The 55,489-nt window shown below is 38.0% G+C and overlaps 3 protein-coding genes across 3 annotated transcripts; 1 reads left to right on the top strand and 2 right to left on the bottom strand.

Moving 5' to 3' along the window:
* Positions 1–237: 237 nt before the first annotated feature.
* IQUB (IQ motif and ubiquitin domain containing) lies at positions 238–29,255 on the bottom strand (the record flags this gene model as incomplete). Its single annotated transcript, XM_082311187.1, has 13 exons — positions 28,856–29,255; positions 25,768–26,032; positions 24,033–24,526; positions 22,686–22,847; positions 22,405–22,580; positions 22,005–22,160; positions 19,613–19,823; positions 15,112–15,287; positions 9,955–10,125; positions 8,306–8,482; positions 6,439–6,687; positions 2,632–2,817; positions 238–405 (listed from the first exon to the last, which is right to left on the bottom strand). The coding sequence occupies exons 3-13, from the start codon at positions 24,451–24,453 to the stop codon at positions 238–240; spliced, it is 2,253 nt and encodes a 750-aa protein (XP_082167313.1). The 5' UTR covers positions 24,454–24,526; positions 25,768–26,032; positions 28,856–29,255.
* Positions 29,256–29,374: 119 nt separating this feature from the next.
* NDUFA5 (NADH:ubiquinone oxidoreductase subunit A5) lies at positions 29,375–33,698 on the bottom strand. The gene is made up of 5 exons (XM_082308079.1): positions 33,625–33,698; positions 33,048–33,092; positions 30,969–31,085; positions 30,180–30,245; positions 29,375–29,590 (listed from the first exon to the last, which is right to left on the bottom strand). The coding sequence occupies exons 1-5, from the start codon at positions 33,643–33,645 to the stop codon at positions 29,489–29,491; spliced, it is 351 nt and encodes a 116-aa protein (XP_082164205.1). The 5' UTR covers positions 33,646–33,698; the 3' UTR covers positions 29,375–29,488.
* A 9,316-nt stretch (positions 33,699–43,014) lies between these two features.
* Positions 43,015–52,669, top strand: ASB15 (ankyrin repeat and SOCS box containing 15; the record flags this gene model as incomplete). The annotated part of the gene is made up of 9 exons (XM_082309150.1): positions 43,015–43,130; positions 44,466–44,518; positions 44,616–44,747; positions 45,170–45,328; positions 47,383–47,628; positions 48,343–48,514; positions 48,897–49,467; positions 50,050–50,203; positions 51,692–52,669. 9 exons carry the CDS (start codon positions 43,015–43,017, stop codon positions 51,862–51,864), a joined length of 1,776 nt encoding a protein of 591 aa, XP_082165276.1. The 3' UTR covers positions 51,865–52,669.
* Positions 52,670–55,489: the final 2,820 nt, after the last annotated feature.

The raw sequence follows: 55,489 nt of genomic DNA on the forward strand, positions 1-55,489 counted from the left end.
TTAGAATTTACAAAGCTCATCAACAACATTTTTCTGTTTAAATAATGAGGTTACAAAACATGAAATGCAGTTATATTGACTGGTCAAGATCAAATTATTTTATCCTCAGAAGTTTATTTTGATATGTGTAATACAATTAAGGTATTGATGAAAAAGTACATTTCTTTAAAACCAAGGAAATTGTATTAATCAATAATTCAGTTAACTTCTTTCACTTCAGTTAACTTCACCTAAGACTTATGGGTTTGTACCAGTAGCAATAGGGGTAGCTATTAAGAATTCATTCGCATTAGCCTGATTGTCACTCCTATGCAAATATGATGCCATTGTTGGAATCTGAGCGAAGTAGCTTTTTGCCCGGATATGCTTATGTTTCATTCTGTGAATAAATGCCGCTTCATAAGCCTGAAAAGAAAAAAAAAAAAATCCAAATCCCATTAAATACAATTATAGTATCTAGCAATCTACATGATGCTTCATATTTTAGACAGTATAAATAGTGACCCTTTAATAAACTAAGCCAGATAATTTATTCATATATGATACATAATGAAATATTTTGTAGTTCTATACTGCTACCTTATGGCCCAATAGTGAAAATTACCAACCACTCCTTGTGGAATATTAGTCACCTTTTAAAAACAGAAAAACTTCTGGCACTTTTTTTATCTGTTGAAGATAAAACTTATTCATTTCTTTTCAGATAAGAACATTTGTACTTTACCTTTGAAAATTAAAAAAGGCAATGCTTAAATATCAACATTTGCAAGGTGACGACTATGGGAAATTTCCTTGATAAGAATCAGAGTGATTACTTACAAATAATCATGGCAGCAAGCATTTTGCAGCACTTCAGTCAGCCTTTGCGTTCAGTGGTGACATTTTCCTAAATTTCTAGTGATTAGTAGTAGCTCTGATGATGTAATAAATAACCAGAATATTTAGTTGAAAAAACCTTTTGCTATTGCTACAGTCATCGTTATGAATAATTGCTATTAAAGAAAGTGCTTGAGAGGCCTTTTTTGTTTCAGTCAATGAGAAACAATGATTGAACTTATGACATTCTAACATTGCCTCACTTTCCTTATTTCACACTCCTTGTTTTTGAAGTAAAGCTTTGGCGATGACCAGTGAAGAAAGGTGACTCCTCACTATAGCTGGCCCACTTCTATTTTTGTAGCAAGAGCTAAGTGAAAATACCTTACGATTTTTACATAGGCCTGCATACCTTACCTGTTGCTCTTCTGGCCTAATTCCCACCTCCACTGAAGCTCTGGACCTAATCAAGTCAATTGGCATCTCTTTGGCTATGACATCCAGACTTACGAAGTTAAACCAGATAAGTGCATAATCAGAATCTTTGCCTTCCTTAATGCTAGTAACAAAAATTTAATGGATGCAGAGAAGCATCACTAGATTCAGACTGCCTGAATGGCCTTGTTGACTGAAAGTGAGACAGGAGTCAATAAAGGCATTTCCAGCGTGAAATTGATTTTACCTTCTAAAGATAACACACATAAACATGTGTCTGCTTGAAGACACAAGCTGGGCACACACACACAAAATATCATGGATGGCAGAATTCCTTTTACCTTCAGAATTCCCTAATATATTTCATCCCCCAAAGCAAACCTTTAATTAAGAGAGCAATTCATTTGCTCTGTCAGTTTAGTTATCACATACTCTCAAGACTTCCAACAAGAAGGGCAATGAGTAACAGCTGAAGTTGCATTTGTGATGCACACATATTGTGTTAGAAATTGAATTAAGAACACCCTGAACAAAAGGACACTATACAACAATGACCTCAGATCACTACTTACATAAATCAATAACCTAGAGGTGAAAGGCTTAATAATCCATGACTAATTGCAGGACAAACACAACTCACAGGATTTTCTCGTGCCTTAGAAAACTAAATACCATATAATGTCCAGTGAAGTGAGATATTTCCCAGACTACCATGTTTAGATATGGAATTTGGCGGGAGTGGGGTAAAAATACACAGTTTCAACGACTTCTTTAACAAATTCTTAAGTTTTTTCAACTCAGAACAGCAATTATGTTTTTATTGCTTAATTACAAACTATAAGATTACATTGTCAAGGGTACTTAAAAGATGTCTATGTAAGAAAGTAAATTGAGACAAATTTTATCATGACAAATGGTTAAGTTCTAGACAAAGAGCCATTCTGTTATTTAGTGAGAAATTTATAAGGCCAGAAACTAACGAGGCCAGAGCATGTGCAAGAGCACAGGCACACATTGGTCCTTAGTATGTTTTTCATCCAGGCCAGCTCTTGTCTGATCTCAGCTGAGCGAAGAGCACAGGCATGATACTGTTCTCAGTAAGCAGCACGGATGAGGCCACTTAGCTTCTTGCATTTTGGGAGGAAGAATCTGGGCAAGACAGAGTTCAGGTACATGGATGTGAGCTGTACTATGTCAGCTGCCCTCTGTACTAGTGCCTGTTTTATTTAATAGTACAGACGCAATCATTTAAATAGTCACAATGGGCCAACCTAAACATGGACGAGTGTAAGGACTAAATTTGGCCAAATACCATTAGTCACAGGATTCTATTAAAACATAATCTAAATAACGTAAAAAATTAAGCCCATCAAATTTTACCTCCTGAAGGTTACAGAGCCTAAGATGTGCATCTGCCTCATCTTTAGTGAGGAGAATAGTGTTCCATGGAGACCACTCATGTTGCTTATCCCATCTGACCATAACCAAATCATAGAGGTCACTGCAGGCACTGAGAGCTGACTGACAGCCCCATATATTCTCAATCATGTACTGCAGATCTTGATGCTGAAATGGAAAACAGGGTTAAGAAGGAAGAAGCATGTTCCATTCTACAGAAAAAGCATTGTAACCATATAAGAATCCAAATAAAGCTTTGAGTAAAAAATCTTTTCTATGTATATGTCATATAATCACTTGGTTAAAGAACGTCTAGACATACACATCTTCCTTTAGCATGGTGTGGCAATTATTAACTGCATTTTTCTTGTATCATCACTAAAATATTACATTCTTACTTCGATTGTCTCTGCCAATGGCAATTCATATCTTCCACTGACATCCTGATTGCTTAACTGCTCTTGTAAAGCTTCTTAAATCTCATGGTTTTTCTCATGCAGCATGCTTAAGCCTGTTCAGATCTTTCTGGTTAATAACAATAATCCATCTCTGCCATTACTGAGATGACTTCACCATTTCATTCTTTGGTTCAGAAATAATGTTATTCAATAAGTGAGTTATTACACTACTAAATTACTTAAAGTTTACATATAATCAGAATAATCTGGCCTGGAAAATGTGGGAAATTAGGACAAGAAAAACTCCCACCTGTGACAGACCCCAAATCACTGCCTGCTTTGCTTTCTTCCCCTCACTCTGCTGTTGACATATGAAGAGTTTATTGTGCTCATGACACTCTTGTTCATTTTACCAAATGAGATTATAAAATCAGGTAGCTATGCTACAATATTAACAAACATTAATAGAAAGTCTGTTTGTAAAGGTTCTCTAGTACAGAAAGGTTTTTAATTGTACTTTTAACCTATGTTTATGGGTAGTTCACATCAATCTTAATTTGTTTAACTTATTGCTAGCCATCTGAAATCACTACTAAATCTTGATAAATTAAATTCCTGAAAAGAATGAATGAAACTGTACCAACACAGTGCTTTAGTGAAATGTAGCCTCATGTATTCTCATCCATCCTGCTTCCAAAATCCAGGAGCCCATGTAAATTCATGCCAGGGAAAATGTAAGATAAATGCTGGGCTTAGAAACTCCACCGGTAATAAATCTGTGCCTACAGATTCCAGGAACATAGAACTGTTCCTACATCTGGTCTTAAATCTGGTCCTACAGGGCCTCCTTTATTAGGTTTCACTAATTGGCTTCTGTTTTCCGTTTTTCCTCCTTTTCACAAAATTTCAAATAACTTCTGTATCTTCTTCTTAGAAGCCAGAAATTTGCAAGCAGACATATTAGCAACTACTACTATTTGCGTGCTAAGCTACACATCTCAAAAGCTAACAGATCTCGCAAAAATCTATACTGAGGCATATAAGGGTCTATGTAAAACAGATCCATAATTTGACTCTTCCTTTTTCCTGGATTACAATTTTTTTTCTGCCTGAAAAATAGGCAAAAGCTTGTTCTTTGTTAAAATTTCTCAGGTTATGGGGAAGAGTTTGATTTAAGAGACTTCTGTACTTTCTAAAGGTAGGCATGCATTTTGCTGTAAAGTTTTGCAGTTAATTCATTTCAAATGATGCTTCCCTCTCACCTCCTTAATAATTTGTTCTGTGCTCAAAAGAAACAAAAATGGCCTTCAGCACTGTCACCTGACAGGTTGGGAGCAAGTATCATTGAAGGCTCAGCAGCTGAGATTGGGAAAAGAGTTTAGGCAGCAAACTGGTAAAGGAGTTTAGCGTATTTTTAACTTCAAATGAATATGACATTCCCATTAGGACGTTGCTCATCAAGAAAAATCAAAGCCATAGTATGTACTATTGATTCTAAGGAGCATGGCATAGTTAAACCCTCTGCAAGAATAAAGGGCAGCTACAGGACTTGACACATTTGCTGAACTAGTTCATTTTGATACCAAAAAGATCTTTAGCTGCAGTAAGCAGAATTTAGTGAAGCTACCGTAACTCTCACCAACTGCTTTTTGCCTTTTAAACCTTAGCAGCACTCATAGAGGTGGTCAACCCAAACACAATTAAAATCAGTATGCAAGAGATCTGAAGAAAAATCTTTTATCTTCTCACAAAAGTCTTGCATCTATCCACAGACAATACAATCTGAGCCAGTAATGGTGCTGCACTGGGCAATGAATGAAGCTGTCATAGCTACTGCAAAAGATTTCTAGTTGTGCCCAAGTCATTTCTAGATGCCTTAGAGCTGTTTTCTGGACATAAGTGGAGTAAGGGAGAGATGGTTGTTGGGAAGGGAAGGAAAAAAAGCAAGTAGCACAGAAAAAAAAATAAATAATTCAAGGAAATGTTAGGAAAAAACCAAGGAAATTAGTGATTTAAGATACAAACCTGTTGTTTAGATAATTACAACTCTAAAGAGAAGAACTTGAAATTAATTTGGATGAAAATGACACAGTATCTAGAGATGTTGCAGTGGTACAACCACAAACAGAACTGTAAGTGAGGGCTTTCAATGGCAGCAGTTAAGAAGCAGTCATGTTTCAGTGCATCAATGGCCACCAGTCATCACAAGCAATGTGACATGATGTGAGAGAGGTCCAAAAGATTTTGGAGGATGTTTACAGATTAAGATAAACTAAGTTAGACACAGACAAAAAAACTTTTCAGCTTAAGTGAAAACCAATATGGACGAACAACATCTACAAAATCTAGGTTCTTTGATAATATTTCTTAACACAGGCCTGATAATTCAATAATCCCAATCTTCCTTTTGGCAGCTGCCATTGGCAAAGTGCTAAACCACAGCATGGCTTGTTTTGGTAGCAGTGGGATATTGATGACTGGCTTCTGTTTGCTTGGTTGTTGTTTCAGACATACTGAAAATACAGTTCAAAACCTGTTCTATGAATGTTGATGCTGTAGAGATTTTTATTACTAAATCTCAGAAAGTTCAAATAAATCTTGGCTCAATATTTTCAATAAATAACACTTTGTAATTACCTCAGATTTAAAACTTTCTCAGTGGATACTGGATGTCAAATTCTTTTGTTGACAAAATAAGTAATAATAACTAAAACAGAGAATTTGCTGAAGACAGAGACAAGAAGTTCTTTGAATTGAGTTGTTCCAGTAATGATTATTAAGAAACACTAGCTACTCAGTAATATTGCAAAAGATTACAGATGATGGTAAAAAATTCAAAAATGAAAATATTTAGTGAATCCCTCTCCTAATAAATGCAAAACAACTATACAGATATTCTACTGACATAGAACAGGAATGTCAAAACCTCAGCTTCTTTATTTTTTTCCTTCTGAGAACATGAAACAATTTAGTTGTATTACTAAAACAGTCCAAATAATGGGGCTTAAACTGTTTTACTAGCATTATGTCTTGAACAATATTATAGTCACAAAAACATTATTGTTGCTTTACAGATGGTGCCAGTATCTTTAAGCAACAGGATGGCCGTAGCAGAACCAGAAAAAGAATTTGGATCATCTGATTCTTTGACCTGTCAGCTATACTTCTACCTTCTTTTAATGTATAGCTTGTAACTACTTCTGAAAGTGCAGCTATAATTCAAGGGCTTAAGTGCTTCTTCTTTATGGTATGGAACATCCCATATCACAGGAAGAAGTTTTTGTAGCTTTTAGACTATTTCTCCACCTGTCAACAACATACACAAAATAAAAGAAAAATTATAGTCAAAGACACGGGTTTCCATTATTAGCAATGTTCTTTTAGGCAGTACCTGAACTAAGAAAACAATTTTAGCACCATCCTGATAATCAGCTTCAGACTTTCTGAGATTTTCTAGTATAAGTTTGTACTTCAAAAATACTTCTCGTCGCCGAGCCTCATTATCAAGCTTGCAACACAAGCGACATCTGCCAACGGTGTGGGAATTAGCAGGAACAGGAAACTCAGTGCATGGCAAGTAATTTTCGCAACTATGACAGAAGTTAACATTTTTATAAAGCTTTAAGGGATCTGGTGGAACCTAAAAGATTAAAAAAAAAAAAAGTTAATTTACCACAAAGTATCTTTGTATTACTTGTGTGTCACCCTAACTCTATCGGAATACATTTTACATATATTCATGCAAGTATTCTAATATATAAAAGCCAGTAATATTTATTTTAAAATACCCAATAGGGTTTATTTTTTTAAAAAATGGAAGACTAAAAGCCATTCTATTTTCTTACTGTACTTGTTAAAATCAGTTATACAAATCAGTCAATTAATTTTTAAGCTATACAAAGATCCTAGACATTATGCTCCAGTGGTCTTGCTGGTGCTTTTATATATGCAGATTGTGAGCCACTCTGGAAAGATGACAATACAGAGAAAAGAGAAACTAATTCTCCTGCATTTAATTTTTCATATTGAATCTGCTCTTTATGTCAAAGATAAAACCCTGAGACTATGGGCATATTAATATTTTGGCGTAGGAATATAAAATCATCATAGCCACATGTCCAAAAACAATATAGGGGAAGATAATAAACTAAACTTGCTAATGACCTTCCCACCCTCATATTGCTTCATGGGTTCTGGAAAGAATTTAATGTAGTCTGTGCAGAGGGCCCAAGTCTGTAATTGGATAGTTTGAATAGTCTGATAGTCCAGCTACCTATTGTGGTCATCTGCCTTTTTTTAAAGTACCCTGAGGATTCGGTTGCCTTGACTGTCTGTTGATGAACTGCCATCTTTTTTTACAGTCTACAGAAGGTTACAAGATTCAAATACAAATATAGGTGCAATTCAGCCTTCAACTCAAGGTATAGTTAACCAAAAGCTACAGATCTCCCATCTCCAATCCCTGCTATGACGCATCTAAGTAACCCTATTCATAAACCTAGTGTAAAATAACTGCTGGTTGGTTCTAAATCCCACTAACATTTACTGACAGATTCTCTACTCCTGAGATATCATCAACCACTGTAAGAGAAATCCTCTTCTGATAGATGCAGAATACACGTTGCTACCTAGGGCAGCAACATATGATAGTGAATCATATTTTTAATTGTAATCTGTAGTCAGAAAAGAAAAACAATCACACAACTTGAGAGGTGTCTACCACTACCTCCACTTCATAGATGTATCTGCTTCTCATGAAGTAGCAACTGGTTGTACAACAGAAGCTCGTAACAGCTCTTGCTTAGGTGCAAGCTCATTAAACATCACTTTGACAATGGCAATGTTCTTCCTTTCCGGACACATGGGATACTGCCTCTTGTCCAGTGGAGAAAAGATAATTGCTCTCTCTATTGGTTCCCCATTTGCTATTACAATTTACTGTTACCATCCCATAAGATCTACCATTTACAATTATCAGATTTTTTTTATTTCATACGCAGTGTTCCTGAGCTCTCTCAGTGCTACCAGCCATTTGTCAGCTTCTTATACCCATGTCTATGCCCCAGGCTTCATATATGACTCTATAAGCTTATTTGCATGAAGCCTGTGTACTTGCTACATTTTACTTCTTGAGGAAGTCCTCCAGCAATTCTACAGCAAAATCTAAAATAAAAAAAGCTTTCATTGTTTTCCATTCCCCTTCTCTACCATCCCTAGTTCAATGGCCACTATGTCAGACTGCAAAATAGGAATAATACCTTAAGTATCCTAGCAACTTCAGGGTTAAACTGTGGAGTTTTAATATACTGAAGAAATAATGTACAAATTCTTTTCCTCAGTCCTTCTAAGTTGCATTCTTTCACCTCTCTTGACATAAGATCAACTTCCCTGTCAATTAATTCCACTATTTCCTGTGTTAATTTACATTCATGTTCCTGAAAGAAAACACAAAGGGAAAACAAACTCCACAACAATAAAGGAATCAAACAAACAAAATAATTCTAATGCAGATATGAAAGCAAACTATAGATTCTTTGCCAATCATCATTCATACCTCTGCATGTTCACGTAAGAACACGTTCATATAAGAACCCCTTAGTGTCTTAGGAAAACAACCTCCAAGAAAACTAATATAAAGAACTAAAAAACTGAGAATGCTTACAGATCCTGCTTTAAGAGGCCTGTACATATACCAAAGCTGTGAGGAACTGTAAACCTGGAGGCATTAAAAAATGCTAAGCAGAGGCACAGAACACGTGCAAAGTTTTCAGTCTCCAAAAGCCCCAAGAAATATCTCACTAAGAAGCTTCCTTTGGCTATGTGAGAGGAAGTGTAATGTATATACATAGTAGATGGTTCACCCCCCCCCCCCCCCAAAAAAAAAAAAAAAAAACCAACCAAAACCCAAAACCAAACCAACAAAAACAATCAACCAATAAGCCCACCGCACAAAAGGCATGGGGGACTTTATGAGTATGCTTGGAAATTAGTCATTTCAATATTTCAAATGCTTAGCAGGAGATTCTCCAGAGAGAGACAAGAGGTGAATGAGTTCAATGTTTTCTCACCTAAAATAGAGTGCCAATTTACAGAAATTCTATAATTTGTTCGCCACAGCAATATTGACTTGTATTAAGATGGGCAGGAGTTCATAAATCAGCAATGCTCCCAATGCTATATTGGTTTTAGATCAAATTCTGGTACCACCAAAACAAACAGCAATATGTTCGTTTGTTTTAATAAGACCAGGAAGCAGCATTCTATTCTAGTTTGACATCAACAGTATCATCCTGAAAGTACCTTGAAACTCATATTATTCTTTTTGTACACTAATAAATAAATAAATAAGAAAGATTAAAAAAAATGCAGCCAGCTTCTAATTCACTGGGCACACTGGCAGCAGCAGCAGGGGTGGGAGTGAGGGGCAAAGGGGAAAAAAAAAAAAAAAAAAAATCAATATTTGCCAGCCATAAAACTGGTAACCCATACCAACAGAGAGATAAGATTCTAAACAGACATTTCAAAGAACTGGGAAAAAAAATAGTAATAGCCACTTACATCTCTGTCGTGGTCTTCATCAAGTTGTTATACATGTTAAGCTAAACTTTGTACTAAAATTGTATTATCTTTTAATATACAAAAAAGTCTAAACCCATGGGGTTAAAATTCTAACACAACTTGAAGAAAAATGTGCACATCACACAATGAAATATGACTTTAGAGTATATCTGGAATGTAAATTACAGTCTCATGCCAGGTGGTACACTAGGCTTTCTCTTGCTGCCAGCTGATCATCCTGGCACCTGTTTGCCAGAAGAAGCATTGCTTACGTGTCAACATAATTAAGTCACTCTATCTTTGGCAAGTACAGCTTCAAGCTAAACATAAATAGAAAAATAAAACATACCTTCACTGTACGTCTGAGTGTTAACAGCACATCTATTCTCTCATCTTTTGGGATGTCATTCATGCTAATGCTGCGGTAGATTTCAAATAGTTCTCTGGCACGGAGTGTGTACTGTGTATCCATTTCAGTGATTTTTCCATCATACGCTTTCCATCTCTTAGGTTGTGCACACTTCAGAAACAATTTGTATAACTCTGAGCTATTATAACCTGATCACCAGCTGAATAAGTACATTATGTTACATCAAGTTTCATCAGAGCAAACAGGGACTTAACATTGATGCCTGACTAATACAGAAGGCTAATTCTATTGCCGATATTTATACAGTACCTTTTCCACCAGAGCAAGTATTCAATTGCAAAGTATTCAATTGCACACTTTGTTTAAAGTTGCAGGTCATGAAAATTTTGACTTACAGTATATTAAAAGTAAATAATATTCTCCTACAGGGATATGCTCTATTTCTTTAAAATGAATTTACTGACAGTAGTGTTAGAATACATTTGCTCTGTATTTCATCTTGCAGTCATAAATCCCTCTAAACTATCAGTAAAAATCAATGGGACTGTTGACTGTGTAAAGATTGCAAATTTAAGGCCTCAGAGTCTACTGCAGTACAAAACATCTCCAGGGGACTGTTCTATTTATGTTAGCTATACAGAGAGATAGAAAGCACAGACTTTGTTAAACCTGACTAAGGCAGAGTATGAGTTTACAGCTTATCGGATACTTCACGTAGCTTCTTGTTTGCTAACTTAACCATAGACCATATGCCTACTACTTCAATTGTCTCTTTTCACATCTTGAACGTCTACAGACAGTGAGAAGTTACATGGCGTAAGCTGTCACTCAGTTTGAAAGTCCTACCATTCTCCTCTTTCAAGAGGACTGGTTTTGGTTGCAAACCACACTGTTACATAGGGAGGCAGGTATCTAAATCCAATAGAAAGACAGTATTCAAAACCCTCTCCCCATCATTACCTAACTCTGCTCCCTTTCCTTAATTGGGACAGCTATTTGGAACCTCAATTCTGTGTATTAATTATTCTCTTTCACTGTATTTGGAACTTGAGTGTTCACAAACAGTTGTGAACTTCACTTTGCAGTCTCAGTGTGAGTTAACTAGAGCAACACTTCATGCAGTATTCGCATGCCTAGTAATTTTCTGGATATGACCCCAGCATTGACGTAATCATTATTTTGACCAAATATACGGCTTGCTATGGTGATAAGTCATAAAAATACCAAGAATATTAGATAGTTAGAACAGATATGATTAGTCACCATCACAATCAAAATAGATCTTTCCTCACTTTTAAATAAATAAATTATAAAGTTAGGTAAGCAAAAGAAAGACAAAATAATTGAAAAAAGGATTTAACACTGAAACACTGACATTTAATTACATTATCAGTGGGGGTGAAACTCTGATTAAAGGAGGTATTGCTAATCAGAGGTCACAATTCAGAGCCAAAACTGATTAAGAAATGCAATAGCAAAACCAGACCTTAGTAAAAAATAAAACTCTTAGTTCCTTAGTGAAATCTTTGAACTTCTGCAAAATTAGAAAGAGGCGATTTTCTCTCTGTCATAACAAGGGAGCATTCGACTGTAACTTCATGACTTTGCTTCATTATCTTTGTACAGTACTAGAAATTCTAAAAAAAAAAAACAAACCCAAACCCCAAGCAAACAACAAAAATAACCCCACCAACTTAGAAGTTATATCATGCTGTAACTCCTTTGTATGGTAGACTGGCAAAAATCACTGTTTTCCACAGAGTACTTATTTCAGTATCTACATTTGATCTTCTTCAATGAAATCACTTATAATAAAAGACAGAAAAGTCATTTGCTTATGCTAGGGACAGTCAATGGGCACAGTTCACCCTAGAAAATGGTTATTAAAACTAGGTTCTTCTGATAAATTTGCAACAACCCATATGTGAGCTAGCTGTCTTGGTATTCCTCTCTGGAAATGACCCTTAACACAGACCAACTATATTATGAAAATGTTTAAATTATTCAAAGCATGATATCATATCTGTAACTTCTGTAGTTTTTTCTTACTACTTCATCATAACTGGGTATTATATAAAATAATTTTAAAAGAAAAAAAACTATGCAGCTTTTTCCTGAAAGAAAAAAAAAATACAGAGGTCTCATCAATATGAAGATTTCCAGTATTTCAGAAAGAATCACAAGCTCTCTGATTTCAGGACTATTTTCATGTATTCAAGATCGATGTGACTAAACTAAAACTTCGAGATTTTTTGCCAGCTTTTTCTTGCCTTTTAGTCTGCTGGCAGTGTCGTGGAATTTACAATAATCCTGTTATCTGTATTACTTTAGAAAGCAAGACTACTATAATTGCACTCTGCTGCCGATGCACGAAAGCAGAAAAAGGCACCTGAGGAGAGAAACACACCACCACAGACACAGAGAGAAAAAGGTTAGAAAAGTAAAAAAAAAAATCCTTAGGATGGGTGCAGAAATAGCGCAGAGCATGAAGATATGAACTGAGCGACAGTTAATAATTACACAAATTCCTTTAAGAAAATATGATTGCTGTATAAAAGCTTAATCAAGTACTTCCTCTTCCAAACACAAATGCTGAAGAAGAATGAGCTCAGCATAAAAAAGAACCCACTAGAATGTAGTGCACACACAACCAGTAGCAACCATTTTAAAAGCACACATGCATGAGGAGGTACATGCTTAAAGTAGCAAAGAAGGGAACGAAGGTTTCCATGGAGAAGCAGGTATCATATCACATTGGCTACTGCAGCAAAGTGAAATGTTTGCAGTCTTCAGATGTGAAAGGTGTTATTTCAGCTTTAACTGGCAAGTGTCCAGATTAACATTATCAGCTCAAAGTTCAAGAAATAACTGAATAATCTATAAGCTAGCACTCCAACAATAAATTTCATACTACTGGTTAAAGTGTTTAAATTACACTGTTACAGTCATAACAAACCATCCATTTAATTTTAAGATTTCCAAAATTATTTTTTATTTATTTTATTTTTTAAGAAATGCAGAAATTTTTACTTTCTTTACCTCTGAGTTAGGCTGCTACCTATGTCAACAGTTTAGAATAACAGTCAAAACCCTATAGCTGACATGATGAAAAAACATGAAAAGAAAAATTTGCAGTAGTTCAGAAGCGCACTAGATTTTCAAATTAGAAAGAAACCAGTCTCCTTAATAAGAAACATAATTTATAAATTTAAAATATGAATAAATAAATTAGTAGTAAATGCTTCAGAAACATGACACTGTCTGGAAAGAGACAGCATCTCTTGTCTCTCGTGAGTCTCCTGAATCTCCAAACACCAACTGTCATGAAGAATTCTGGTACTGAAGAACATTTTGCTTCTGATTCCGAGATGTAAGAAAACTGTACAACTTGTAAGACTATATACTGGAAGTAATCCATATAGGGTAGGACATTGAAAAGCAGTCCTTAAAGGAAAAATAAAGATAGATACTCAGTTAAGAGAGAAATATATTTGCTTTGACTGTTCCAGGCTTCTTTTTCTGAGAAGATAACAGAATAGATGGTAAATAGTAGAAGCAAACATTTAATAAAGAAATTATTCAAGGTTTTGATATCATCCCTAAATATTTAGTTTTCTGTTTTTTTGCACTCTTAAAAGCAATAAGAGAATACAGTCACATCACAGCAATAAACTTGGTAACAGTTCCACGAACATTTCACATAAGTAATTTGTTCATAATGAAGAAAGGTAATAGATTTTATCAAATAACTTTTTACAGTCCAGTTCCCATGCATCAGTAATAAAAATAATGGAAAAAAGTCTCTTTTGGACAAAACTGCCATTTTTTTCTTTTCAGCATTAAATAGTCAAAATTAAAAAAAAAAAAAGTTAGATAGTAAGAAAACTATTTTTGTTGCAGTATTTCTTTTCATAATTATGTCGCATACTATTGAAAACAGCCACAAAATAAACTATTTCTTTTTTCTGAGGGGATGGATTGCTGGGATGTATACCTAAAAAGGACTTTGTTTTCGTATTTTACACTAAGGTGCCATTGAATCTAATGCCATTCTAAATCACCTTTGTGTGTGAATGAATTCTCATGTTTGTTTTATAGATGAAAGCCTGAAGAACACTTGCGTTAAATTTCATCCCCAAGATTATAAAAGAATAAAATCTCAAATTAAAGTTCTAATGCAACTGAAACTAGTGAATTAATAATTGAGTTCTTTTTGATATAAGATTCAGTCAAAGCCCTTCTAGGTTTCTATCCTGTGCATGAAAACAGAATAAATGCTTTCTTTAAAGACAGACCTATGATGACCAGAGGCCTGTGCTCAATGGGGAAATAAATGACAAATCTAGTTACTCAAGGGTAATATTTCTGAGGGAAGAAGAAGGAAAAAAAAAAAAAAAAAGAATCAATTAATCCATTCTGCAGGGTATTTAATTTTACAAATACTTGCTTAAAGGTTTGCATTTAAGTTTACATGCAATAGCAAACTTTTCACTATGCAGAAAAACGAACAGAACATACCAGAGAGAAAATCACTTAATTATTAGTTTTCATTAGTGAAACTGAGTATTTCTGAAAAAGAAGCTAATATAGGCAGATTTTTAAAGTTTCAAAAACAGATTAGGAAAGAGCATAGTTTCATGCATCAATTCCTACATCCCTGTAATGCACACAATACAAAATATAGAATAGAATGCAATATCCTGATGCTTTATAACCTCAAATTAACCATTCTGAATTGTTAGAGTTTGAGCCTTTAATGCTGTTAACAGTGCCATCAGAATCATGTTCTTTATGCAGAATAGTTACATAATACAAAATTCATCCACTCAGTGCTATTTTTTTATATTATATATACAAACCTGAGATTTACCATAGACACAGGTAGTTAACAGTCTTAATGATGCACTGTTAGTCCTTCAATCAGTCACAGAGCTAAGAAATTCTCAGCTTGGAAAAAGAAATTTACTGAATTGTATTGACCTGAACAACTAGATAATTTGGATATTTACAACATTAGCATTCACATGATTAACTGTTAAAGCTACAGAAGTTACTTTTGGCAGGTAGTTTGCAGATGTCTTTTCTGTTCCTGTACTTTGGTATTCTCTGTGTTCAGCCTAAAATTACATCACTGACCTTATCCAAAAAGCGCAGTATTGCTTTTTGTTGATTCTCCTCATCTGCATTTAGTTTGTGTCTCCCAATGGAAGCAATCATCTGTGCCTCTTGTTCCAGAAGTCCACAAAATGCTGCTTTTCTTTCAGCTCCAGTAAGAGTTCTGTTAATCCGTTCAGTCTCCTCCTGCCTCCATACTACAGATACAAATATTTGGGTATTTTTTTACAAGATGCTTTCCAGTGAAACTTCTATTTTCATATTTAAGAAATAACATAATTAATTTTCAATATTCATTAAAAGCCAGTTTCTATGTTAGGGAATGGATTGTTATGCATATTTCTTCTCCCTAGTAACAAGCGATAGGATGAGAGGAAACGGCCTCAAGCTGTGCCAGGGGAAGTTTAGGTTGGGCATTAGGAAAAACTTTTTCACTGAAAGGGTTCTCAGGCATTGGAACAGGCTGCCCAGGGAAGTGGTTGAGTCTCCGTTCCTGGAGGTATTTAAAGAACGGATAGATAGGGTGCTCAAGGACATGGTTTAGTGATGGACTTGGCAGTGATAGGTTAACGGTTGGACTCAATGATCTTAAGGGTCATTTCCAACCTTAACGATTCTATGATTCTATGATATTTTCAATACACGCAAAATGGCCCAGAAATTAATTTAAATTATACAGATGTTCTGTGAGAGTATGTGTGTGTGCATCAGTGTCAAACTGCCAATTTGTACTCCAAACTCAAAGATGGGTTAGGAGAAAAAGGAGTTCTATGTGAGAAAAAGAATTTAGCTTCTGTGGAAACGTGTGATGAAATGATTTCTTCACGATTTTGCATCTAAAATAACTGTTTGAGACTCAAATGGCTCCAAAAGGTATGAGCAATAGGAACTTTTTAAACAATTGCTCATCGAAGTCACAAGAAAAGATACCACGGAGATCATCTCAACAGATTAAAGAGAGCATCTTACTGTGGTACCACTAGTACTCAGTGCTGAGAATATTACTGCTTCTCCCTGCATAAATGAGTAAAATCTGAAGAAGCTTGAAGTCCTCCAAAAGCAAGATAAAACTTGACTGACAGTCACGTTTAGCACTCCAGGTCTCACACTGAATATTTGAGTGGTGTCATCTTTTGCCATCTAAGGCAGATGCATGCGCATTAATAATTAGACAGTCATTGCTTTACTCTCCCTTTCCTATTCTACAACAGAACCCTTCAAGTGGAAGTGGCACGCAAACCACCAGATAATAATGCCAGCAGCACGTGAATCAGTACGCATTGTATAAGAATCTGGCCTTCTGACTCTTAGGGTCAGATCACCAAACCACAGGTACCTGCTGCACGTACAAGTTAAACTACTTAATGACAGAAACATACAGATGTATACATACGTGTCTATCGTGGCTTATTTTGTAGTACCCATTTTTTTGGCTTAAGTGCTGATACACAGACTATATGCCCTTATGGAAATCTGTTAGTAAAATCAAATTGTGTTTACTGAATAGTGTTTTCTTTTGCATACATTGTAACAATTCTTGGCTTTTCTGAACAGTCTGTTCCATTTCAAATACATCTGGAGTTTTGTAGGGAATTTTATAAGATCCAACACTTCAACATTCCTGAATAACATCTCAAAGTGTTGTTATTGTTCCAGAACAGTTATGCAAAAGCAAAACCCAACGTAAAGAAAACAATCCAATAAGTGATGCACACTTACTGAAAAAACCTATAACATCCTGTATCAGGTAAGATTAGAGGCAGGAGGAGGGAAAGGAGGAAGGTTTATTTTCTGCCTGTGCCTTCCTTATCTACAATACCTTATGTTTTCCATTTTAAAATATTTCAATTAATTTCCTTAAGACTCTCAAAGCCTTGGTATTAATATGACAGCTGTCTGACAAGTTCTGAGTACCCAAAGATATATTTTTAAACAACGCCATTTGAGCAAACAAAAGCACTGTATAGAATTAATTTACATGAAGCTTTATATGCCTGAAGGGGGCAGCAACTTCAAAGGTAGAGCTAATAACTACAGTAAGCAATTTTTTTACTTAGAGCAATGAAGAAGCTGTCAGTTATCATCAGTACTCTCCTCCTGATTCACCATATACATGCAATCAAGTTAAAAACATTCCTTAGATTATCTATTCTACAGACAGAAATTTTACTCATTGTAATTTTTATTCCAGTTTTTATAAAATGAAGTCGTTTGTGCTGTTCAAATAAACAATCCATATTTCTACATGCAGACACACTGCATATATAGATACATCTCATTTGCACCATACAGCCAACAGGGGAAGTTTCTGTACCAAGAGGAACTGCTTGTGCTGGCTGACCCTGTAACAGTATCCCCCTGTGGTGATCAGCAGCAATAACCTTCACAGATCTCTAGAGGACAATAGTCTCATTCTATTACTGTCACAATGATTTAGCTTGTGTAGGCTGTTGACACTATAAGAATGTAAAAGTAGTTTCAGATGCAGGTGAAAAAAAACCCCAACTTCCTAGAACCACTAAGCTCTATTAAAATAAAGAGCATGACTGCAAGTCTCCGTGTAGAGAAGCAACTAGTCAACACTGGTAAACAAAAACAAACCAGAAAGATTGATACCAGACCATTATTTTTAACAAAATGTTAAAAAGACATTTCAAATACTGGAGTTTGTTCTGTTCCAGTTTCCAAGTGCTTTTTCAGGTTGCCTAGATATTAAATTCCCAAACATGCAAAGCTGAAAGTTTTATTATTTGTGAATCCAATGGCATTAAATTAAGCAAAAGAGACACTTATATAACCATAAATTTTAAATCTAAAAATATTGGGAATATCAGCACTCATTCACAACTTTAACTCAGCTTTGTTGTTTCTATTGCAAATAAGACTCATCACACTTTAAAAGAAAAAGTGGATCATAGATTTGATAGCACATTAGCTAGGAAGCAGGTTTTTAAAGAAAATATTGCAGGAAATCAGCTACCAAATAGTAGCACTTGCCATAGGTGGAAGAAAAACGATGATTTGAGTGCCTTGGCTTTGGATTACCTAGTCAGACACACCTTTAATAGGGCTTGATTCTTGTGAAGTGAAAAGCTAACTATCTGTGAAGAAAAAGAGGGGCAGGGGAAACAAGCCCTAACAAACCGCAAATCTCATGAAGATACCATTCCTGAAATTCTGAAGTTTAAGACCAGTAATAATTTTTACATTTGTCACAAACAGTAATATTTACAAGTCATTTATACATTCAGACAAAATGATTTGTTCAATGCCACACAAAGTATGACAGTATTAAAAGATTAGCGTATAACTTGGGAATTCTTGAATCATGATCCTAAGCTCTATGAATAACACACGCCACTAAATTTATGCTCAGTTTACCATGGACGAAATAGCTGGGTTGGTTTAAGGTAGGTCAGGTGGCTTTGTAATGAAGCAGGTAATCCACTAGGCCAGTTCTGCTATAGGGACAGTAATGTTCAAACTGACAAAGAGCTATACCATAAGCAAGCATTGTAGCCTTAGATAACATGGGAGCTGTTACAAGTCACAAGGTGAGCATCTTGCTTAAAAGCAGACATTTTAAAAAGAACTCTTGCAGTTCCAAGTCCACTGCTTTCTATTGTTTTTGTTTTTCCAAAAGGACATACTCTAGGTTTTTTGTTACATTTGCAACATCATTCTCCTGTAAGTTATGTCAATTATGTGCAGTATTAACCTTATTTTTCCAGGAAAGTTTAGAGGTGCTTGCCTATATTAGACACCATCCACTCCAACAGGAAAAGTAAGTCTTTCAGGATGCCCTGTAGGACTCCTAACAGATTTTTATAATTTTGACAACACAGTTTTGTGAAACATGGAATAAATTCGAAAGGAGAAAAAGCAGAAGGAGAAGACAAGTAGGACAAAAGGAATAACTTCAATCATATATTGAAAAATTCTGGGCAAAAATTTAAGCCATGATAAAAAACATCTATATTAAATGACGAATGATACATCTTAATAGTAATTTCTTCATGGTATTATTTTCAGCATCCTAAATGTAGAGTAAAAAGATTAAAGTAACTCTGATAAAAAAAAAAACAAAACAGTTCCTATTCCTCTAGCTGACCTTAACACTAGAGGTGAAAAAAAAAACAACCAACCAACCAACTAACTGCTGAATAGCATTATTCTACAAGCCGATCATTTCCTAAAAAGGTGTGCTGGTTTTGGCTGGGATAGAGTTAATTTTCTTCATAGTAGCTTGTATGGTGCTATGTTTTGGATTTGTGATGAGAACAGTGTTGATAACATATGGATGTTTTAGTTATTGCTAAACAGTGCTCACAGAGTGTCAAGGCCTTTTCTGCTTCTAGAAACATATGAAAGTCAAATAATTCTTTAAAAATCAAAGGAATTCCACTGTAAGTCAAAAAAAAAGGGAAGTAGCTACAGAAACATGTCAAAACCAGAACAGTTTGTTTTAAACAACCTGTACTTTTTTGTTGATTTAAGAGTATCCCTTTAAGGGAAAACTTACATTTTAAAGCATGGTACAGTAGCTCAAAGTCTTCTTTTGTTTTAGGGTTCAGTCTTCGTTCGTGCTCCCTTCTCAGTTTTTCTTCTTTCTCTTTTTTTTTCCGTAACTCTTCTTGTGCCTCCCATACCAGCCTTAACCTCTTTTCTTCCCTCAGATTTTGTACTACATTTATAGCATGCCAACGACGGAAGTATGTCTGTAATACTATTACCTATATGATAGTGATACAATACCAAAGAATCGTGAATTTAAAACAATACAGCATAATATTTTTTTCTTAACTGTTATTTTTTCTAGCTACCTAACTACATTTTCTAAGATTTGTCTTGTACTCAAACTAATTTAAATGTTACAAAAACAGTCATGTACTATTAGTCTAAACACTAGTATGCTTACTTATGTAGATAACTGCAGGAGTTTAATCAGTGAGTACGGTGGAGAAACTATGTTCAAATAATCAAGTTTATAAACTGCAATTACAAAATCTATTTTTCTTTTTTCAAATCTCTCCTTAAAAACCACATTTTGCCATGTATTGTTTGTATTCTTTTCTCTTCAGCTTTGTGGGCAGAGGTCCTCATTTTGCTATTCATTTATATAGTGTCTAGATTGGGAATTCAGACACATATTTGCAAAATTTCTTTTAAATTTCTAAATACAAAAATCAACACACATACACACAAAATCAACGACACTTCGTAAACAAATGATGAAAGTGAAATTACCAATGCTGTTATGACAGAACTTAAAAAGGAAAATTAAAAAATCCACCTTCCAAAGCTGTGGCCATTAAAGACTAGGGAAATGTCTATACTAAGCTACGGGAGCACAACGCACAAGCCTGAGCTTCTACAAGCTGAGTTAGCACTTGCACCACAAGCAGTTTAGCCAGGTCAATACCATGAGATAATAAGCATTGTTCTGCATTGAAGGCTATCAAGCACAAAACTGCACTAATACAGTTACATGGTCTCTAGAGATATCTTAACCTAACATTCCTCTTGAATGCGTCTTCAGCTAGTATTTCAATATGGAACTACACTGCACTGTGCGAATCCATCAACTTGAACCAACATCAAGCTGATGTCTCTCTATTGTGCGTTATAGATTACCTACAGATACGTTACAGATTTCAGTAAGTGGCAGTAATGATCAGAGTAAAACATATTGGCAGCCCTGAGGAAATAGCTACCTATTAGGGTTCCACTTCTACAAAACGCTTATTGCCATCAGCTGATGCTGACCAAACAAGAAGTTCTTACAGAAAAATTCTACCCAGAAGATTTCAAAGCATCTTGCCAAATGTCGATACAATTATCCTACTTGGACACGTGGGGAACCGTTTCTCTATTTAGTTAGGTTCAGACTGTCTTTTTTAAGCAATCAAATTTATAACTAGACCATTTACAAAGCAGTGCCCCACCTAACATGACATTGGGTGTACTTAAGTTAGGTGTGCAGTCACTGAATATGTGGTTTTCAAAAAGCGACTTGGAATGCCTAAATGGCATCCTCTGCCCAATGACTATACAGAATCTGTCATCAGAATCGCCTGCATGAGGCGACTCAACGCACCAAAAAACTCCACAGGCCCATTGCGTGTGTTTGAACAGCCAGGTTCTGCCTTAATGCCAAAGCAGGAGCTTGAACACAACCCAAAACAGAACAGTATGCCAAAAGGTAACCTGTCAGGCCTGTTAAGACAAATAAACAAACCCAAAAACCACAAAACTCATAAGCTGAATGCAGGTCTCCTAAATCCTATCCCAATATTCTATCCGTCTGAGGCCATACATTAAGCATGTAGACTCATAGAATCATAGAATGATTTGGGTTGGAAGGGACCTTTAAAGATGACCTAGTCCAACCCCCCTGCAATTGGCAGGGACATCTACAACTAGATCAGGTTGCTCAGAGCCCCATCCAGCCTGGCCTTGAATGTTTCCAAGGATGGGGCATCTACCACTTCTCTGGGCAACCTGTTCCAGTGTTTCACCACCCTCAGCGTAAAAAGTTTCTTCCTTATATCCAGTCTGTAGCTTAGATCCTTCTAAAGAGATCATGAGAATGCCATAGGGACAAGCCTATTCTAATCCTTTATGCTCTATATGGAAGCTTAACTGTCACTGTAAGACAGAAACCAGTAAAATCACAATTCTTAATATTTAAGAAACCACAAGGTCTCAAATGTCATTAAAAACACTAATACTGTAAATGAGCAGACACACACTTCCCCCATATCTGAAAGATTACAAAATGTAAAGATTAAGCAGACATTTTGCAGTTCACTGTTAAATTCACTCTTTGAACACTCTGAACACTCATTAAATACTCAGATAACCTTCGTAATACTTTGCTTTACAGATATAGTTTCAAACAGATCAGAACTTACTGCTTCAAGTCTTCGTTTATGGTATTCTTCTGCTGTAAGATACTTGCCAGGACTTACTAGCTTGTCAGTCCTGTTTGACACATACAGGCCAATTTTAGTCATCTGTGTTGATGTTGTATTTTTTGTTTGTTGTGGCTTATTTTTTTCAAAAACAGTCTGGGGAAAAAATGCATGTCAGATTATAACAAAATGTACAGAGATTTTTTCCCTTATTACAATAAGTGGCAAAACTAGCTATTCATAATAAAAATCACAAGACTAATGATATTCACCCACTAAATACTTTCAATTGCACACTTATTTTTGATCTACTTCCTCATTCCTATTGGAAATAATTGTGTCAACATTCTATTCTGTTTGGCAAAAACAACATTCCAAAAAGACACTACAAAGCCATTACCTGTGTTTCCCTACAAAATAATTGAATTCCTTTGTCAGGTCGTTTTTTGGGTATGGTTTGTGATCCTGCGTTATGAAATTCCACTCCTGTTTTCCTGTTCTTAAATCCACCCAGAAATGGTTTACGATAGGTAGGTCTTTCAACTTTTACAACTACATCTTGGAAGGAATCAGAATCTGCTAAAATGGAAGTTCCAAGATAGAAATATTGTTTCTTTTAGTAACAGTTTGAGATTAGAGCACAATTACAGATATTGATACATGTTTACAAACAGCATTTACCTGTTTGTACTCTGACAGTTATGACATCAGGCATGTGGTAATCCTGTTGAACTGCTTTCCCAGGAAAATGTTCCTGATCAAGACATAACTTCTCAGTCTGCATAGTTTCATCAAAGTTAGCCCCAGTCCTCCTAAAAGCTTCATCAGCCTCAATCATGTTTCCTAAAAATAAAACCAAAATTAATATGCTTCTCAAAACAAACAAATAAATTAACTCAAGTTTACCCTGAGATGATTTCTATTGAAACACTGCAACAAAGAATAATCATAGATTTTTGAGCTGGAAAGAGAGTCTACTTGAAAGCTGAAACAGTATTATCACACACTTTTTAAAGAGATATCCAACGTAATACTGTCACCACATAAAAAGTCATTCATACTACAATTTTTTTAAAAGTTACAGTGTTTTATTTGCAAGTGCATAATTTTAAATCAAAGTTACCCATTTATACAGTCAACTTTTATTGAAAAATCTTACCTAAACCTGCTCCAATTTAGACCTGATGTAAGCATATGATGGCTGAATCACTGTTGTCTTTCACACAATACTCGATGTGGTGTTTATTCAAAGACTACATTCTGAACCAGATCTACTTAACTTGAAGCTCCAGAAATTACTTCTTTTTGATTTAGAGACAAGAGTCCATCTGGCTTTGGTACAGTGCCCTTCCTAGGAAGCGATCACCAGCTACTCAGAATGAGAGCATCTGAATGCAGCCCAGCCAAGAGGAGGGCAGGCAGCAGCTCCGTACGCTGAAGGGTCACTCATGGTGTGCACCTGCTGGACGGGATGTGCTGCCTTCCGCTCTGAAGACCTAAGAAAACGGGGCACTGAACTGGAAAGAGGGAGTAACACAGGACACCCAGAATGGAGAGGAACAAGTGCAGGAAATGATGGAGTGTTTCGGGGACTGCAGGAGAAAGGCATGGATAACAGAAGGGTGGCAGGTAAGTTACAGGGGACTCTGAAAGACATAAAGTAGTCAGGTGATTGCTATGGTCTAGTCTGAACTGTTAGTAGCCCATGTACTCATGCGAATTATGCACCGAGGTTTTTCAAATGTGTCTACAAAACATGTATACGTACTCACACATGTTTCTGGAAATGAAGATCACTCTATAAAATGCCACATTACTCTATAAATGGCTACTGCAAGTTGAGATAAAGAATACGTTCCTCACCTCTTCAAGCATGTTTTATATAAGAATTTAAAAAGTCACTTCAAGACCAAAAACCAGCAAACACGAACAGAATGAGGGTGTAGGGGGTGCAGGAAGCCATAATCAAGTTGAAGGAAAAAAATCTCTTTAAAGCTCTAGTGTCAAACATTTTAATAACTTCTTTACCTGTTACTGTCCTGCTTGCCGTATGCTCTGATAGTACTGAGTTTTGGGATGTTTGTTCTTCCCTTTCTGAATTTCTTAATTCAAGTAAAGTAAAATAATTCTCATTGGTAACAGGAGTTGTGCTCTCAGATGATGCGCTGAATGGGGCATCTGGCTCAAACACATATTGCTCATTATTTCTGACCACTTCTTGATTGCCTAGTCCTTCGCTGGGTAACTCCCACTGTGCTAAACGCGACGGCTTCTGTTCCTTCAGAGCTGCCTGCTCCAGGGAAGACTGCTGCTCGCAGCCCTCCTCTGACTGTACAGTGCCTGCAGCTTCTGCACGCAGAGGCTTTTCTGCTGGGTCCCCGTTCTTGGCCTCTCCGACTGCTCTTCTATCTGAGGATGCTGATGGCTGCTCCGCACCCGACTTTTCCATTGTAACAACTTCAAAGGAACTACCCTATGTTTCTTCCGTTTCCTACAGTATCAGTTGCACGTTTTTAATCTTTCTGCAAGAATAATCACAGTATCTATTCAAAATTGCATACCAGCACATTCCTACTACCAAACATAGCGGGGACTTAATATCCTGAAAAGCCTTTTCTGTATCTATTCCCAAATAGTCTATTTAGAATAGCATGAGGCCTTTGCTTCCACCAAATGTGAAAAACTTGACGTCTCCTCACTGATGTTTAACAAACTTAATACCCCATAGCATTGCCAGCAGGTAGTCGGCATAATTCTTTCTTTTTATATATATCCATATATATATATATATACACGGAGATAGATATATGGAGATATAGATATAGATATATAACGAGACTTTACAGAGCAGTATTACCCAGAGACAGCACACTTTTAAGGTTTATCCACGCTGCCACTGAAGTGACATGGGCTGGAAGAATCCAAATCCCATATTCAGGAAAAAAACCCAACAGCAAACGGGCGACTCCCCGCCGCCCCCGCCCCCGCCCCCGGCGGCCCTGGGCGGCGCGGGGCAGGCCGGGAGGGGAGGGCAGGGCAGGGCCAGCCGGGCGGGCGGTGCCTGCGCGCCGCCCGGGGACCGCGGCCCTCGGCACGGGGCGCACCGGGGGCCGGAGGGCCGCGGTTCGGCGCAGGGCTGGGGCTCCCCCGCCCCGGCCAGCCCCCGCCGCCCGGCCCCGCACCCGTTACTTTCCCGCCCCGGCGGCTCTCCGTAGCGGCCGCTCCGGGCCTCGGCGGCGTGTCGCGGTAGCCATGGCAACCGGGGGGCGGAGCATGCGCAGTGGGGAGGGACGGCTTGCGGCTGGGCGTGGCCCGGGGACGAGGAAGGCCGAAGGCGGGGAAGAGGGGAGCGGCGCGGGCGGAGGAAGGCTGGGGCCTCCCCGGCTGCCGTTGACCCCGCGGCGGTGAAGGGGAGCACCACGGCACCTCGGAACGCGGCACCGGCAGCACCCTGTGCTCGCTGCCTCGCCCGGCCTCGCCGAGGCGGGCGACGGCGCCTGGGCATCGTGCAGTGCTGGCGCACCCGCGCTCCTGGCAACGGCCCTGTCCTGTGTCGCGAGCCACAGCGCGGTGAAGGTGAACTCCCACCAGCTTATGGTGGCGTTAGTGTAAGAAAACACCGTTTTTCCTTTCAGTTTATACTGTAGATAGTAGCAGAAGTTCTGCCAATACCCAAAACCTGGATATCAGGAAAAGTTGTGTTTGGACGTTGCTGAGCCTCGCTCTGCCGACGATCGCTTCCCACCTGTGTGGCAGCACTCACCTGCGCGATGTGATCGGCCTCGCCACCGCGCTCTCCCCCACAAGGTCTGCGGTTCTGGTGCAAGGACCGAGGCTGCCGCGTGGCAATTAAGACACCCCAGAATAAAAAACATATGAAACTGAATTTCCTGGTGTTTGACGTGCGATTTCCGAGACAACTCTTGCAAGTGTTTCAGCACGCTACAGGAAAACCGAGACTACACTCACTTCACACAACCACTGTAGAGGTGAAATGCGCAGTTCTGTGTCACAACTCTGGGAGCATCCTGAAAAAAAGTTACATTTCAGCAGGCCTTGAAATCACATCCATCACTGTTACCATCTTTCACAGACATGCTTCGGCATTTGAACATGGGCCTGCTTCCCATCAAAAGGACAGAAATTTCCCATTACTACTGTTCACGCTCTTTTTTCTAAAATCTGGATTGAACTTGAACTCAGGGTAGTATAGGACCAGTGGTAACTCTATAGAAAGATACGTCATTGTGTGTCACTTTGCCACTATTATATAGTCAACTGGATTAAACGTTCAAACTCATTTTCGGTTTGCAAGATGATTTTTCTTTTTTTTCCTAATGAAATAGCATATATGCTGTAAATAAAGCAAGCAGCTTTCGCTCATCTCCCTTTGAACACAATCAGAAATTATGTCAAAGATTAAAATGGTGTCCTGTTCAGACCACAGCCACTTAAAACAGGGTAAGCAGCACAGACAGCACATCAGGAATAACAAAAACCTCCGCACTGCTGCTACCCGGCAATCCAAAAGCTGTTTTTCTCCTTTAACAGGCTCTGTCTCCATTAGGTGCCATCCTTGCAGACAGGGTGATTTTCACTCGCATAATGACTTCAATCAGACAATCTCAAAGTGTTTTAAAGATCTAAAGTTTGTTAGCTCTAAGGCTTGCAGTGATTTACCTTACCATATTACAGTGGATAATGATAAAGCATCGTCATGTATTTCCAACATAGTTAATGGAGAAAAATCAAGCAAAATCATTACAGTCAGTCTTCAAATTATGCCTTGCTAGCATATTCATCTTAAAATAAATTATTTGCAACATAGTACTCCTAAAATAGATTCTCTCTTGCCTGTAAAATATGCGTACTGTTTTGTTGCTACAGTGTGGATTTAAATATCAGATATATAGTTACAGAGTTAATAGCAAGGTAAAAAAATACTGTTTCTCTTCTTAGCAAAGATGTATTTTTAAATTACCCAGGAACAAGGATGACGTGAACTACACAACACTGTACAAAAGGCATGCGCTGTCACATCTCAAAAGTGCAATCCATTTTCTTTCTTCTCTTTGTTCTCAGTAACTGTTTGAAGTTGATGCTACAACATAATACTAATTAATTTAGTAATCTTCTGTAGCACAATGATTAATTTATGATAAGGTAATGAAACCAAATTTAACCAATGATAAAATAATGAAAATAAATCCTAACATGTTCTGAGAATTTGATAAAAAGCTCAGAAAGCTGAAAAATCCTTATTAATGATTCCTAGAGTCGGCTTCAGTAGAACCTTTTTAAGACTCAAGTTAATTGATTCCTAAATTAAAGCATTTGTGGATGCTAACCCAGTGTTTTGGATAGAAAGATTTATAAAATAATCCAATTTTGAGTCACGTGAGAGAAACACTTATAGACCAGAAAAATCACTGAGAATATAAATTAGGAAATATAGTGCTAAAAAAAAAAAAAATCACCTCTAGGTAGCAAACAACTTATATTAGGGCCTGTACCGAGGGCATATTTGGGAATTTGTGAAAGAGAGAAGATGCGAGTACGCATTTGATCACTGAAACTCAGCTTTAAAAGATCAGATATCAAATTTCAGCAGCAATGGGCCAAGAAATAAAAGGCTTCCTCTCCCCTGCAACACAACTCAGGAGCTGATAGGAGAGCTATTGTAAGTCACATGACAAATAAGGCTTTAGAAATGGAGAAAATAACTGAGCAAAAAGAGAGTTCAACTAATGTCTCAGTTATGAAAGAGCAGAAAGAATTCCAATAGTTGCCACCATGTTCTGGCAACTTCCCCCCCCCCTCAAGTATTGCATGCCAGTATCACTCATATTAGACTTCAGGGTTTTTTGTGAGAGGAAGCAAAATAAAAAATAAGCATCAGCTCAATACTTACTACCTAAAACCATTCATCTTCATTTCTCCTCCAACATCGTTCGCCCTCATTCAAGTTTGTAACCCTTTAGTATTTCTCACCTGAAAATTGTGTTTAACTTCAGCAAAGTTCTCTTCTGGAATGCCATCTAGTGGTTTTATCTCAGAAGAGACCAGCTTCTACCTTTTTCAAGACTGAAAAAGCCTTCAGAACCAACCAATGAAGCAAAATACTTTCCATTTTTTCAATTTTCAAAAATCTCAAATTTTCTGTAATTATAGTAATAATAGTTGAAAAAAAACAATGCTAAAGAATGCAGTGAAAATAGTTGCTAGAGTCAATATCCTAGGTATACTTACTGTTTTTCTCTTCTACTGTCCTACTCCCCTAATACCTTGATTGTATAAAATATTATGTAAGATGTAATTAATCATTAATCATAATGGTCACAGGTAAACTTACAGGCCTAATAACTATGAAAAAACAGCTATGACAAAGTATGTTATGTAATGTAATGTAGTGCAGTGGCACTCTACCATAAATGTTTAACAAACTGCAGATTTTTGTCATACAGCTATATTCTCATCTTTAAACTTGCAAGAACTTTATTAATGGTACTGAAAAAAATGTGAGCAAAGGCAAACTCGCACAGTATCCTTGGATCTAGTTTCTATATTTTAATTGGGGCTTATAAGCTTAAATCTGTAAACAACAGTTTTCAGAACAGGCAGGCACTGTTCCCATTTAAACGTTTGAAAGAACCTAGCCAGATGTGTCAAGAAAGATCCACTATTTTTTTTCATATTACTAAGTAATATTCAAGGTCTGAATCAATAATATACAAATAAACCTATAAAGTATGCATGTTCATATACAAAGCCTTTGTAAGACCCCGGTACTAGAGTTCGTGCCGTGTGTATTATGCCAAGTATGATAACCCACCTGCTAACCAAGAACCCACCTGCTGTTCCTGCTGTCACCCTAAGGGGGAGTCTTCCTTCCCCCTCTCACCCCTCCAATCTTGGGTCTTCCCAGCGCTTCCCCCGAGTCAGAATGAGTGTTTACGTGGGCAGCAAAGTCAGCCAGTTCGAGACAGCAATTCAGCTGAAAACTAAAAAGCTGGTATTTTTGGTAAGCCTAGTTTTCGTTACATCAGACCCCTGATCTCAGTACCTGCGTGGTCATAAAGACACCAGCAGTGGCTGGCGAAAATACACAACCAAAGGTGGGAGAGAAGGGTGGGATCGTACTTTTCTACAACTTTGATTTTGATTTCAAATGGCCTACAATATCTGTATTTGTTAACATATAAATTATAAAAGTAACTCAGAATGAAGCACAAATACCCTGTTAATAATAAATTACAAAAGGAAATAAACCAAAGGTTGTACAACAGCTGAGAAGAATTTTCTTAAAACCATTTTTCCAAGAAATTGGAAGCAGTCTTTAGATTGCTAAATACAAGAGGACATTAGGACAAAACATGTTTTTATGAAGTTGTTATCTTTAATTTAAAGACAACTGTCAGTAACACTAGATTAATAATTAACTTTTTTTTTTTTTTTACTTTCAAGAGGTTACACCATTTTGAAAATTATATTGGCCATCTCCACTGGTCAGAAGGAGGTTCTTCAACTAGAGGTTCCCATGGTTTCCACTGTATCATTTTTCTTGCCAGGGAAAGCTCATTTTCAGCCTGTTAATAAACACCATACACAAATTCTTAACTTCTATACGATTGCCAAAGCATTAAATTATCTCTATTTCAGGTCATTATCTCAGTGATGTCACTACCCATCACGGTCAGGAACTACCACAATTTTCATCCATAAATATCAAAAGGAACTGTGTGTTTTGGAGGTTTTGATTTTTGTTTTTAAAAAAACCCATACTGAATCACCTCCAAATACCCAAACAGTCTGTTCACCTAGTCATTCCCAATGACAACTTCATGATATTTTCCAGTCTATTTGGATTATCCCCCAATATTATTCAATAGTCTTCTGCCCTTTCCATTGATTTAGATTCCGTAAGAAGCAATGTAAGTATACACAGTATATATGTAAGCATAATGCAGTAAACGTGTAATTGTGTTTGCTTTTAGCATGGTCATCCGAATCACTATATGACAATTCACTTGCAGATATTTTTTTGCTGTTTGACTGTGTGTTTTGCAGCCAAGGAAGATAGGGAAAACTGCCAGTTTTCGGAACAGAAGCTCAGCCAAAGGACCACTGAAAACTACCGTTCCCTTTTGTACCTAACCTTAAATTTCCCCGCTTTACCTGTACAATGACTTCTTCTATGCGACCACTATTCAGTTTGTCCTCTAGTTTTTGCACATCAGTCTCCTGTGTATTCAGATACATATAAATAAATGTTTAGTTTTACTGAGAAGTAGAAAGCCCAGATAAAGCATGAAAATGATAATTTAACCAGATCACGCTCTAGTCTTCCGCAAAACTACCATCAAATTAGCTGGCTTCTGTCATTTTACATTATCAAAGAAATCTCACGCACTTTTCTTATTGAAAAACAAACATCAGACTCTCAAGGATAAATACAAAAAACGAGTACTATTTAATGACATCCAAAGAAGCATTAGCAGCTAAGGGCTTTAGCATGTATCTTGAAAGACAATTTTGATCTTCGCTTTTTATAAAATGATACGCAGCCTTCCAGTTATCACCTTAAATACACAATACCAGTATTGCATAGTTTAACGTACCAAAAAGTGTTTTAAAACATCAAAGGCAAGGATTGTGCTAAGGTACTACATTGGCAAGAGCACATGCATTTTTTGTGCAAGTGTATGGCAATTACCACTGTTCTAGAAATCTTAAAAAAACTATTTCACAGAAAACATCAGTAAGAAATTAACAATTCTTTTTAATATACCATCAAAATATTCCAGTCAATAACAAAAATAAACCTCGAAAACTTCAATTATTTCTGAACTGATACCTGAAAGTTACATATACTCCTGAAAAGCAGTCAGTCATTTTGAAGATCATTCCTCTCATCCTAAAAATCTTTTTTCATGTGTAACATTTATGAAACAGTACTGGACTTACCGTTTGCACCAAATTAAATCGCTGGTTTACAATCTGCTCAGTGTATTTCCTATATGCTGCATCTTTGGGAATGTTTTGCAGGACACCAAGGATTTTTGTGTACAGTATTCGCAGGCGCTGAAGTGATCACAAGACATGGTTAAAATACTTAACTAGAATTATTTAACTTCTTGTCCTACTTACGGTATTCAATCCAGAAGTGTGGGATTAACAAAATAACTAAGTCTCAACCACAGAACTCTGGGATTTATCAGGACTGCGAAGTTACCACTGTCAGATTCCTCAAAGAAAAAAAAAAAAGGGGGGGGGGGGAAGCAAGTTGCAATCTGAAGTACATTTCATGCAAAATGGAAACAATAAAAACTGTGTTTCTAATATTAACCATACTTTTAAAAAATGAGGCAAATTCATGTCTAAACCATCAGTTTCTGACAAATTACCTGGGAAAGATACAAAGAAGCACATAAACTACCAAAGCATAACGAGATTATATTTTTTTTGCACTTCTCCTCATGCTGGTGCAAAGTTCTGAGTGACAGACATTTAAATTAAACTAAAGCCTGAAACTTTTATTGCTGGATTTAAATGCAGTGATAAATGACACACTGGGGTGAAGAAATTGCAGCTTTTGGGCGATATGTCGGCTGGGTAACTGTATCTAACTGAAGAGGAATAGATGTCCTATAGGAACAATAAGAAATAGAAGAACACTGCAGTCAAAGAAATACAAAGAAAAAACAGGAAACAAAAAGGGGACTGGCATAGAACCTATACTTCAACTAAAGCATGGTTGATTTCTTCACTCTTGGCTTCAAGTCACTGAAAAAACTAAAATTTAGTAAGTTCACCCAGAAGGTGTCTGACAAGGCTGTAGACTGAGCTAGAATCATTTCTACAGAACAATAATGATTTTCTTAATATTTCTTTCTGATACTAATTCTAACTACTGGTGGCAAAAGCATTTTTTAAATAGAATTGTTGCACAGTGGGAAATTTCAAAGTGGAGAAATTAAAGAATCACTGAAGTCCGTTCAAAGCTCGTGCCACCTGAATAAGCAAGCAAGATACGTTAAACATACTTTCATTACTGAGCCTAAGGAGGTAAAAAGAAAGTACCAAATTGCTACAAGAACCACTGAAGTATTCCAGTCTCAACAGTGCTTGCCATCACGGTGCCTTGATGTGGCTCTGCACCACATGGTTAGCCTCTATCATGTAAGACTAGCCTATCCCCTTAGCATAGGTCTATTTATTTCAGTACTTGTTGGAAACACAACATAGCAAGGCAGCAAAAATCGATATGCCTGTGAAGTAGAAATTACATTTATGAAAAACTGAATTTATAGAGTTCTTTGCTTTTATTTTATAGAATCATAGAATCGTTAAAGGTTGTAAAAGACCCTTAAGATCATCAAGTCCAACCGTTAACGTAGCACTGCCACGTCCACCACTAAACCATGTCCTCAAACACCACGTTTACCTGTCTTTTAAATACCTCCAGGGATGGGGACTCAACCACTTCCCTGGGCAGCCTGGTCCAATGCTTGACAACCCTTCTGGTGAAAAAGTTTTCCTAATATCCAACCTAAACCTCCCCTGGCACAGGTTGAGGCCACTTCCTCTCATCCTATCGCTTGTTACTTGGGAGAAGAGACCGACCCCCACCTCACTACAGCCTCCTTTCAGGTAGTTGTAGAGAGCAATAAGGTCTCCCCTCAGCCTCCTCTTCTCCAAACTAAGCAACCCCAGCTCCCTCAGCTGCTCCTTGTAAGACTTGTGCTCTCTTTTGCACTGGAGACGAGAGAAATCAAATATTGATTCATAAAAGTATTTACACAAAGTAGGTTGCTGAAATCAGCACATGCAACAAAAAGTACATGTGCAAAATAACTACTAACGATATGAATTAAACCTTTAAGAATTAATTTTCTTCCTTTATCACTTTGGAACATTTATACACTTTCATTAAGTTGGCACTGCTTTAAGGTACACAGCGTACCTCCACACACAAATATGCCACAAAAAGCTTCGATGTCACTGACAATTCCCATTGACTACAGAACGAGACATGTGACGTACCTCATGAGGGTTCTCAGCCACAGCCAGTCCTACAAGTCCAGTGGTCTGCATAGAGAGCATAAACGTATTTAATATCCCTAAGCATCTGTTTCCATGCATTCTGACTATTTTGTTTTGGCTCAGCGCGCAGCTGGCAGGCGCCGTTCTGCGCCGCGAGCCTCCGCCTCCCACCGCAGGGGCGGCACCCCGCAGATGTGCAGTGTTTTGACCAGCAGGAAGGGCGGCCGCGGCGCCGCACAGAGAGGCAGCAGCTCGCGTTACAGAGCAGCCGCTGGAAAGCCTGCCCGGCGGGGCGGGCGCCGGCTCACCCGCCTCCCCACACGACGGGCCCGCCCCCGGCTAACGGCCGCCGCTGCCCCGCGGGCACCCGGTGCCGGGCCCGACCTCGCCGGCGGGGGCGGGGCGGGGAGCCGGGCCCTACGCGCCCTCTCCTCGCAGAGCGCCCCACTCCCTCTCGCCCCGCCGCCCGCCCCCTCCGCCGACACCCGCCGGGGCAGGCCGCGGCGGGGAGGGAGCCCCCCGCCCAGGACGAGGACGCGACAGCCTGCCCGGCTCGGGGAAACCCGCGGCGCCTCACCTTCCTCAGCGCCCCCGCCATGGCTGCGCTGCGGAGAACGCCCCGCCCCGCCCCGCCAGCCACCGCGGGCGGGGTTAGAGGACACGGCGGAGGACGCCGGGCTGCGCATGCGCCGCAGCCGCATCGGCCCCCGGCGCCGGCGGCGGAGAACGAAGCGGGCCGGGCCTGCGCCGTCTGAGGGCGGGAGGGGGGCGCGCAGGCGCGGAGCGGGGGCGTTTGGCTGCGATCGCGTCGTGGTCGGCGCCGGAGGCTGGGCCCGGTTCGGCTCGGCCCGGCCCGGCCCGGCCCGGTCTCCCCCTCTGGAGAAGGCCTCCTGTCTGCCTGGTGTGGGGGACAGGCGGCCAGGCCCTTGCTGCGGAGCCGCCCGTCTGGGGCCGGGCCGCCCAGCCTCGGCGGAGGGCGGCCTGGCCTGGCCTGGCGCCGCGGCTCGTCCCGGCGCGGGGAGAGGCTGGCGGGCCTGCTCTCCGAGATCCGTGCCCCTGAAACCGTCACCGCCCGGCCCATGCGCAGTGTTTCCTCAGGAGCGGTGTCCGATCCGAAGGCACCCCAGGTCTCGGAGCCCAGTGCCCTTAGATGGGCTGGGTGTCCTGTAGCGGTACGCCACAGTTCGTGCTTCGCCGCACCTACAAGACACATAGATGTGAACATCCCTTTTAAACACAAACGTTTTCTGTTAGTGAAGTTGTCTACATGGAATTGCTAAAGACGGCTTATGGTCAATTTGCAGAACTTAGAAGTTTCTAAATGAGGGACGGTCTGTTGAAAGATGTGTTACTAGAAATGCATCACACACAAGTCGTAAGTGCTGTATGTTGCATTTATATTTTCAGCACGTTTCTAGTAAAGATGCAATATGCATTTGTTCTATGAGTTTTGTATGGCTGGTGACAGTACTTGAAATTAACTGATTTTTGCTGAGCGATAGCTAACTAACTGTCAGTAATGAGTTCTCAGAACTATTACAGGTTCATAGTTTTTGATATGTTTTATTTTCCAAAATGTTTTGCAGAATCCAAGGTTCAGAGTTGATTTCAAAGCTCACTTTCATGAGTCAAACAATTGTGGCATGCCTTAAAGCTTCAGCTTGGCAGCTGCCGAGAGCAATTTTGTGTGATATGTGCTTGGAAATAAAGCTGTTTATGTCCACTCAAGGTGAGATTTTTGTGTAGTAGATGTGATTTGAATATGTGTCAGCTTCTGTCATTCTTTCATGAAACATGTATGTTTAGGGTTTGCAGAAGTTTCTAGTACATGAATTCTAGTTTTCTGCAACACATATGTAAAAATAAATACCTTCCGAGTGATGCAGTGTGTAACAGTAAGCATTCTTATGCCTGGGAATAGGGTCTAATTTAGAAATAATGCAGAAGCTTATAAACAATTAGAATATTATATATATATATTTTAGCAAAATTAGTGTATTAAAGGGTTGTATGTGCGTGTATTTATCAGTCAAGTCTTCCTGAGGTTGATAACTTTCTACTTCAGGGAGTAGTCATAAGTATTCTGGAACTTGTTTAATAAGCAGAAGCATGCATATGCCTTCTGTGAATTTTAGCTGTGAAATTGGTTTGACCAAGAAATTGTGTTTAAAATAGCTAATTAACTGCAGAATCAAAAATAAGGATCACTGTAACAGAATATGGCAAATAGGTAATTTCTGAGTTAATGTGATCAGTTAATAAAGCAAAAAAAGCTGTAAAATACTGACAAAGTAGAAAACTCAATTAAGGGACTTGAGATAGAGTAGGAGAAAATGGCGGTAAAAAGAAAGTTTAAATTATTGGTGGAGGTAAACATGATGTTCATTTGAAGATCCAGTTGGCCTTGTATTAAGTCTTATCTTTATGGCCTCACTGCTAATTTAAAGGGTGAGTTTTGCACAGTGAGTAAGATTTGACAATAATTGTGTTGTAACTTTATATTGCATTTATTCTGGACAAATTTTTCTTTATAATTCCTTTGGCGTGCTCTTGGGCTGCTCTTTTGCATAACTGGTAAGCAAACCCAACAAACCGAGTTTCAGAATATTGTAGAGTTGTCACTGAAAGCCAGTCTTTTAATAAGACTACTAAATGCACTATCTCCATTCCATAACTAAAGCAAAGTGATTAATACAGTTTATATTAGAACTCAGGGTTTGTGCTTCTCCACTCCCAAGTGTTCTTTGAGATTGCAGCAGAGACCTGGGCTTTCTTTCCAAGGCATTGAGAATCTCTCTTTCCTATCAAAATGACATTCTTTAAGAATTTCAGCCTTTTTTACTGGATCATGCCTGTATTTTTCCCTTCTCTGTGATGGCCCAACCAGATGATCTATCTCCTGATTACACTAACAGACCACAGCACAAATTGTTCTGTGCCTGGTGATCTTCTTTAGCCAAATTAGCTCAGTTAGCATCATTAAAACACTAGTTCTCACCATCTGTTCAGACAAACCAAGAATGTAGGTGTCCTTGCCACATCCTAGTACAAAGAGTAAAAAACAGTAGCCCATGTTGATGAGACAGTTCATGAAATCAATCCAGAAGTGATACAGTAGGAAGTTCCCTAAATTGCCAAACTCTGTTTCAATATATATTTTAAAATTTAACAACTCTAAGACCTAAGAAGTAGTATCAGAATACGTACAATAATTACCTGTTTTTGAAAACAAACAAAAAAAAAACCCCAAACCACCCACAGAGCATTTCACAGTTTATTATCTGCTTAACACTGGGGAGTCGGTTAGGAGTATTATCCTGTGTGTTAATATACAGTACGTAGGCACCCTAAGAAGGCCTTGCTATAGCTGTGACTTCTCTTCCCTTTTTTGTCTCACCAATGAATTTATCTCGCTGTGAAGTCTTGCAAATTGCCGTATGATTTGGTATCTGGACAAGAGCCTTATTTGTTCTCGCTTTACATGCATGGAACATAATTGACTGATGGATTTATAACTAGTAACTGTGTAAGATCAGAATCAGACACTGTTTACATAGCAATGCAAAATATTATTAAAAAGATCTGAAAAGCAAAACAATACCGTGCTTGTAATATGGATATGTACTAGTTCTGATAATATCCTGGTTATGTAAAGGAAATGAAAGAACTCAAGGTAAGCAATTAAAACATTTGTGTTCTTTATATATATTATAAATATATATTTTAGATATTATATAAGAATATATTTCTGTTCTTATCAGGTCTTAGCCAACAGTAGGGCAGGGTCTCAGCCCTGTTTGTCTGCTTTTGTTGTACTTGTTTTTTTTTGGAGGCTCGCCACACTTACTTAGGTCATACTGGCAAAAAAAGTTGCAATGAATATTATCATCATCATTAAATGGTTTTCTTGATCTTGTGTCCAAAGATGAGATGCATGTAGTGCCTTAGTTGAGCTTACAGTTTTATGGTTCTATAAATGCAAGTGAATCATGGGGCACGGAAGAGTTCACAGTGTACAATTTCATTTCATCAGAACAATTAAAGACAAGTTGGAAGTTTGTTCTTTCAGTTTGTTATGTTCCCTTTTTGTCTGTTCATTTTGGTAACTGATAGTAACTGACTGGTTAAAACCAAAAGAAGACAGAAGTATTGCATCAGTGATATGTATGTCTAGCCAGAGGGGAAAAAAAAAAAAATCCAGCTTCTTCTTCATCCCATGCTTGTGATTTAACTTACTGGGTACTACTGTTCTTGATGTTACTCTTCAGTTATTCTGCTTTTGCATCACTGCTGTCTGTGGTGCTGTGCCTCCTGCTTCTTTGTCCAATTTCAAGTTATTAAATCTAGTCAAATAAATACTATAATCGGTGTCATTGAATCTGTAAAGCTTTGCATGATATCAGCCTCAGAGAGATTAGTGTTTGGTGATGTAATATGGTGGGATCTACAACTAGTTAAAGGCTAAACGTTCTCAGATTTGTTTTAATTTATGTAAATATGTTACCAGATTTTGTTAATGTAGCCCTTGAGACTAAGTTGGCAATTAATTTATTTTCTTAATGAGAGTTGTTGAACCAATGAGGGCACAGATAATCTTATTATACCGTCCAGACCTCGTGTTACATTTGACAGGATTTTAGAGAAGTCATGTGTAATACTTTCCTGTGGGTCGAGTCTGCTTATGTTACAGTTGTACAAGGTCAGACCTTAATTTATCTAGCAACTGCGTATTTAATTTTAGAAGTATCACAGGACACATCAGCTTGCAGGGCACCATTCCTGGCTGTTCAAAATGCAGGCCCCAGAGTAACAGTGGCAAGATAATGGGTTGAAAAGGTGAGAATATATGGTATGCTCGCCAGTTAGACTAACAGAGAAATAGTTTAAAACTGTATTTAATAGACTGATTCTAAATTTAGACTGCTATTAATTATTTTATTGCTATGAATAACCTCTTTGCATGCCTAAGGGCCTTCTATTTATAGAGAGCAAAGCTAGGATTGTCTAGTTTATTTTAAGGATGAGAAATTAGAATAACATTAACACTCACATAACTTTATACCTATGTGTTTAAAAGTGATGAATGCTTGATACACTTCTTTCCAAGGAAAGATGCAACTTCCATGATTAGCAAGTAGTTCAGATTTTTTTCAATGAAAAAACAGTAACTTAATTTAAGAGGGGAAAACTTTTTTCTTTTTTAAAGAAAGGAGCAAGAAGTAATATCTAGTTTTTCAGGCAAAAACGGAAAAGATACCAGAACAATATCAGACTACTCGAAATGTTGTTTAAGGTAAATGGTCTTGGTAATACAAAAAGTAAAACTTGTTTTTGCAATTGTTTCTAGTGATCTAGTGCCTCGGTCTGATAATTGCGAAACTTCCATAGGTGAAAGGAAGATTTTGCTGCTGAGCTTTTTAGCCTTTTCATTGCCACATCACGTAATGTAGCAGGGATGTCTCCGCTGCTGCTCAGTGTACCAGCCATGCCGTTATATTCCACTGTGATCCTAGTGGAACATCCACGCTTCAGTCGGACCTTGTCACCTCAGCACAGTGTATTACCAGCAGTGATATAGCGAATCAGGCTCTCGAAGCACGTATAGACCCCTGGCAATGTGTCCAGCACTTGTGCTGTGGTGAGCTGTTTGCTTTATACTTACTCTACCATGTCACAGTCACTTGCTACCTTACTAACTTGCTCATTTTATAATATATTACTAATTTTTGTGGGATAAGCTAATTTGAAAACAGCACACACAACAATTCTGAAACACTGCTTATCTGAGACCTTTCTGGTTAAGTCTGTGTTCAAGCAGAGCTTTATGTTGCCTGTGGCAATGGAGAATACAGGTAAGAAGGAGATAGATAGCTGACCAAATGGGTATGGAAGTTACATGACCAGAGAAAAGAAAACAAGTTTCTATGATGACATGTGAACTGATTTCTTCCTCTAATCTTTTGGAGAGAAAGGGGAAGTAGAAAGGCAATACATTTTTTTCTGAAAATAAAAGTATTTTCTTACTAAATGACTATCCTGCAAGATGCTCTGTGCTCTTAACTCTTCTTGGAATCAGTGACGTTGGAGGGTATTGATCGCCTCACAGGGCTAAACTGCATGTGAACGTCTTCATAAAGATACTGTAATATACCAAAACAGCCTTCTTTCAGAGAGTTTGCAATGTGAGGGTCTAATCTAAGGCCTATAAAAGTCTTCAGGAGTCTTTTTGGTTCAGGCTCTAGGGTAAGTATAATATGATGGGCTGTAGTATAGTAATTTTTAGTCTCGATTCTTCTCAGGACAGCAACTTCAATAGGGCTTTTAGGGCACAAAGGTCCATCCATGCAGATCTGATAGGGTGAGCATGATTCATAAAAAAGATGCTTCAAAAACTTCAACAATGGCATGAAGTCTCCAAATGGAGGATTTTCAAAACATAAGGAAAGGTGGGAAGAAAGGCAGGGTAGCTTCTGTTTGCCTTTAAGCTGCTGTGGGGGAAACAAGAGATTATGAATGTTACACATTTTTCCTTAATAAATTATCTTATGTAAATGAACTGTTTAGTCTCATTAGGAGCAGCTCCCCTCTGCCAGTAAAGTGTTAATTTATTCTAAAATATATTTAATTAATAAATTTATTCTAAATTAATTAATTAAATCTAAATTAATAATTAATTTATTCTAAAAGGTACTTTCCTTTTAGTTGATGGCAGGAACAGATCGTAGATATCTTTATTGAGATGGACTTCTAAACCTGCTAGTTCAAGAGAGGTTTTCTCTCTGCTGTCTAAAAGGTTTGTCAGTCTTCAGAACAGTGTATGTTTGTGGGTTAAATGACGGAAGCTTTAAGGTGCCGTCAAAATTAGAAAAGTGTTTATGAAAATAGGAAGATAAACGCACCTTGACTCAGAATTCTCCTGCCTGTCAACCAAGTGCCAACAAGAGATGAGGAAGAGAGGCTCAGTTTCACGGCCTTATTCCTGATGGGAACTTTACCTTCTGGTTAATAAGAAACTTGTGGCAGCATTTAGAAAAAAATATGGTCAGCTGCTTTGTTTTGTTTAGCTTTTTGACGTTTCTATGGTTTGTATTACATCTTGGAAGTTTGTCGTGGGATATCTTCCTTTCTGCATAAAGCAAATGATATTTAAAAAAATCCACTTCTTATTAATTTGTTTTTGCTGCAGCAAACTTGATAGGCTTTCATAAGCTTGTTTTGATCATAAGAGTTTCAGAACATCATTACCATTGTTTTTTAGCATTACGGAGAAGTTTGTGTTGTCCATTGTCCAACAGGATGTCAGTCAGTCCATGTTCTCGGTCGTTTCAGACATCCTTTTTTGCAAGAGAAGGTCTACCTAAACAGTATGCCAAAACATAACTTCCAGAACTTCTGAGCATTAATATGATGTGCAGTAGATTGAACATTAGGTAGTATCTGAAAGATTTTGGTACGTGTGTCTGCGTTGTGCTGACCAGTTCATCAGTTTAGCTTGTGTGTGAAATCTGATTTTGGACTGTTATGGTGAAGCCTTGATTAGAGACACAAAAGGAAGGAACAGAGAACCCTTGAGAAAAGCAGTCTGTTATGAAAAGCATAAAGGTCTATTCTTCTAAGCCAAAAAAGAAAACGTGTCCATGAAATTTTTTTTAATTGTTTGTGCAAGTTTTTTTGCTGTCAGAGGTGGCAGTCAAGACCAAAGTTGTGTATTTTTTCCTTCAAAGAAAATGGGACTGAAGTAGGGATTTTTTCCACTTTCCTTCAGGTTGTCCGTCCTTGCAGATAAAAACCTGGGCCATGGTTCCAGTACATATTGTAAGAGGTGGGAATCTGAATCCAAGAGACCTTTAGCTTCTGAGTCAATCTGACTCTAAGCCCTTACTAATTTAATTTTGTTTTCCAAGGTTTATCATAACATACTAAGTAGTAAAGTATTTGTGGATGGGATTATAATATTGGCTATGGTACTTTGATTGACTTATTTACTGGAACAATGCAGAAATTAGTCTAAAAAGAAATCTGGTTAGCACTGTCCTTTGAAGATCATTTTCAGAAAATGGCCTCCAAATAATTTCTACAATATTCCTTCTCTATTTGCAAAATGACTAGGACACCCCACGGTGATCGTTCTGTGAGAAACATAAAACAGATGCTTCGTATAATTCGTATAGTTGCTTAATATTTGTGCAACACTTTGACAATGACAAGTGTTCTCTGTGGTAGATACAGTAAATTGCTGCATAAACTGTGGGAGTAGTAGTTTAGTTGTTTCAAAAAAAAAAAAAAAAATTCAACATCTTGTGTCCACAGTCTGATTAAAGGCCAAACATGTTAGGCTACTAAGATTGAATCAATGAGAGAAATTCTGGCAAAACCCAAAGCTCACCTGTAAAAAGTTAGGTAGGTACAGTTATGCATATATTAACGTAAGATTTTATTCTTTATATAACTTTTATGATTGATAAATATCACATTTTGCACTTCAAGAACCTGCAGGAAGATGGTGTAAAAAGCAACATTCCTGACCTTCCAATTATGATTTACTAGCAAGGCATTTGGTTGATATGATATCCTAGCAAAAAGCGTAGTGAACAGAAGCCACAGCTAAAGGTGGTGATATGAGCAGACCGAATTTAAGCTGGTGACTATAGTTAAAAGGTTTGACATACTCCATTGCTGATCCACTGAGCCTTCCAACTACTCTCACACCTTGAAAGGAGTAACTGGCACAGCTTGACCATCACCCGGGCTTGTGTACCGAATTCCCGCGAGTGTCCATTAAACTTCATGACTGCAGAAGCAGCACAGAGACTCAAAGTCTTTAGTCTGCTTTGACGGACCATGTCTTGGCAGTGTAAAAGCAAAGCAAGATTTGCAAATGCTTTGGTTCTTTTTTTTTTAATATATTAACGATGACTAAAAGTGATAATTAATGACTCAGGACCCTTGTAATGTTTTGTTGTACAACTACCTATCCATGAAGTCCAAAATCTTATACATTATTTTATTAACATAAAATAGGTTTTGCATTTGGTATCATCTCTCTCAAATCCCTTATTTATCCCAGCCATCCATGCTGGATTCAGTTCCAGGAGAGGAGGGGTGAATACAGGTTACAGCTGAAAACTTTTCTAGTAATGTTTTTTTTTAATTCAGATCTGAATGACATGTCACTGCCTAAACTGTAGTGACATGCCGTGGGATTTCTTATGCTCAAATCCTGCGTCCAAACAGCACTAGTTGGTGGCTCCATCCTGTATCTGCTCCCAGTGCCACACTGGGTGAAGGAAGTGGGGAGAAAAAGCTCTTTCCCCATGCAAAAGAGTCAAGTTAGTGCATAGCTTCTCTAAAACAATTTGATGTTTGTTTAAATCCTGAATAAGTACGTTGTGTGATCACCCTTAGAAGTGGTCACGTGTTTCATTCTGAACTGCAGACCCTCTCTGTAAATAAATCTCAAATAATTTGAGTGTTTTTCTTTTTTGTCTCTATAATTTTTAATGTGTATGTGTTTGCGTTTACATTCATGAATTCCTTGTGAATGCCTGTGTTTGATTAGGAATCGTTCATGAGGCAATAACTATTCATGCTTGTATGGAAATCATACATTCACTGACTTGATGACCACGGCTTTCTAAAGAGGAAAAGTCTCTTTTTATGGTTCACAAATTGTCCAGTATTTGTCTGTAGATGACGAATGTAGCGTGTGAACAATAAAAAGAACTTTTCCTAAATGGCATGTCTAGTAGTAAATGTTTCTTTGTTATTTTCTTTTCTATCATCGTTTTTAAACAGGAATTTTGTAATTTTTAAATAGGAATAAACTCACCAAAACATATTAAATTAAAAGAAATTGATGGAAATACCTGATTTTATTATAAAAAACATGTTAAGCAGGATATGATCCTTTGCAGTATATTTTTATGTGTATTTCAAAATAGCTCATCGTTATAGCTCACCATAAAAAATGATGGACGAAAGAGAAGATTTGGTTGAAGATCTCCTCACTGAGTATGCCGTACAGCTTAGCATTCAAGAATCAAATGGGGCCAAACCACCAGTGTCTTCCAGCTATAATGACAGGTACTGTCAATTCAGTATGTGTTAGAGATTATGCCATATTTTAAGTGTTTTGAGACATCAATATTTAGAGCCTTATATCATGCTTAAAACGGTTCTTAGTTTGACTATTATGCCTCTTTCTCAGTGAAGCTCTGTCTGAAGCAATGATTGAAAAGAGTAAACAAAATAGAAATGTTGATTTTGTTTTTCTCAAACATTTCTAAACCCTCAAATTTGAAGGCAATAAATTTGGATTTGTTAGTAATCTATCTGCTCTGTATCGTAACAGTGTCCCACTCTTTCCCTGCACACTCAGATACATAATTGTATGAGAAAAATCCAAACCGGAACAACAATGACAAAAAACCCACAGGGGTGTTCCAGCAAGGGTTCATACGTGACATTAATGTTATGGTTAAGAGTGGTTCCTGTGATTAGGAAATGTAGGGCTCAGCTGAGCTACGTGGGGTGATGAGAGCTTAGGGAGATGAGATTCACTTGGCTAAACTAATACTTCCCTTAGCTTTTCAGGCCATTTACCTTCTTATGAAAAATGTATGTGTGAAACAAAGCTAAACTTTGTCTTAATAGTAAATTCTTTGGCAATAATCCCATAAATACATTTTGTAGATTGCCCTGTCTAAAATGGAAAGATGTAGAACTCTAAGTCTTGGGGGCCTGTTAACTTTTCCTCGTTTCCTGTGGGATCTCATGAAGGTTTGGGTCCCCATGGGACTGGAATCTCCCTTTTCACTGAAGACTCTCAGCAGAGCCACTGGGTGCTCTTGTTATTTGGCCATTTTTAATTTTTTTTTTTTATTAAATCTGACCTATTTTTTAATATGCTTTTATCACCAAAATATCTCTAGGAACTAGCGGGCACCAGCATTTAACTTCCATCTCATGGAGGTTTAAATGATATTGTTAAAAACATTGCAACTCTTTTTCAGGGAAAATGGTATCATTGATATCGTCAAACTCTTCTTCATTAGTGAATATTGACATTCTGATGCCATCACATTATCATTCACTGTCTAAGGTTTCTGAATCTGAAGGGCTTATTTCTGTAGTGTGGGGCAAATACAGCTTTTTAGTCCACATCAGAATTCTTTACTAAATTAGGAGATTTATCAGGTCAGCCTGCAGCAGAAATTGCACCTAACTCAAGAACTTTGGGTACTCTGAAGGTCCACAATACAGGCATAACTTAGGAGGTCACAAGGCTCATCAAGATTGTAGTTGATGTATTCAACGGGAAGTTGGCTCAGATGAGAACCTAATGGAAAATATTGAATAAATAATATAATGCATCTACTTTTTGTTTATATTTTCTATTTTCTGCTCTTTTTTTGATAGTTTTGTACCACTTAGTGAGGAAAATAGGAAAATTGTAACATCCATAAAGCAAGGTAAAAATCCTAAAATAAAATAGTCCCTTTGCAAAACTGGGCTTCCCTTATATTATTTTTCCAACTGCATCTTGTTTATCTGTTGGATTTTTTTAAGGTCAAGTATTTGGGCTCCAAGAACTTGTGAAACAGAAATATGCTTTGGATGAAGCTGATGAAAGAGGGTGGTTTCCATTGCATGAGGCTGCAGCTCAGCCAATTCAGCAAATACTTGAAATCATTTTAGATGGTGAGTAAGGTAAAAATATCCCACAAGTTAAGGGGAGCAGCAAAGAAACGTAGAACAATAAGCAGCCATCCACAACAACAGGCTAGAACTGTTTACTAAAAAAAAGTATCATCAAATCCTTCATGGAGCATATTGCTTGTGTTGTATAAATACTCAGGCAAATCTTCTTTTTGGGAAAGTTGCATCAATTTACCAGCAAAGAACTTGGATGGTTTTTAACGTTTTGTTCAGAAACCTACAGACAGAGCAAGAATTACTGTTCAGTATTCAGTGTGTTTGGCAGTACTAGTTAGGTTAAGTTAAACATAATTACAAGTAATTTTCATAAAGACTTAGCATTTAAGGATTTCTGGTATATGTGTATGTGTTAACAGCCTTGTGCTTTAATTTTGCTTTATCTTTTCTCACTTTCTTACCTCTAGCATCTTATAAAACAATGTGGGAATACAAAACGTGCGATGGAGAAACACCATTAACTTTGGCAGCAAAAGCTGGCTTGGTGGAAAATGTACGAACGTTACTGGAAAAGGGTGTTTGGCCCAATACCACAAATGACAAAGGAGAAACTCCACTTCTTATTGGTAATTGCCTCCTCTCCCTGGGTTTAAGCAAAGTGAATGGCAGCACTTCCTCTCCGCTAAGTACTCACACGAGTAATCCTGTTGGCTTGTGTGGTTTAGGTGCTGGTCATCTTTTTAGATGAACTTAAATGCCCAGCACTTAGTGAAATGTGCCCAACATCCAGTTCAGCGCTTGTTATGCTTTTGGTGATCACTGAGCTGCTCTTACAGATGCTCCTTGTGCTTTAGGTGATTGCTGAGCTGCTCCTAAGAAAGTGAGACCTATTTTTTTTGTTCAAGGCACCTTCTTGGTGTCTTCAGATGTTGTAAAATGTTTACCAACCTGGTCCTATTTGCCCATCTTAAAGTACAAGTATGGTACAAGAATAAGCTGTTGCTTTAACTTGAATGTACTTTTTCTGGAGGTTATTGGAGATTTTTAGTTTTATTGGGTGGTTTCTTCAGAAGTAGGCAGGCATTTTCAATTTCAAAGTTTCCCATCTCATTTCCCTCCCCTCTTGCCCTGAAAATAAGCTTCAACTGCATTTGTAAGTAATACCCCAATCTAAAGAAAGGTTATTCCTTTGGAAGATTTTGTGGTATTGACAGACTTAAATGAGCTTTACTATACATGAGTAATTTAGCTATATTAGCTTCTAATTTCTGTCGAATGTCAAAACATCTCCATTCTTCTGAAGAGAATCAATCTGTGAAATTACTACAATATAATAAAATACAATATATAATACAATTATCAGTATTAAAATGTTCAGTTCTCTGAATTTTTGTTAACTTTCATCAGATGCAATTACCGTATTAACATTCTAAGGCCCTGAGGCATTTCTCGAGGGTTCCTCTGCAATGTCTTGCTTTGCATTGTTTCAGCTCTTTTCAATAATTGTAAGTCTGTGAAATTTTTAAGCTATTTTCAGCCTTTGCTTTTAATGAATCCTGCAAAGAGTTAACTAGACCTTATGATAAGGGTCTTTCCTCCTTATAATGCCAATTTATTTTCCTAAATATTTCTCTATACAAACTCCTAAAGGTTTGTCAGCTGTGTATTGTTTATGTGATGCTTTTTATGTTTTTGTGTCACTTAGTGCTGAAAATGTGGATGTAGATATTGTTGTGTGTCATACATTTCAATCTTAATCTCAGTGAAATAGAGGATCAGGTGCTTAACACTTAATAGATGATGCTTATGATTTAGTTACCTCTTTTAATTTTAAAGCTCTGGATTAAAGGGCTCCTCAGTACAAAGGTAAATGCTGAAGAAGTCTCCATCTAGTGGGATGATTTCTGCTTCCAGTTACATTTGGTAATACTCTACTTCAAAGCAATTGTGGATAATTATGAAGACTGTTGCTTCTTAAAAACCTTCTTACTTGTATAACGGGACATTCACAAAAGTTAAATTTGCTAACCCTATGACGCTGATCTCTCTCAGCTGCCCCACCAGTCAGTGGAGAGATCTGCTATTCCAAAGGGTAGTTCAGAAGTAAAATTAGACTCTTACTCAGGATCACTATTTTATATGTAAATAATTTGCAGGTGTGGTTAGCCATGAAAATTTCAAACCTGGAACCTCAAAAGGGCAGAACATGGCCTTTAAGTATGACAGATGTCAACTGTACTTTGGCTGACAACAACCACTGAGTACACACCAGGATTAGAGTTACCAGGTGACAAAGTCACAAGCAGAATTTTCTGGGGACACTGTAATGTTTGCACCAAATTTAGAAGGAAGGACCATATTCAAATATTATGTTATTTTTATTGTTGCTTTTCCTTGTGATACACCTGCCTCTGCTTTGTCGGAATTGAAGTGGTGTTGCTTTTGCCCTCCGTGCTCCAAACTGACATGTTTTCCAGCTTGTATTGGTTTACCTTGATTTCCCAAGCAGCTGACCAGTAAATTGGATTCCCAGATTTGTAGGACTGGAAATATTTTTAATTTCCTCATATCAGTACACAAGGAAAAGCTTTTCTAAACTTATTAGATGTCTTCAACTTTCAAGACAACATACCTGAAAATGTAATTGTATTATTTTCTTCCTTTTTTAAATATCTTACAGCTGTAAGAAGGGGCTCTTTTGAAATGGTATCCACTCTGATTAAACACAACTGCAGTATCCACCAGCCGTGTGTAAAACGTTGGTCAGCAATGCATGAAGCTGCAAAACAGGGACGTAAAGACATTGTTGCTCTTCTTCTGAAGAATGGTGGAAATGTGAACCTTAAGGATGGATATGGAGTAACACCATTGGGTGTTGCTGCTGAATATGGTCACTGTGAGGTGCTAGAACATCTTATTCATAAAGGTATGTAGTCAGGTAAAAGGGAAATACACATCTGCACTGGCATACATCTTCCCTGGTTGCTGAGGTATTTTAGGGTGATCATGGAAAAGGAAAGAAAGAGTAGTGATGAATGAGAAGATTTGGTTTCTTGGAAGGAAAGGAAGCATCTATGAGTGTTCCTGCTAGACTGGAGTGACGCTTACACATTTCCATAATGCATGTGAGAGGAGTGGCAGAGTTGATACCAATCCATTTCAATCAAGGAGGGACATACTGCTATACATGCCCTTCTTGCCCTTCTTTATTTCTCTTTACTCCACTCCCTCCCCTCCCTTTTTCCCTCCCTCCCTCCCCCCCTCCTTCCTTCCTTCTTTCTTTCTTTCCTTTCTCCCTCTCTCTCTCCCTCCCTCCCTCCCTCCCTCCTTTCCTCCCTTTCTTCCACAGAATTATATTGGTATTAATGAAATTAAGTATTTTTGAAATATGCCAGAATTTTGAAAATCCTCAGTTCTAACACTTACGGTCAAAGCAGACCCCACTCAGGTGAGCATTTGAACTTGTACAACTCTTGTTTTGCCTTTGAGTTTTAAATTTGCCACAAGACCTATTTCTTGTTTTAGTAAAGTTTTAACTTAAATACATCTGAAAATGAAGAGGAAAGTACTGTGGCCTTGTTTTTATGATTATCTGCAAATCACTTTGGATATAATTATAAACTCTGCATCCTCCTGCAAGGTGGAGATGTCCAGGCCTCAGCAGATGATGGTGCATCGATACTGTTTGAAGCAGCTGGAGGAGGTAATCCAGACTGCATAGCCCTTCTTTTGGAATATGGAGGAAGTGGCAACGTGCCTAATAAGGCAGGGCTGCTTCCCATACACAAAGCGGCTTATGAGGGGCATTACCTGTGAGTATGAGCTTGGACTTTACGTTTTCTTTAAGATACAGTGTGGCACAAGGTCACATTGAAGAAGACTCTGTGGTAAACTTGCAAACGTACAGATGATTTATATTTCAGAAATGCCTATGTTACATTAGTTTGAATTAACTTTGAAGTGTTTTTTACCATAAACAAAGCAAAATGTAAAACATGCTCCTTAGAACTAAGTGAAAACCACTGAAACAACTTAAACATGAAGTCCTATTTGACAGTGCTCAAAACTGGTGCTTCTGTGTTTGGATCTTCTTTTGTGAAGTGTCTAGCTGGTAATTTAGCATATATCTGGACGAGGGTCATTTTCTTCACACAAGGAAGCGATGCCTAACTAGTATTATTCACTGTTTTTTAGGGCCCTGAAGTATCTCATTCCAGTCACATCCCAACATGCAATCCAGAAAAGTGGGTTAAGCCCTGTTCACTCAGCAGCAGATGGCCAGAATTCTCAGTGTCTGGAGCTCCTCATTGAAAATGGTTTTGATGTCAATACTCTCTTGGCTGAACACATTTCAAATAGTTACGATGATGAAAGGAAAACTGCACTTTATTTTGCTGTTTCTAACAACGACATTCTTTGCACTGAAATATTGCTCAAAGCAGGGGCAAATCCAAACAAGGATCCTTTAAACTGTCTTCTTGTGGCAGTGAGAGCTGGCAACCATGAAATTGTAAGGCTGCTCCTATCTTATGGAGCAAACGTCAATTGCTACTTTATGTTGGTTAATGATACGCATTTCCCTAGTGCCATTCAGTATGCCTTGAATGATGAGGTGATGCTCAGGCTGTTGCTCAATCACGGATATAATGTGGAGATGTGTTTTGACTGTATGCATCAAGATATCTTTGGAAATTCTTTTGTGTGGTCAACTCCAGAGGAAGAGATTCTCCCCGGGTGGACTTCTTCTGTAATAAAGGATAATCCAGTAAATACATAACCTTCCTTCCTTCTCTTCACTTTGCTCTTTTCATTAGTCAGCTTTAAACATTCCAGATTATTGTGCAGAATTAAGATTAACATACTGGCAAAATCCACCTAAAAACACCCTAAAAATAAACCAGCCATTTTTCATTTTCTACTCTGAGATAGAAAAAATTAGGTACATGGAGTGGTTTTAGTTTGGGGTTTGTATATTGGAGATTTAGGAAGGATATTTTAAGAAATCATGAAGCAGGATCCTGGAATTTCTGTTCCTATCCTAACCAATAGAGTAGATGTGTTTCCAAAGATAGATGTATTGCTGTTGAACAAACAGTGCCACAAATTATAGCATTGTTATAATAATTATTGGTCTTCAGGCCTGTCCAGATGAATTAAGGGATCACAAAAGTTAAGCATGGAAGAAAATGGCTTTTAAAGTAACCTACCGAGGCATCAATTTATGACTGTTAAAGGTCATTGCTAATACTTTGTTTAAATTATCTTGTGTGATTGCTTTAAAATGTGTTATTTTGGCATTCCTCTGCACAGATTTTGAAATTATGACTCGATGTGTTTTCCCTTTCAGTTCTGTGACTTTATTGCTGTTCCTTGGTTGAAACATTTAGCAGGACAAGTGGTTCGTGTTTTTATAGATTACATGGATTATGTTCCTCTATGCACAAAAATTAAGTTTGTCTTAGAAACACAGAAAGAGTGGACAGAGATACGTCAGATATTGGGTAAATATCTAACTTCCAGTTAATGATGTTATGATTTTTTATAGGAGACTTTAATTGCTTATGTCAGGTCACATTCATCCAAAGTGTTTTAGCAGTCCAAATGTGTACTAGCTAAGAACCAGGTTTTGACTGTCATCCACTCCTCAGACTGAGACAGATCTTTACCTGTTACCACTGGTCATAAATTAGTTAATCGAACTGGAATATGGCAAACTTCCATTTGGTGAGAATTAATCTCATAAGGAATGTCACTGTTGTGTGGGAAGCCCTTTTAGTTAAGCAAGACCACTGAGGTATTTCTCAAACTCCTTATTAACCCATGGGACACCAGTCATTGCACAGCTATGCGATACAGCTTTTTTTATTGAGGTATATTGTTCACACTTCCATCCTTCTTTTTGCTCCCTTGATCTCTCAAGTCTATTAATCGTTCAAGGATTATCATAAGAGCATATTTTAGATCCCATTATGTTCAAGGTGGCAGGTGACAATGAGTGTGCCATGGCGATCGGTGTACCATCATTTCCTAACTCTGATTTACATGATAGACATCTAGAGTTGCCATTAATAATACTGTAATTGAATGATATTTCTTATGCATGCTTTACTTTTAAAGTACACATTAGCCGTGACCGCCCACCATTGGTGGCACCAGAGATAGGTTTCACCCACCTTAACTTAAAAAAATCTGTTGGGGAATGTATTGAATGTTCTCTTTGCATGAATTAATTTTATTTGACTCTTGATTTTTTTAATTTCAAATAGAATTTGATTTAACATCAGCTGTTAAAATATTTAGGTTTAAAACTGGTACCCTGTATTTAATTTTGCTTCAGTATTTTACACTGGCATGCAGAGGAACTCCTTTCTGTTAGTGTCACTGGAACATCCAAATAATTTAGTAACTTATTATTTGGTAACTCTTCACTGCTGATATTTCAATTACGGTGAAAGTTTTTGTTATGCTCAGGAAGGCTAAATTAAACTGAGCTCTTTGACTGATGTAAATTCTGATAAGTATTTGTTTAGAAGACTCAGCAGGCCCAAGCATGGTAAGGTCTGGTCCTGGTGCCTTATTGATCCAGCAGAAATGGAAGGTGCCATGGCTGGCCTCAACATGCAATTTTTAAAAGGTGCACCTAGGGAAAGAAGAGATCGTTTATCAGTTGCCATTGATTATGCTTAAAAAAGTCCTGCTTTAGGTGGTCAAACAGGTGCTTTGGAGACAGTGTGCGTATTTCCAAAAGTGAGACAATAATATTAAGCAGATATCTGACAGAAGTTTGATTAATATCGGCATTGTGTATCATCACAATTCTGAAGTGAAAAGAATGGTATTTTATTCAGAAGTGGCAAAATAATAATGCCCCAAGGTAATAGATTTTGATATTAATTTTATTAGAGCATGTTTTGAGATTGTGAACTGGCTTACAATCATTGTTAATGGCATTGATTTTTCCACCATTTCTCTCTCACTATTATTTTTAGATAATCCTCGCCCATTGAAACATCTGTGTCGTCTGAAAATACGTAAACTCTTGGGGTTAAGGAGACTCCAGAAACTGTCATCCATGAAGAAGTTTCCGCTTCCACCAGTTCTCAAGAACTATATCCTATATAAAGAATATGATCTGTATGGAAAAGGGATACATTTAGAATAGTTTTTAAAAATAACTGTGTACAGTCTGTAATTTGACTCATTTCCCCACTATTTTTTACTAGCTAAAGAGCTGCTTGGTGTTTCATCTACATTCACAACATTCTGATATTTGTTACTAGTTCTTTTATGGGAACAAATTTTTCTTCAAAACTAGTACATTAAAGCTCATGTTTTAACACAACATTGTACTATCCAAATATAGGCTAAAATCAGAATAAGGATGCTGTAATAATTATGTAGAACAGTACACTCTAAATGGGAATTCAGATGAATAAAGGATAAAAGAAGAATTTTCATGATGGACTTCCCAATGAAGATGATAAATACAATTGCTGCTCTCCGTTTATGGCACTAGTTTATCTGTAAAAGAAAATAAGTGTCAAATTTAGCTTGGCAAAGAAAATTAAACCACTAAATGCATTTCTCTGTCATGTAATTGGCCTGAAATGTAGCACATTTTGTACTTTGAAGATCATGGGCCTATTGCAAAGTTCTCCAAACACTTAGAAGATTCTTTTCAGCTATTTTTGCAAAGTGTTTGCTCCCAGGTACGACTGCTGTGTGTGCCAGTACTACATGTTTCAAGGCTTGGCAAAATTTGAGGGGCTTTAAGTAGGCTGTTTTAAAGAAAGAGTAGATTTTGATGGACAAACAAACCAGGAAATCGAGCAGTATATCCCCTTGGTTGAGAAATGTTGCAATATCATGACTTTAATTATGGTTCTTGCAGAGTTTTGGCAGATCACGTCTCGACCAGACTAAACAACGCCCTCAGTCATGCTGTGATGCACTTGGCAGTATGCTTCTGCACGTCTAGAGAAAAACACATCTGATTAAATATTCGTTGAATTATTCGATTAAAAGTGGATTGCACTTACTCCCTTTGCTGTTCTACAATCCCTTCCATCTTGGGGGAAAAAAAAGAAAAAAGAATGCAAACCCCCTAAACTAAGAAAAGATTTCAGTTGGTGGATGTCAGGATTACTTAGTGCAGAGTCAGAGTTTAGCTAAACATGGAATTTAAGAGATATGCTGGTTATCACACACATACACACACTCAGGCAAACCAAAGGTCAGCTCAAGCATCCGTCTGCCCTGCTCCCTACACTGGCTCTCCCTGTTCTTCAGAACTTCTCCTTATTTGCCAGATGTCATATATAACTTATTAACACCTCAGCCAGAGATGTAAATTCCACTTCCAAAGGCAGCTATATCAGTCCTTTGTGAGTCTGTCCTTCCTCACAACAGATTTACAGGAGCAAATGGAAAGAGTGAAAATTGCTGGTCCGGGACATGTAGAAGGTTGAACAGAAGGCTTAATTGCTGCTTCTGCTCTCACTAGGACTACTATTCATCTGGCTTTCCAAGACCTGTCCTCTGTTTATTTGCCAGAAATTTTGACCAGGATGAAAAAGAAGAATTTGGTCACTTGTGAAGAATTTCTTGGGTATCCGGCACCTGGGCCAGGCCCGTGACAGGAGGATGCCCCGGGTGACTGGTGACTCCAGGCATGGCCTGAGCACAGAGTGCCCAATGAACCCAACGTGGCTGTCTGCAGTCAAGGCTCCGCTGGCCAATACATCCTGGACATACCAGGCTAAATGCATGTATGCTGGGTAACCTATAAACTGATATTTCAGTGTGGGAATTCCTAAACAGGAATACGGGCTTAATAATAATAAGGCTTAAATAGCAGTAATTTTCATGAATACAGTGACCATAACACAAGAATCTGGGTAGCCACATATCTGATACAGTATACTGCAACCAGCAAAGGAAACATGATCAAATGGGGCTTTAGACAGGAGATTTTAAACCCTTTCTGTGGCTAGAGCCAAATTCCATTAGTAATTTTAGTTCATGGGCCAAGGTTTATATTTAGGACTTTATACACGCCTCAGGCAATAGTTACATTGCCTGTGGCATCAAAGTATTCAGCTCTAGGACAGAGCATTGCCCCAAGTGTTTAAAATATCATGAACTAGTCCTTAGAATATCATTAGGTAAGCTAAAAAGACATATTATTGTGTTTATCTTCTAAACAATACATCTGGGCCCTTTTTGTTGTTTGCTAGCCTGTTATAGAAGGTGGCCTAATCCTGTTTTAAACCTTTTCTGTCCTTCAACATTGAAGACTTTTCCCTGCCCCCCCGGATGCTAAAGGAAGTACAACATTATGAGAAAGCATCTTTAATGCTTCCAAGGCATCTGTGAACTGAATGGAGGCAGGAAGGACAAGACTTTGTTTTAAATGGAATATAAGGTGAGATAGACACAGAAAGGGAGCTGTTTACCCCCTGTCATGCTTATGGCACAGCTAGGAAATGAACACAAATCTTTCGATTCCCATGTTTTGCAGCCAGACCATTGAATACTACTTTTATGGAGTTGAGTACATGCTGGTGGTAGCAGGAAATGTAGCTGGTCCAGGACTGGTGGTTGTGTGAAAAGAGGCAAAGGCAGCAGCCCCAGCTGTAAGAAGAAATTGGTAGGAAAAAAACGACTCCTTTTTTCCCTGCTTGGACTGTGATTGAACCCTTGCAATGCTGGGATTTAATTTTCTCTGCTATTTGGGTGTGACTCATGGGGTGTTCCACCGCAACCCAATTCCATGGCATGTCCACCCCATGGACGATGTTGCCTAGAAGTAATTAAATGCCCTGGCATTGATTCAGGCATGTGCTGGGGTAGGGACTCCTATTGGTTTGGGGAAAATGTTTGAAAGCAGAGGTATCCTTTGGTCTCTGTTTCTCATAAAATCTGACACAAGCAGCTGCACCAGGCTGATGAGCTCTCCAAGGAGCCAGACATTCAACAGTGGTTACGTCAGCCTGTGCAGCACCAGCAAGATGGACTTTGTAGCTGTAAGTGTTTTCATAGCTCGGTGAAGGACCGAACCATAGCCATGAGTTCTGTATATGACCAGCTGTTCCCTGTAGGGACCATAATGTCTTGTGCCTTCCATGAAACTTCCATGCATGGCTACCATCTAATCTTGGGAGCTGGCACGGCAAATCCTTCTTCCAGGTATCAAGGGGGAAAAATTTTACTGTTTCACTGCAGCAGTCGGTGTTCTGGCTTGGGCTCTTTGTGCCTGAGCTGCCCTTTCTCAGGCTATTGCTGGTCGTACGGGAGTCATGCATGGAAAAACACAGTCACAAAGCCACGGACCCTTTTGTGTCTACCTTGCAGTAGGGCAAAGGGATTTTTTCTGACCCTTACTTGCGATAGAAAAAGGCTTCTAAAAATTCCAACTCCATTTATGGTTTGCATGGAGAAAAGTGGCATAAATTCATGAGAACTTATCTCTGTAGAAGAGGTCTCATCTCTTTTGCTTTTCCATCACTCCCTTTTTAACATGCACCTAATCAACAGTCTCTTGCCCTCACCTCTCTGTCTTCTGTGTAGCCAGCTTTGCCTCCCTGGTGTACTCTGCCTGCCAAATCAGTCCTTTTTTAGCCTCCACCCACTTTTTTTCCTCTGAGCCTTAGGATGTATAGATCTCCACTCAGGAAAATGGTATCAAGAAAAGTAATTCCAGCCAAAGTGATTTTCAGCCTTAATGGCCCTATTCTGGCTTGTTCTCTCCCTGACCTTTCCACTGGAAATTGTTTGTTTAGGCTGCA

The sequence above is a fragment of the Platalea leucorodia genome, assembly GCF_965183815.1.
Source record: "Platalea leucorodia genome assembly, chromosome: 4".
Taxonomy (NCBI): Eukaryota; Metazoa; Chordata; class Aves; order Pelecaniformes; family Threskiornithidae; genus Platalea; species Platalea leucorodia.

What these genes read in the sequence shown, in the direction of transcription:
- NDUFA5 (XM_082308079.1), bottom strand. Translation starts at nt 33,645, where the DNA reads ATGGCGGGGGCGCTGAGGAAG. An exon ending in TGGCTGAGAACCCTCATGAG is followed by an intron (nt 31,086 to 33,047) that starts GTACGTCACATG and finishes TGATCACTTCAG; the next exon opens with CGCCTGCGAATACTGTACAC. An exon ending in TAGAAGAAGTCATTGTACAG is followed by an intron (nt 29,591 to 30,179) that starts GTAAAGCGGGGA and finishes GTTTATTAACAG; the next exon opens with GCTGAAAATGAGCTTTCCCT.